Genomic DNA, 72,089 nt, shown 5'->3' on the forward strand with positions numbered 1-72,089 from the left:
TTGTCTTGACAAAGGACCTCATCATGTATCTTATTACCAACTGAGCCACCAACCTTAAGTAATAAAAGATTCAAAGATCTTGGTTTTTTAGGCCCAAATAATGATCTTAAAGACTTTACTTTCTAAGGCAGTCAGTCATTTATTCACTACCCTGTTGATGTTTTGGGTCATGAATCACTATCCACTTTTGGCTTTTCTATTCTTAGTACTCTCTGCCTCTACCTTGAAGAGTGACTTCTTCCTTTATCTAGTTCTTCATTTCCCTCACCTATAGGTGTAGATCTTTTTTCACCAGAAAATGTATGTACCGAGAAGCATTCTTTGTATATCACACAGCTTCCAAGAGAAGGATGGAGATTTATTGGCAAGAAAGAATGTTAACGTGTCAATTTCTTAGAGGTTCTTGGATTGTTAAGTTTAAAATTTGGGCAAGGTGGGGAGTCTGAGTGGCTTAGTCAGTTAAGCATCCAACTCTTGTTTTCAGCTCAGGTCATGATCTCATAGTTGGTGAGATCAAGCCCAGCGTTGGGCTCTGTGCTGACAGCATAGAGACTGCTTAGGATGTTCTCTCTCCTCTCTCTCTGCCCCTCCCCCTGCTTGCTAGCACTCATACTCTCTCTCAAAATAAATAAATAAACTTAAAATATTTGAGTAAGGAAAAAATAATTTGTCATTAATTACGGTTATTCATTTAACTTCCTTAGTCCAATCAAGCAGCACAAAATTTATGAATGACATTGAATTCTTCGGCCAGTTATCCAGTTTGAAATTCCTTCCCCAAAGAGGATGCTTGAGGTTGCATATACTAATTGCCTTTCAGTGACTAACGGTGAGTATGCAGAGTTACATGTTTAAGGAAAGAAGTGAGGCGGCTGGACTTCCTGCTACTCAATAACAGCCAGGCCATGTGTGTCTAACTCAAAAGCACTACTTGACAGGAAAGACCTTATTGTCACAATCTCTCATGGTTTGTGGTGTTTTTCTAACAAAGTTAGCTTTTCACCTGAGGGCATCTTACCTCACATGAAGGGAGATGACTCACAGGAACTCAGGGAAAAAAAGGAAAGCTGACAAATTTCCTTGAATAACTCTGCCTATTGCTCATATAACTAGCATTTTTCAGGAGACATTTTGAGCAGTATTATTTGGCCACTCATTTGGGTAGCCAAAAGAAGGGGTCCCTTAATCATGCTAAGAGTATAAGAGAGTGAAATACAAAGGCTTCAGAGTCCAACAGTTTGATTTGAAACCCAGTTTTGGCATTTATTAACTATATGACATTTGGAAAATTACATAATCTCTGAGTTTTAGTTTCTTCATTGGGAAAACATGAATATAGTAAGAATGCTTACTCTACTGGGTTCTTAACAGGATAAAATTAAGTAATACACTTAATCTTTGTGTGGCACTTTGCAGTTTTTTCACATATTGTATCAATAAAGTTTTTGTTTCATTATTATTATTTCCAAGAAAGGTTACTAATAGTTAAGCAACTACTTCAAGCCAAAAAAAAAAAAAAGAGAGAGAGAGAGAGAGAGAGAAAGAGAGACTGAGAGAGAGAGAGAAACTAAGCCAGGGGATTAAAGAATTTGCCCAGATCACATCTAGTTAGTAACAGTTAAGACTAGAACCCACATTTCTAAATTTCAGAGCTATATTCTTTCCATGCCTATAACTCCTTTCCTATCATTGCTTCAATAAAGACTATTTCACTTTACAGTTAGAATCATCAATTCGTATCTCATGCAGCTGGTAGAGGGAGGTCATTCTCTGTGAGAAAGAACATTTATGTATTGAAAAAAAGAGACACAGTTAATATTTTTTTCTGGTTAGAATTCAGAACCAAACTGAGGACCATCTCCACTATAAGCTGGGGCTCCCAAAGTGCTGTACCCTCAAGGTTAAGGAAAACTAAAGGTGAGGAAGCTGTTACATGGAATATGGGCCCAGATTTAACTTTCTTGGATCAAATAATCTCAAAGTTAAACTTGGTTTAAGTAGTTGCAGACTGGTAATGCATGATAAAATAATCATGCATAAGGAAATAAATATATTTGTTGGCAGTCTCAAATTCTAATTGATTCAGAACTATAATAAGAAATATTTTGTTTACCAAGTTTAAGATAAAAGGAAGAAAAATATGACAAATCAAAAAGAGAAAGTCATCCTTCCTATGATAATCATATGTAAGTAGAATATCTCAATATAAGTGTTTCAATGATTAAAAAACACTCTTGGTCCTCTCAACAAATGAATTAGAAAAAACGCCTTGTACGATTAACAGGTTTCACTTAGTATATTTACAGGGAGGAGCTTCAACTGTGTATTTGTACAGTTGAGTATACATAGCAGTGAGACTGAAAGAACTATCTCTATCGCTTTTTTTTTTTAAATATTTATTCTTAAGAGAAAGAGAGAGAGTGCATGCATAAGTGGAGGACGGGCAGAGAGAGAGAATCCCAAGCAGGCTCCCCACTACCAACACAGAGCCTGTTGCGGGGCTCCAATCCATGGACAGTGACATCATGACCTGAGCCAAAATCAAGAGTTGGATGCTTAACCAAATGAGCCACCCAGGTGCTCTGAACTAGCTCTATTTCTATTAGTAAAGGTTAATGATTCATCAGACCTATAGACCAGAATGCCAGCAATGCCTCTCCCAGCCCATTTTAGTGAATTTTCTAAGGGTCACCTTTTTAAAAAAAATTTTTTTTAATGTTTATTTATTTCTGAGACAAAGAGAGACAGAGCATGAGTGGGGGAGGGTCAGAGAAAGAGGGAGACACAGAATCAGAAGCAGGCTCCAGGCTCTGAGCTGTCAACACAGAGCCTGACGTGGGGCTCAAACTCACAAACCATGAGATCATGACCTGAGCCGAAGTCGGTCACTCAACCGACTGAGCCACCCAGGCGCCCCTCTAAGGATCACCTTTAAAAACATACAGAAAAAAAACCTGATAATTACCAGAGGGGAGGTGGGTGGAGAGATTGGTTAAATAGGTGATGGGGATTAAGGAGGGCACTTGTGATGAACACTGGTGTTGTATGTAAGTAGTGAATCATTAAATTGTACATCTGAAGTTAATATTACAGTGAATGTTAACCAACTAGAATTTAAATACAAACTTAAAAAAAAAATGAAAAGTGCTTGAGTAGTAACTGTAGGTCGGTATGGTCAGTGTGGGGATAATCTTAGAATATTTAAGTAGAGTACAGATGTAAACATTTAGAGTCCTTTTTATTATACTGTTGTGTAATAACCTGATTGTCTACATGTAGTAATGCTTCTGTCTGGATTCATGCATCTTTTTACCTTAATGTGCATATGAATCACTTGGGTATCCTGTTCAGCTGCAGATTTGCAGAGCTGCAGATTCACCATGGCTGGGGTGGGCCTGAGATTTTTAACAGGCTCCAAGTGATGCTGACGCTGATGGGTGTAACTAAGAGGATGCAATGTAAAGGTTCTCAAACTTCAGTATGCATTAGAATCACCTGGAGGCCTCTGTAAAAAAAAAAAAAAAAACAGATTCCTGGACTCAACAGCAATTACTGTGACTCAGTAATTCTAAGTTAGTGCCTGAGAGTTTTCATTACTAAAAAATTCCCAGGTAATGCTGATACTGCTAGCCCAGATGCCAGACTTTGAGATCCACCAAACTAGTGTATAGGATTTGGAACAGGCAATAGACAATGCCAAAGAACACAGCAGGAAACAAGTCTGTTCATCATCCAAGGCTCAAACCAATCAAGCTTCCCCTGAGAAGGCACCACAAGGAGCCTGGGCAAGTAAGCTCTTTCAGATATCTCATCCACTAATTAGTTCTTGTGATTGCAAAACATGTCACTGATATGATGGGACTCAGATGCTTCCAGAATCTGGCCAGTGAAAGGTTTCATCAGATGGATTTTGTTTGAACCTTACCATTTTGATAGTACATGCCAGAAACTGAAGGTAATTTTATTCATAGTATTTCAGATGGACAAAGAATATAGTATGGTCATTTCATAGCCTTATTTTTAGAAAAGAAATTTGGAGCCAGGGAGGCTTCTTGAGAGTACTCAGTTAGTTGGTGGCCCAACTGAAATCAGAAAAGGCCTCTGACTGTTATAAAATGTTATAAAATGGAATATTATTCTCTACTACATTATTATTCCACCTAAATTATTCCTCCTTAAAGAAGACGTTGTTTGAGGTTTAGGGATATACTCTGTGTTTGGGGAAGGGGAATTTACTCAATTCTCTTCTGAAAGTAATCAAGCAGCAGATCAGTGACTATTTCCTGATAGGATTTTTAACTCACCTCAACTAACTAGAAAAAAAAGGTGATGTAGAAAACCAGCATTTATTGAACACTGGTTATTTTCAGACACTATTCCACACACTCTATCCCACATAGAGATGGTCCCCTATTCATGGTGTTTCAATTTATGATTTTTTGACTTTATGATGGTGTGAAAGTGATATGTATTTAGTAGAAACTGTACTTCAAGTTTTGAACTTGGACTTTTTCCCAGGCTAGCGATATGCAGTATGCTGTTCTCTCGTGATGCTTGCCAGGGTCAGCAGCTGCATCTTGTGGTCAGCCACAGGATCAAAAGGGTGTAAACAACTGATACATTTACAACCATTCTGCATCCATAAAACCATTCTGTTTTTCACTTTCAGTATAGTGCTCAATAAATTACATGAGATATTTAGCACTTTATTATTATTATAAAATAGGCTTTGTGCTATGGGATTTTCCCCAACTTTAGGCTAAGGCAAGTGTTCCGAGCATGTTTAAGGTAGGCTAGGCTAAGCTGTGATGTTCCATAGGTCGGGTGTATTACATGCACTTTCGACTTACGAGATTTTCATTTTGCGTTAGGTTTATCAGGATGAAACCCTGTTGTAAGTCAAAGAAGATCTGTATTTATTTTTGATTCTCATAGTGCTCTTTGAAGATGAAGACACTGTACCTCAAAACTGAAATTACTATTCCAAAGTCAAATACCTAAGAAATAGTGGAGTTATTTGTTCTATCTTCAAGGGTCACATTTTACACATTCTGACAATAGAAGAGGTAGAACATTAGAAGAGGTAATGAAATGATGCTAGAATGGAGAAGTGGTCAAATAATTTAGGGGAAAGACTGAAGACTGCTTTAGGTCACTTGCTGTGTAGAATATACCACATAATCAGCTGCATCTTTTTATTGCACCTGGATTCATCCATTCAATTATCCACTAGGCTGTCCTCTATAGATTTGTCATAGGTATGCTGAATCCAAATTCTGTAAAACTGAAACTGTATTTCTTCCAAAACTTTTTCCTTCTCCCTTAGACCTTATTTTAATAAATGGCAACATCCTTTTATGCAAGGCTGAAACCTGGGAGTCAACTCTTCCTTCTCCCACACCATGCATCCACGCCTGTCACTAATACCTTTCAACTCACTCTTCTTATTGTGTCTTAAAACCTCCATTTCCCTCCATTGTACTTACTTCACCAGAGTTCAGGTGTAATTAGCTACATTTTACCTTGAATATTAAAATATTTTGCTAACTGACCTGGTTTCTAGTTTCACCTTCCTATAATCCTCCACAGTACTATCAGAATAGTTTCCAAAAAGATCCATGACCCCCTAAACCACACCCTCTGCCACCGGGATCCTCCAAATTCCAGAAGTCCTACATAGTATATTCATCCTTTCATGGTTCTGTCTCTTCATTTTCCTTAACCTTGATTTTCTCCTCTCCATGAGGTTTATTGCATCCCACTAGTGTTTAAACACAACAGCCTACTTCATGCTTTTGTGCCTTGTCCAGGCTGTCCAGGAACATTAAGTGTAGTTTATAGCTCCTGGGTAAACGGCTTGTTACCTTCTGAAATAAAAGGCACTAAGCAGGTGCAACAGAATCACTTGTAAGATTTCTTGCGAAAACTTTTAGTCTTCACATTGCCACAAATCCTAGTCATGAATCCAAGCAGAGGCTTCCTAAATGTTAGTTCTTCTCTTTTCTTTTCTTTCTTCTTTTCGTTTCTTTTCATTTCTCTTCATTTCTTTTTGTTTCTTTTAGTTTCTTTCCTTTCCTTTCCTTTCCTTTCCTTTCCTTTCCTTTCCTTTCCTTTCCTTTCCTTTTTCCTTTCTTCCTAATTAGAAAGCAGCTAATGTCCCCAGCCCTGTCCTCTGCAGCTGTGTCCTCCCTCAGCCCTGGAACTGGTAGTGGGATTTCAAAAGTTTAGAAGGTGCTCAAACCTGTCAGGATAAAAAATAAACACATACCAAGTGCCTACTATAGACCAGATACACAACTCTGCAAATTTTTATATGCATATGAATCATATATGCATGGGGCTGAGATGGGGCTTTCTATCAGTTCTCAGATTATATTTTTGGTGCTTATCCACAAAGTGCAATTTGAGTATAGCAAGATTCTGATCTATTACAGCACATTTCCTGTTGATGCGGCATTGTGTCGGAAATTTACACAATTTTTATTCCTCTGTGAATATCCTATACAAGAGCTAGTCTATAGCTGATGACATATTATTTCATATTTAGAGATGAATCACTTACCTATTCAGTCACTGAGTAAGGATGAAAGTAGCCATTAATGAGGTATGCACACTTTGATTGGAGGGAGCAAGGTGATGGAATGGCAAAGCCCTCCCAGAGACAGCAGGAGCCTACAGATGTCTCACTGTGGGAGTCGAGGAATGCAAAGAAAAAAAGGGCAAGGAGCACCAAACAGCCATCATGACTATCACTTCATGAACATTTGTGACATGTCCACATATGCACTTTACATGCAGTTAATAAAGTGCATAGTGTTTCCGAAAATAATTACATTGTCTATTTTGCAATGAACCCAAGATGCAATTTTACTAAGGCATATATAAATCTTTTCCATTTTCTGCTTCTTTTTGGCACAGAAAACATTTACAATGTTATATCTGTATTTTAAAAAAAAAGCAAATAAAACTATTCCCATATACTGAGGCTGAGCCATAGGCATAGTATATCACTTTGCTTCAGGAACGACTTTCATCCACTGACCAGGATTTAAGTCTGATATGCTGTTTCTCTGATTTTCTGGTTCAGGCCTCCCTATAGTAGATGGGTTGGCTATTTTTGCCCAGGGTCTAACGCATTCTGATCCCAAGGAAACATGTATTGGATGGCATTTCATTTGTACTCAGAGTGGCCTGAGGCTGAGTTCTTTCTTCAGATGGCACTCTGAACTGATTTTCAGTGAAACAGATTAGCTACGATGTTTGTGCCCCAATCTAACCAAGATCACTATAGAGATGAATACATTCTAGGCCCTGCTATTTTTTTTTTTGACGTTTATTTATTTTTGAGACAGAGAGAGACAGAGCATGAACGTGGAGGGGCAGAGAGAGAGGGAGACACAGAATCGGAAGCAGGCTCCAGGCTCTGAGCTCTGAGCCATCAGCCCAGAGCCCCACGCGCGCTCGAACTCACGGACCGTGAGATCGTGACCTGAGCTGAAGTCGGACGCTTAACCGACTGAGCCACCCAGGCGTACCTAGGCCCTGCTATTTTTTTTTTTTTAATTTTTTTTAACGTTTTATTTATTTTTGAGACAGAGAGAGACAGAGCATGAACGGGGAAGGGGCAGAGAGAGAGGGAGACACAGAATCGGAAGCAGGCTCCAGGCTCTGAGCCATCAGCCCAGAGCCCGACGCGGGGCTCGAACTCACGGACCGCGAGATCGTGACCTGAGCTGAAGTCGGACGCTTAACCGACTGAGCCACCCAGGTGCCCCGGCCCTGCTATTTTTTAAAAGCATATGTACACATGCCAAGTATCTTTGTTAAGAGTTTCCAGAAAGCTTCTTGGAAAATCAAGAGACTGCTGTCAGGTACGGGACCCTAGAGGAAAGCAATAAGCTAACCCAGTAGCCAGAGTTTCTTCTAGATGTATTTCCTGTCGTTTCAGCTACTTGAACACATTTTTAGCAAGATCTTAAGGCTGTGTAGGACACAGAATCTTTATCTGCATGTTCATTTGTATATATGTGTACGTGTGCGCATGTAAGTGTGCATATGTATATATATATATATATATATATATATATATAGTCACAAAGTCTACATTTATAACAATGCATGAGCACCTGTGTATCATGTTTTGTATTAAAAGCCATAATACACACTGAAACTGAATTATCTGAAGACGAGAAGATGAAAACCAGCATTCTTAGTCCATTACAAGGCTCTTTGCAATCTAACTTGGTTGACATATCAGAACTCATTTTGCACACACTAACATAGGAACAGTGTTCCAGAAATATTGAACGATCTGTTTTTCCTTGAGTGTTGTAAGCAATTTTGCTCCTCTGTCCTTTTTGTTCAACCCATTTTCTCTTCCTGAAATATCTTTCTCCATAATTTTCTCCTAGTGAACTCCTACTCATCCTTCAAAATCCAGTTTAGCTATCACTTCTTCCTGGTACCTGCTTCTGCTCCAGAATTAATCACTTCATGTTTGATCATAATATTATACTTTGTATGAGTTTTTCTTATGATACTTATATATTACAGTATAGTTATTTGTTCTCATGTCTGTAAGCAACTATGGGTAGCTTATTTCTTTTTATCTTTTTACTTTCATACCTAATGTAATGGGAAAATACTTTGCTGGCAAAATACTTTTAGGATGGAAAGAGATTTTAGCAAGCAGCAGTTCAATAGTCTAATTATACAGATAAAGAAACCAAGGACTAGGGAGGTTTGGTGACTTGCTAAAACTCATACATGGTCAGGGGCCTAAGTCAAATTGGAATTTAGTTCTGAGCCATTGGAGTGCTGTCATGGTATTTTTTTAAGTGTGTAAACAATGCAGTAGTGTCTGTCTATAAATCTGTATTATGAAATGCCTCATATTTTTATGGATTTGGTGCTGTAATTGGTACCTTTCCTTATGTAAGCAATGATGTCCAAGTTTTCCCCATGTAACAAGAAGGTGGTAGGATTGATTTTAGTTTTGTCTTGAATAAATAATGTCAGAAGGATATTCTATTTTACACATTCCCCCCCCGCTTCCCATTTAAGGTGGCAAAACTCATGAAGTCATGCATATACTCATTGTGGGCATTATTTTACCTCTTTTCCAGGGCTGTGTGGTTTGTCAATTCCATTTATCATAGGGTGACAGAAACTCCCTGCATGCTAATTCCTAAACCGGAGGGTCAGGGGGTCCACAGTAATGTCTTGCTCATAATCACTGACTCAGCGTAGGCAGAACATGGAGAGATGGGTGATGCTGAAGGCCCAGAGTCGGCAAGGTTTTCCCTTTCTCCAAAGAACCAGGCACATAGGGCGCCTGGGGGCCTTAGTCAGTTAAGCGTCCGACTTCAGCTCAGGTCATGATCTCCTGGTCTGTGAGTTCAAGCCCCGCGTTGGACTCTGTGATGACAGCTCGGATCCTGGAGCCTGCTTCAGATTCTGTGTTTCCCTCTCTGTCTGCCCCTTCCCTGCTTGTGTTCTGTCTCTCTCTGTCTCTCAAAAATGAATAAATGTTAAAAACAAACAAACAAAAAACAACCAAACTTCAAAGAACCAAGCACACAGAAGACAGTAAAAAGAAAGTAAAGAACATGGTGACACATTTCCATTTGCTCTATACCCCTCCTGAGAAGAGACAATGAGGGACAATGATAAGAAACAACAGGCTGATAATCTATAGAAATCAGAAAACTTGTGCCTAGACCTAGAATCTCTAGTCCTGTGCATAAGGCAGCTCCCTAATTTTCAACTTTCCTCAAATATAGAATAGGAAAGTGGGACAATAATAATTCCAAAAGGCAGTAGAGCTCACGAGACACACTGAGGTAGGTACATCATGTATATCATTTTATTTAAAAGTGTAACAACCTTCAGGAGTTCATATTATTGTTGTCCCCATTTTACCCACATACGGTAAAGAAGTGCTAGAGATGGGACTTAAGCCCAGCTCTGCCTTCAGTCCAAAACCTAGTCTTAACCATTATGCTATTCTAGTTTCACAACTGAATGATATAATGGAACTTTACCATCAGTCTGAATGTATGCTGTGGGTGACTCAGCAGAGATATTCATCAGCATTCTTCTGGGGAGGTGGTCACCTTCCACTCAGCACCCTAGGTTTATGCAAAGAACATCAGGAAAACAATGTAAGTGCAATGCAGGCATATGTACAGACCACATTTCCATTCAACAGCATCCGATTTCTGAGACAAAGATGTAGGCTTCTGGGCTCTAGCACAAAGTCATGTACTGTGCAAGTGCAGTCTTCAAATGTCTATTTTATCTTCTGTAAATCTCAATTTTATTTCAGAAATCAAGAAAATCTACATTGTTCTACCCCATTACAAAGAGGGAAGAATAAGCACAAACATGAATAATCTCACGCAATCCCCATATATAACATGTAAATGAAGCAGTATATATAGAGAGGCACACTAGCAATCATTGAGACAAAGCTTTAGAAAGAAAAAGAAAAGGATACAACCTGACCTTGGCTTGAGTTTTTGATGTTTATATAACTAGAAATCTTCTTTAGCCAATATATAGCTGTTGCCCAGTTATGTCATAAGTAAAAAGGAAGGCATTAAAACAAACAAAAACAGAAGAAATGGAAGGAAAAAACAAAAACAAAAACAAAACCAAACAAAGCCTGAATTGGGAACTGAGAATTATTTTCTCTATTTTTTCCTAGATTTCTGGCTTCTGTGTACCCATGATTAAACCATGTCCTTTCTCTGGACTACATTTTTATTTATAAAATGAGGAGATTAGGCTAGATTATTTTTACAGCCTTTTAGATTTGTTCTACATTCATGTGTTAAACAAATGCACTGCTATGCTTGTGATACTGGAGGATGCTCACATACAGTGATTTATTGATTCATTCATTCAACAAATACTTATTGGGAGTCTATAGTGTGCCAAAACTAAGCCATATGATCAGAATCCATCAGAGAACAAAACAGAGCAACTTATGCTTCACTTTTTGTAACTGTGACCTTTCCTTTCAAGCCATGCACAGAAATAAGAATCCGTGTAAATTAGTTTTGGGAATCAAAACTATCAAGTAAATGAGAAGCCTTTCAAAGTATCATTCTATCTCAGGAAACTAGTTTCAACTAACTGTTACTCAGTCTCCTGTCAATGCCATGTTAAGACAGGCATTGACAATGCCTGTCAATGTCATGATGTAACGGGTACCTTCCTCCAGGGCCAAACTTTGTTTTCCAATTCCCCTATGTCAGTAGTGCTTGAGCCAGTCTAACCTGGGCCACCATCTTGTTTGGAGTGGTTTCCTTGTTCATTGGTTCGCTCTGTGGCCATCTCTACCAGGGTCACCTTTGGTCCTTCCTTTGTCTACTGTCATGCCTTTGGTTAAAGTTCCCTTTAAAACACTGCTATCACCTGTTATTCTTATCACATGGAGAGATCATTCACATCAGTCACTAGCTATCGCTTAGGGAGGGAACTTTTATAGAAAAGAAACAATACACGCCTTCTCCAAAGGATCTTCTTTTACTTGATTTGCAGGGATCTATCATCAAAAGTCAATAACTCACCTCAAATGCAGTGGAAGACAATATTATGGTGGAAATTATGGCTGTGAGAAGGCCACTACCTTGTTGTACAAGCTCAGGCAGGGTATTTGATCTTCAAGTCTCAGATTCCAGTGGAAAAATATTATGTAACTCAAAGTGTTGTTATGAAGACTAAATAAAATAATATGCAAATGCCAACCACCTATTCCCAAGTATTACACAGATGATACACCCATCATCTTTGTAAGAAAGGACACCATAACATGCAAGTGAATAGACAGTCATAAGTTATAGAAGAGTGTTCAAATACAAGAAAATTTTCAATGATGGAGATAAAACCTAAGGAAGGTGAACTTATTAATTCACTAACTTTTTAAAATTTATGTAGAAGTTTCAACATAACAAATGCTAGTTTCCTTCCCTAATATCCTACCCAAAGTTCCATAATGAAATCAACTGTTTCTCTAGATGGACAACTCTAGTTTTCTAGGTGTTAGGAGCTCTTATCTCATTTCTCTGTCTGGCTCATCAATGATCCAAAAAAGCAATCTTAGTGAAGGAAATGTCAAGAACTGGGCTTAAGTCATGGATTTACCACTTTGTCCTCTACATATCTTTAGCATGTTGACATATCTGGATCCAAATTGTTTCAGCTATAGATTACCATAGCTGCTTTTACCAATCTTTTCAGGTTTTATGTAAAGAGCAAAAACTCATCAGCTTTGTATTGGGGACTTTTATCAATATAAGTGATATTGTTATTTCTCTATTTCAAATAGAATTATTTGAACATATTGAAATAAAGTAAAATAGTTGTTTATTATATATATATTTATAATGAGTAAATCCAGATTTCCTTTCTATTCTTAAAAAAACTATAAATTAGAAAGAAATTAAAACTTGGACATGAAAACACAGGAAATAGCACCATCATGAGACAAGCAGTGTGATTACACCATTTACTGAACTAAATGTATATGGTGGGAAGAAGATGCCACTCCCTCTCCAATAAAACATGAATTAGCAAATTTGATGTACAGAATATTATTGGGGGAGGGTATAAATGGTATTTTATTTTATTTTGTCAACCATTTTATATATGGTTTGCATTTTATATATGCAATTAAATCATTTTCTGTGATACTTGTACCAACATTAAAATTCTCCAGCACACTATAAAAATATTAATATTTTTATTGTATGTTTCTAGGGTGTACAGTATGATGTTTTGATATACATATACCAAATGTGAAATGATTAACACAATCAAGCTACTTAACACATCCATAACCTCCTAGAGATATGACTGTGTATGGTAAGAACATTTAAGATCAATGCTTTCAGCAAATTTCAAGTATAAAATACACCGTTAACTGTAATCACCATTCTATATATATTAGATCTCCAGAATTTATTTATTCTGTATACCTGAACCTTTGAATCGGTTGACCAGCTATTCTCATTTTCCCCACCCCTGATCCCTAGCACCAACATTCTACTTTTATAAATTCAATTGTTTTTTAGATTCCACATATAGGTGAGATCATGCATGTTTTTCTTTTGTCTCTGCTTCATTTCACTTAACATGATGTCCTCCGGATTCATTCATGTTGTCACAAATGGCAGGATTTTTTCTGTATGAAGACTGCAAAATAGTCCATGTATATATATACACTATATTTTCTTTATCCATTCATCTGTCAATGGACACTTATGTTGTTTCCATATCTTGGCTATTGTGAATAACGCTGCAATGATCATGTGAGTAAAGATATCTTGAGACCCTGATTTTATTTCCTTTGGATATATACCCAGAAGTTGGATTGCTGGATCATATGATAGTTCCATTTTAACTTTTTGAGGGACATTTCATGTTGTTTTCCACAGCAGCTGAAAAATTTTACATGTCTACCAATGGTGTATAAGGGTTCCTTTTTCCCCACATCTTACCAGCACTTATCTTTTCTATTTTTGATCATAATCAATCTAACAAGTGTGAAGTGATATTTCACTGTAGTTTTGATATACTTTTCCCAGATGATTAGTGATATTGAGCACCTTTTCATATACTTGCTGGCCATTTGTACATCTTTGCAACATCCTAAGTTTTCCAGCTTCTTTTCCAGACCAAGTGTGTCTATTTAATTTTGTTCTGTTTTCTGATAGTGGATGTTGAGCCAGATTGTGATATGGTTAAGCTAAATGCTTTCAAAGGTGTATTCAATCTATAATTAATTAGCCATTAAACGCCACTGGAAATATAATCATAGGGAGAAGAATGCATTTATCATAAGAAATTCTCTCTGAGAGTAGTCCTAAGTGTAGTTGAATGAGATTCCCCTTTATTGCCACTTAAACTGAAAGCAAGGGGTTGGACCAAGGGACGAGGGACAAGGATGCGAAAATGTAACCCTAAACTACCTTGGAAGGATGCTATTATCTGCAGGCATTGTTTCACTAAACTGGTTATACTGGTTTTCTAATGCTGCTGCAACAAATTATTACAAACTTAATTGGTTAACAACAAAAATGCATTATCCTACAGTTTTAGATGTCAGAAGTATGAAATGGGTTTCACTGGGCTAAAATCAAGTTGTTAGCAGGAATTAGTTATTTCTGGAGACTTTAGGGAAGAATCTATTTCCTTGGCCTTCCCAGTTTCTAGCGTCCACTTGCATTCCCTGGCTCGTGGTCTCTTTCTCACATCATTCTCACGTCTGCTTCCATTGTCACATTTCCTTTTCTCACTTTGACTTTCTTCCCTCTACTTTATAAGGACCCTTGTGATTGCATTGCTAGCCACATGTAAATATTTACATTTTAATTTAAATTATTTTATTACTGTTTATTAATTTATTTTGAGAGAGAAAGAGACAGAAGTACATGACCATGAGTGTGGGTGGGACAGAGAGAGAGGGAGACAGAGAGAATCCCAAGCAGTTTCCATGCTGTCGGCACAGAGCCTGATGCAGGGCTTGAACCCACAACTGTGAGATCATGACTTGAACCAAAACCAAGAGTTGGACACTTAACCAACTGAACTACCGAGGTGCCCCTAAATTATTTTAACTAAAAGTCTAAGTTCATTAGTCACACTAGTCCCATTTCAATACTTAATAGTTACATATAGCTAGCAGCTGCCATGTTGAACAGCATAAAATTGAACATTTTCATTACCATAGAAAGTCCTGAACAACACTTATTTAGAATATATTACATGTATCTATTTATCTTTTTAGATTAAAATAAAATGCATAAATTTAAAATTCTTATGGGATATCCTGTATCTTTAGTAGACATCCACTAACTTTCGGGGATTGAAAGATACTATGACAGATGGTAGGCCATTAGTAAAAGAATTATTCCTATCTTGTTAACTGCGTTCCCCTTAATCTTACTGCGTAATAAATACTTGTTCAAAGACAAGAGTTCCCTATTTAAAAAGAAAGCTGTTTATATAAGTTAATTCTCAAAACTAAGGAGTTTTGTAATGGGGTAAACACCTTGGAAATAGGAGTTTGGATATATATACCTTTTTTTTTTTTTAGCAAACATTACATTAATATATTTTAGATAAATACTTTTCACAAAGCTCATTATTCTCCCAATACGTTTATTACAAATAATGATGAACTTGAAGTTAGAAAGTCTGCCCTCCAGCATAACTGAGTTAACTTTTCCAAGCCTTCTTATTTGTGACATTATACCCCACATTATGGTTAAAAGGGACTATAGAAGAAATTACTATGTAAATTTGAGAGCAAATCAAATTAGAATTATTGGTATGCTATGAATAATGACCATCAAGTATTAGGTTAAGATTACTTTTTCTTACTTAGTGGGCACTGTCATAATAAAAAACTTCATGGAATTTAGTATAGTACAAGGGTTCCAAACATGTTTTGGGTATTTTTGTTTTGTTATGTTTTTTTAGAGACAGAGAGAACACAAGTGGGGGAGAGGGGCAGAGGGAGAGAAGAGAGAGAGAGAGAGGGAGAGAGAGAATCTTAAGTAGGCTGTACACTCAGCTTGGAGCTTGACTTGGGGCTTGATCCAACAACCCTGGAATCATGACCTGAGCAGATATAAAGAATTGGACACTCAACCTACTGAGCCACCCAGGTGCCCCCAAACATGTTTGTTTTCAACATCAATGTCTTTGCATATCTCATAGCTTCACTGAATAAATTTGTTTCTGCAGTTACATACAAATTGAAGTTTTATTTATGCATGTATGTATTTATTTATTTTTTAATGATTATTTATTTGCAGAGAGAGAGGGGAGAGAGAGAGATAAAGTGAGGATGAGCCAGGAATGGGCAGAGAGAAAGGGAGACAGAGAACCTCAAGCAGGCTCTACACTATCAGCACAGAGCCCAACATAGATCTCAAACCTATGAACCGTGAGATCATGGCCTGTACTGAAACCAAGAGTTGGACGCTTAACTGAATGAGCCATGCAGGCACCCCAACAAATTGAAATTTTAAAAGTTGAATCTTTCTTTAATGAAGCTAGGTATTTGGTTGTAAAGGAACCCTAACTTTTTTCATTACTGTAGTTTTTTGTCTTCACACATTGAAATTATTATGTCATTTGAAAAATTATCCCTATGTTTTTTTTGGTAAATATATGGCTTTAAGAAAACCAAAACTTCTATTCCTAAGACTATATTGACAAGAATCTAAACATTTCATCTGTATCTAATTGTATAAGCTTTACATGTTGGCATTTAAGAATCTTCCTGTAATAGAAATAGCTGTTATATATTATTGATGTATTTCTGAAAAACTGAGATAAACTTATCAATGATGAAACCGATGCATGTATCCTACTTTATGAAAAGTAAGATATTTCATTACTTGGATGTTTGGTTTACCAAAATTACAGATTTTATTGAAAATTCTATAAATAACGTTGGTAAAATATAATGGAAAACTTCTATTTCTCTCAAGAATACTCTGATATATTTATATTTCTCTGGATTTGAGGGGAATAGTCTAAAACTGTGTGTTATCAAAATGCAAATGTAACATCATATTGCCAGGAACCTACTCTCTCCAGCAGGAAATATAGAGCACAATAATTTAATTCATGCTGGAAAATGATGCTTTCCATTAGCACAGATTTACTTTCAAAAACAAATCAAGTATTGACTTAGAAGTAATCTCAGTCCTCATCTTTTAAAAGATTCCATTTTTCTTAGAGTGCAAGTACTTCTAAAAAAATATATAAGATATAGCTATATTTCTCTTAACCACATCAATTTTGGCCAAAGTTTGATTTGATTTATCTTGAAAGATAGGTAAAGTGGGCAATACCATGGACAACAAAGCATGGAAAATACAAATACTTTTGAAAACCAGTAACTCTTAAAGAGCTGGTATGCTGTCTCTTATCCTGGAACCTAGAGTAATGTTGATGTCCTTGCACAAAATGATATATTAACACACATGACTGGCTGCCATTGGGATTTAAGTGGCCTATTTTAAAATTGTGTGTGTGTGTGTGTGTGTGTGTGTGTGTGTGTGTGTTTCTCTGTAGTTTTCTTCTGAAAATCAAATTTGAAAGAACTTCTTCAAACCTTTCACGTTTTTATACATCTTTACCTTTCCGCATGCTGCTCTTGTAAATAGCTCTCCATCCTCCCTCACTTTTTTTCTTTTTTTGACATTTAACTAAATTATATCATTCTTTACTATAAGCCTGAGCATCTTTAGGAAGTTTTCTCTAATGTTAGGAATAAACAAATCTGGTTTATGAGTATTTTTGCAGGTGCGTTAGTTTTCTCAAAAATTTATCAAATATTTTTATCTTCTATAGTTAATATACTAATCACCTATTTTATTGAATGACTATGTATCTAAGTCTCTCAAAGATTCACACGAAGCTTTTTTTTCTTTAACCAAATTCTACAAATGGATTTTCTCTAGCAGTAAAATAAATGGTTAAAGCTTAGATTCTATGTTTTGTACTTGCAGTAATTCATTGATTTAGTAAGCAAATACTGCAGTGTTTTAGAATTTTAATTAACAGGTCATCTAAAACTTAGAAGAACATAAAAAAGACCACAATATAGTTATAGGTTCTCCTTATAGTAAAAGTAATTGGTCCAGTTTGGGCTGACCAAATCTTTTAGGCTTGGAACAACTATAGTGCCTAGAAAAACCTTCTAAGACACAAATAAAAGATGTTATGCTACATTTTACTATTCTTCCAAAATTTCAGGTGTGAAATAAATGACAAATTACCTGCCTGCCACACTAAGAAAGGAGAAAAAGGTAGAAGTTCCAAGGAGGAGGATTTTCCAACAAGTTTAACTCTTCTGGATATAAGTGATTCATCATATACACATACTGTTTGAAGTTGCTAAAAGAGAAAGACAGTGATTTGGACTAAGCTATTAGTGCTCCCATTTTCAGATTTATCCTTACACATTAATAATATCAATATCTCCCAAAGTAGAGATTTAATTACACTTTCCAAACAAAGCAATAAATTTGTGAGCATACTTAAAACTGTCATAAATAATTAAAGCTAAAATATATTCTTCAAATAAATGAACTAAGTAAATCTATGTTGCTATGTCCTTGGTATAGTAACATGGGACTTTTTAATCACTCATTTGCTAATCAAAGAAACATTTTAATCTTGATGGGGTATCCCTGAGTTCTAGTTTATTACCTTATTTTAATAAGGCAGGATACATTTTTCATGAAATGTTATTTAAAATGGCATTATGATCAACAGTTATTTAGTAAATATTTACTGGAAGCATGTCAAGCACAAGACTCATCACTCACTCAAGCTTCACCAAACTATTTTCTGGACTGAATCAGTACCAGATTCTTCGGCAAAAGGCATTTCACAGTTGGGCAAATGGCTTCATGGTGTTTCTGGTTTCCTGGAACACAATCTATTCCCATCTCCTCAAGTAATCCCCAAAGCCTTTATTTGTTTATGACTGGGTACAGTGTGCTTTATTGATGGTACGTGACAAGGTAGGGCTTCCTAAGCCCCTCCACTTCTTCAGGGGGGTCTGGGATGAAACTGTGCAGAGGTCAGGAGATTCTCAGTGTGTTGGGGGATGAGTTGGAGCAAGAATTTCCCAGCAGCTGAGGCCTTCTCTCTTCCTCTCTTTTTCTTGCTGGAGCTGGTAGTCCAGGGGCTCAAGGAGGCCATGTGGACCATAAAGTCCACCATCCTGTTGCTGTAGCCAAATTGATTGTCATATCAAGAAAGAAGCTTGACAAAGTGGTCATTGAGGGAAATATCAGCCCCAGCATCAAAGGTAGAATGGGTGTCACTGTTAAAGTTGCAAAAGACAATCTGGTCCTTGGTATAGCCCAGGATGTCTTTCAGATAATCCCCTAATGTTTGCTTCACCACCTTATTGATATCATCATATTTGACAGCTTTCTCTAAGACTGCAGAGCAAATCTACAACAGACATTTGGGGATGGGGACACAGAAAGCCATGCCAGTGTGCTCCTATTCAGATCAGAGATAAATTTGCCCATAATCTTGGCAGTGCTAATAGAAGCAAGGATGATATCTGGAGAAGCCTCATGGCCATCATGCCACAGCTTCCCAGAGGGGCCGTGAGGGACCATCCAGTGCTGGCACAGACTGTGTACATTAGTTCCTCCACCAGGCCAAGCTGTCATGGATCACCTTGGCCGAAAAGGCCAAGCACTTGGTAGTACAGAAGGCATTTCTGACAATCCCAAGGGAGTTGTCAAACATCTCATGGTTCATACCCATCCTAAGCATGTGGGAATCAGCAGATGGGGCAGAGATAATGACCCTTTTAGTTCCACCCTTCAAGTGAGCCATAGCCTTCTCCAAGTTAGTGAGGACACCAGGGGACTCAAAAACACCAGCATCATCCCATTTGATGTTGGGAGGATATTGCTCCTGGAAGATGGAGATGAGCTTTCCATTAATGACAAGCTACCAGGTTTCAGCCTTGATTGGGCCATTGAACTCACCATGGGTGGAATCATACTGGAACATGTAGACCATGAAGTTGCAGTCATTTAAGGGGTCACTAACAGAGACAATATCCAGTGTCAGTGTCAAAAGCAGCCCTGATTACCAAGCACCAATGCAATAAAATTAGTTTTCTCTAATATTTCCCATCATGTCTCAGGAATGTGACCTGCACTGTTCAAGAAGGTATGGCTGCTTGCATAATGGAGAGGAACAAAGAATCCCAGTGACTTTAACTACTTTTATTCTTCCCAAACATGGGTGATATTATATCCTATGATATCTCCTAGCTCTCTTTATTTATATTTTTCTTCCATTTATTCATTCATTCAATAATTTTGGAGAGCTACTGTCTGACCCCTTGGAAGACACAGAACATGTTACTTATTATCAAGTGTGTACATAAATAATTTTTCACCGATAAATAATTTTGGCAAGATAACCACACTATATTAGGTAGCTTTACAGCAATAACAACCTCAAACAACATTTATTTTTAAATCATATTACATGTAGATAGCTGTGGGTGGGCTACTGTGACTCAACTCTTGGTTGCATTCCCATTTCAGAACTCAGGCTTAAGGAACAGTCCCTTTTTAGGACTTGACATTCTCATGGCGGAGGGAAGAATACAGGAAGATAATTGGGCAGTGGCTTTGAATACTTCTGCTTAAAGTGATACACAGTCAATTCTCTTTATTCCTAATAGTTATGTTCAAACACTGAATGAGCAAAAATCGAACCATTGCTCTAAAAGGACCTGTAAGCCTCTGCTGACAGTGTTTTGTCAACCATTTGAGTTATATAAGTGTTTTTGCTGAAACCCTTGTAAAATAAGCCAGTGTCATCATTATGGAAAACCTGCTCTTCACATAACCTTCTCCTATATAATACTTAGCAGGTATTTAAAAAATTCCATCCACATCTTCCTGATCTGCAGAACCTGCCCCACTTGTGAGCTCATTTTTCATGCTGTTTCGCCTTTTGAGACGTATGATCCAGGCAGTATGAACTGATAGGGTTTAATATTTTCCTGACCCCTGTTACTGTGCCTTTCAACAAGGAATCCCCAGTAAGAGAAGTATTCCTACAGATCAACAAGCCAGGAGGGGGTCCAGAATCTCTTTCATAGAAGCAACAGCCCACCTTTTCTCAATGAGAAATATCCAGAGATTTGGTGCTCTGGATAAGCTTCTTCTCTAGTGCAGAAGTGTAGGGGGAGATTTAATAAATCAGTGAATTATTGGTGGCCTTAAACTATTTCCCAATAGATTCAATGTCCTAAGTTAGCACATTTGTAGAGTTCTATCTGCAATGGAGGAAAGAATGTGTGTTTATGTTAACCCAGGTCATAAACAATAGCTAATTTTAGTTGAAATAACACTGTTGATATTCACAGGATCTATATGGTTTTGAATGCTGCCCTCATTATTTGTTGTTTATATCACTGTTATAATTTTTTTTTATATCTTAGTAAGTAAATTGGAAACTATTAGGTTTACTGGGGGTCTTGGCAAACTATAACCAGTGAGTCAAATCCTGCCTGCTACTTGTTTTTGTAAATACATTTTTATTGGAATACAGCCATGCTTTCTGTTTACATACTGCCTATGACTGTTTTCACACTACAACAGCAGAGTTAAGTGTTGCAGCAGAGACCATATGGCCACAACACTGAAAACAGTTACTCTCTGGATCTTTACAAAAAAATGTCTGTCAACCTTGGCCTTATACTAATGGTAGATGTGTCAAAAAAAAAAAAAAAAAAAAAAAAGCCAGTCAATAGCGAAACTATGAATAAACAGGTTGAAAAAATAATATCCTTCCACAGAAATTATATTTCCAGGGCTTCTTGCCTAGGTCAGTGACATTGAATGTAAGCTGATTACAAAGTTGTGCAAGCAAGGAATGCAAACACATTTATGATGATTGAACATTCTGCATTAAGGAAAGCATGTAATATTTGGGAAAGCTGTTATATTTACATCAGATTGGGAAATAATATGTTTGTGACTAGGTTAAGTTGAATCGAAATATTTTGATCAACCATTTGGCATAGTAATTATCTTTGATTAAAATATTTGAGTTTGGCTAATTAGCACATGAAGAGACTATCTGGGAGACTTGTACTTATACCCGTGAAAGATTATGCACAGAACTGTACACTGAAAAAGAGTGAATTTTATTTGTATAAATCATATCTCAATCAACCTAATTTGTTTATTTTTTTAATTTATTCTTTTAAAGATCATATATCTGCATAGATATTTTAAATTATAGTAATTAACATAAGTTTTATAAAAAAGCTTTTCGACTGCCAGTATTATTGCTGTTCAAGTTAAGTGATAACAGCATTGATGGCATTAGAAGTCCAGAAAGAACAATTCAGTTTCTCTCCACTTAAAAAAAAATTCTGGGGCATCTGGGTGGCTCGGTCAGTTGAGGGTCTTGGCTCAGGTCATGATCTCACAGTTTTGTGAGTTTGAGCCCCTGTAGCTCTCTTCTATCAGCACAGAGCTCACTTCAGATCCTCTGTCCCTCTCTCTCTGCCCCTCCTTCTCTCCTGCTGGCACGATCTCTCTCGCTCTCTCTCTCTCAAAAATAAATAAACTGAAAAAAATTTCTGCCTGAAGAGCTGGTTACAAGGTTTGTCGATTACACCGTAAGAAAGTCACCACATGTGCTTGGGAATAAGACACACATGAAGAAGACCTGCCCAGGAGAGCTACTAGATGGCATAGACAAAGAGCTCCTTCCACCTACAAGCAGATTATATGGCTGCCCCTGCCTTATTGGAGCTAGCACATGCCCATTTTCTGAGGAATTTGGTCAGGTCTTGCTTTCACTGCAAGGAACCATCTGACAAAGAGGCTGCAAAGATGGAGAACCAGAACCATCCCCAGGCTCTCCCTACAATTTCAGAGTACCCACATTCATGAGAGAACAAATAAAATTTGCCATTTACCCACAAGCCACATTTGTTTAGGCTAGCTTGGTAAATAACTTTTCATTCACAGAGCACTGAGTTCTCAAAAATAAAAGAAAGGGCAAACTTAAATTTTTTTAAATGTTTTATTTATTCTTGAGAGAGAGACAGAGCATGAGCTGAGGAGGAGCAGAGCAAGAGAGCAACACAGAATCTGAAGCAGGCTCCAGGCACAGAGCCTGATGCGGGACTTGAACTCACAATCCCTGAGATCAGGACCTGAGCTGAACTCGGCTGTTCAACCAACTGAGCCACCCAGGTGCCTCAAGAAAGTGCAAACTTTAGATTGACTCTTGACCACTGTATTAAATGACGTTGGCCAAATGGAAACACTGTGCTTGGATATTTATTACATTACATTTTTCAGGTTGCCACTTTGAAAATAAGTTACATTATATATCCTTTGGACATAATACGGAGTTTTGTTTTTTTTTCTCTTTAACTTTGCTTTTTTAAAATGTTTTTTGATGTTTATTCATTTTTGATAGAGAGAGAGCGTGTGAGCAGGGGAGGGCAGAGAGAGGAAGACACAGAATTCAAAACAAGCTCCAGGCTCTGAGCTGTCAGCACAGAGCTCAACCCGGGGCTCGAACTCATGAACCACGAAATCATGACCTGAGCCAAAGTCGGACGCCCAACTGACTGAGCAACCCAGGAGTCTCTAATTTTGCTTTTTTAAGGTAAATTTGCATTTATCACAAGGTATGGAGTGTTTCTCAAACTACATATGGTAAAGAACATCAATACAAAAAAATAATGGTAATGCAGTATTAATATTGAAAATAATGAGCTTTAAAAACTAGAAAGAGCCAACCTGGTGGCAGTCTTGTTAGGCAGATTTTGAGTGCTGATTGATAAGCAAGGCTAGAACATTTGTTTAGGAAACAAATCAGATTAGGAAAGGAACAAACTGGTCCTGATTTTGCTGAAGTTGTCAGCACCCTCTAGTGGAAATAAGTTTTTGAAAAACCACTTCTTTAATACAGAGATCTATTTTAACTATTTTTGCACAAACGTATCATCAGTCATCAAAACTTGGCTGTTATAAAAATTAAAACTTTGAGACAGTAATAAACAAGGTACTATTTCATTTCATTGTATTAAATAATTGTAAATCTTTTAATATGGTTTGTTGTCTCATTCAGAAAAGTAATACAAGACTAAACAAGACCAAAAACAGGGACCAGAGAATAGGAACTACTCCTACAACGTCTCTGCTTTGCCCAGTGAAAATAAAATCCAAATGAGGGTTTCTGCATTTAAATTTCATTAATGAAAATTCAGGTTATCTCTGTACTCACTAAATTAATATCATACAAATAACTCAAGAACAATATTTTGAATGTATGCCAAACTTTCAATTGGTGCAGGGCACCAAATGATCAGTGTAAGGGTGTTTCGTCTTCTTCTAGCTCTGCCTTTAAAATGAAAAGAGAAATAAGTAAATAGAAAGTCTCTTAAATATTTCACATTCACATGGATGAATGTTTCTTTAGTAATAACAGCAGTATGATAAATCTGAGTCCAAACTCTGAGCATTTTAAATTAGTAAGATCATACTGCTGGTTTATTAAAAATGTAAAATTACAAATTAGGTCAGTGTCTTTCTTTTAACTTTTTACTTTGATTGATTTAATGGTACTGCAATTTCATCAATATAATATTTCAATCCATTTAACAATCATTCATCATTTCCTTAAATTTTACATAGTGTAAGGGCAAAGGTCTTTGTGAAGTTTCTTTTCCCTGGAATGCTTCTCATTTAACTGGACGCAGTAGCTATAGGACTATAGTTTCAGCTACTCTTTTTCAAAAAGAACAGTTCCTCTTTACATAGATTTTTTTAAAAGAAAAATTAGATGTATTTAAGTATGAATTTATACAATAGAAAAATATTAACTTGTATTTAAATTCTCTTTTCCACCTGCTGAGGAGGAAGGAATCTCTATGTTGTTTGGAGATTAACTTTGTGTTTTTCAGTAGGGTAAAGCCTGGAGATGAAGAATTGGATAAGCCAAATTCGACTCCAGGAGGAAAAAAAAAAAAAAGAGAGAAAACACAAAAAAAAGACCCTAGACAGGTGGCAAAGCAGTACATGTGACCAGAAGAGCAAAGGCAATGTAGAGGACTACAGTGTTCTCGAATTTAGACGTGCATCAGGTTCACCTAGGAATTTAGGAGAATCATAATTGATTATTAAATGAATGTTTACAACACAGATTTCTTGGCTCTGCCCCCAGAGTTTCTGTTTCAGTAAGTCTAAAACATTGCTTAATAACTTGCATTTCTAACAGGTTCCTGGGTGGTGCTAATGCTGCTGGTCCAGAGACCACACTTTAAGAACCATTGTTATACAGGATATGTAGGAAGTTTTGCTTTGGTTTGTATGGTATAACTTTCCAGCTGACCAACCATCTCTGTTTATCTGGAACCAAAGGATTTCCTGAAACTTGCAAGGCTACAACTGGAAAGTATCCAGCAAACCAAGAAGATTGGTCACCCTACATCATACCTTCAAGATACTTTCAGCTAAGAACTAAAATACTGGTTAACACATTTATATCAAAATGTTGCATTGTTTTCTTTTTAATTAATTAATTAATTCATTGGTTAATTATAAAAGTTTTTTCGTCAATGTGTTGAAATTGAGCTGAAGGCTAGAATTGCTTTTTTTTAAAAAAATTTTTTTAACGTTTATTTATTTTTGAGACAGAGAGAGACAGAGCATGAACAGGGGAGGGGCAGAGAGAGAGGGAGACACAGAATCTGAAACAGGCTCCAGGCTCTGAGCTGTCAGCACAGAGCCCGACGCGGGGCTCAAACTCACGGACTGTGAGATCATGACCTGAGCCAAAGTCAGACACTCAACCGACCAAGCCACTCAGGCGCCCCTAGACTTGCTTTTTGAATGTCATCATGTATGATTTTGCCCAAGATATAGTACCCTGCTGTAGTTAGAACTGTCACCTAGAACTGAGTAAGCCATCTCATGACTATCAGTATCAAGTGATCAGTGTTTTGGTTCAGTAGCAAGTGAAAAGCATTCAATAAGAGGAAGAATGGTACTTGGTCTATCACTTCAAAGTAAGAGGGTACTTAGACAAATTTCTCTTAGAATTACAGTCTTTAGGGAAACTCACTGTTTGGAAATTTATGTTCCACAGAATTCATATACACAATGTTACATGAGTTCATCAAATTAGGAATGTCAGAATTGATCAGGATGGGCTAAGTTTCAGGGCATTAATAAAGGCAAAATCTTGATGGCTTAAATCAACAAATATTTCTTTTTTTCATGTTTGTTTGTTTTTGAAAGAGAGAGAGTGCATGCCCCAGTGGGGGAGGGGCAGAGAGTGAGGGAAATAGAGAATCCGAAAGTAGGCTCTATACTGTCAGCACAGAACCCCACGTGGGGCTTAAATTCACGAGCAGGGCTTGAATTCAAAAGCAGAGATGTGAGATCGAGATTATGATCTAAGTCAAAGTCGTATGCTTACCTGACTGAGCCACTCAGGCACCCCATAAATATTTACTTCTTGTGAACACTACCTATCCTTAGAACTCCAACAGAAATTGCTTATTTTTCTTGCCTAACTTTTTATATCATAATTCAAATAGCACAAAATAGAGAATTTAACTAATGTTCAATGATGATGGAATTACTTATCCTAGTGTTGACTCTTTTCCACAAAATAAACATCTGTGGGAAATTGGGGTTGAAATCCTGAACAGAGAATGCAAAGTGAATATGAATCATGATCCAGTTTTAAAAGATACGCCTAATAAAATATAGCTTACTTCATTAAAATCCCCACAGGTAGCTATTTTATTAGGTCTTGATTTAGTGGCAGACTTTGGAAAAGCATTTATAGGTTACTGGAGATGTGGTAATCCCAAAGTGGATATATGACAAACCTTCACCAATTTGTAAATAGTAAAAATAATTCACCAACAAACTAGTAGAGTATTCTGTGAACACCACTATTGAACCAATAGGATTTCTTAGCATTCGTGTTTTTCACTGATGGTTTCCAAATCTGAAAATTATTATTCAGTGGTTTGAGATGATACCCTGGAATCTAATTTTTTACAAGGCTCTCCAGCAGATTTTAATACAATTACTCTGCAATGTGGACATCTAAAAAAAATGACACCTGTATTTTCAATTTGGTAGATTAAAACATAAAGGAGTAGAACGTAGATGTAAGGTTACTGGGACTAACAAACATTCATTTCAGTATAAATTTAAGATTGTTTTAAACAATAACAAAATGGGGTTATTTTATTACTCTTGAGCTGATATCCTAATTTCTACCTTTGCCTCTGTCACTAATTTCCTATGTGATTTCAGGTAAAGCACTTATTTTAACTGCAGCTGCTTTTGAGAAATGAAATCAATTAGATTATTAAAGAAGATCCCTAGCAGTTCTAAAGCCCCATATTTCCTTGAAACATTCACGTAACCTTAAAGGGATGTGTGTGATATCTGTAGGGACAGGATGTATAATGTAAGCTCTTGATGGCAATTTTTATAGAAAGAAATTTGTAGCATAAATCTCTGGCCTTACTCTACTACCTTGAAAAATTTCCCACTATTTCAGGGATAAGTCAATAGACTGCAGGGTATTGATGGGGAGGGAGGTTTAAGACATGTTAGCCCCAAATATGATAACTTGTTATATTGAATATTTCAAGCCAAAGAAATTTGAGAAATGGCATGTGCAGGAAGGATTTTCTGGTCTTCCAATGAAGCAGATCATAAAACCTAGAGAGGACTTTCTGACCTCCTGAAGCAGATCATAAAACCTTTATGTGAGAGGTGACCTTCCTACACGCAGAGGAAAGAAGCATTCTTATTTTTGAAACTGAAGGAACATAGAGGAATCTGAATGAACAAGCCTTGCTAAGTTTCTTCCAGTTTACTATACTTACCTCATACTTTTTGTCTTATCATACCCTTTCACTACACTCCACTCTTCATCAAACCTAGCATAAAAATGCTCAGATTGAACTATCTCTTCAAGTTTTCACTTCCATACGAAGGCCCCTATGTCACATAAAATTGATATTAAATATACTTGTATGCTTTCTCCTCATTTTTCTGTCTTTTGTTACAGAGCTCCCAGTTGAGAACTTAGAAGGGTAGAGGAAACAGATACTTTTCCTCCCCTATAGTATATATGTCACCTTTGAGTAAATCATGGGATCTGGGGCCATTACCTGTAGACTATTATCTACTTTTTGAAGACTGAATCATCTGGACATGATTTTAAATAGGTAAGCACACTATTGACCCAGTAATAAAATGGGAGATAATAGAGAAAACAAAGCTAAGCATCACATCAAAACAGAATCCTGACATGATTTGATTCCAGTGGCTTAAATATGTTTCCATCCCACTCCTATTCACCTTGTGCCCTTTTATTAATGAAGAAATAGCAGAGACTGAATAGGGATGTAGTTTAATTTGTCTAAATTGGGACAGTGTGAATTAGCTTGGACTCAAAGAAAAATGAACTGAGAACCTTGAGGTTTGTAACACTAAACAAATCCTGACACTTTTCTAATGTATTCCCACCAAACACAATCTGACTGAGAGTACCCAAGAGGGCATCCTTCAAAACATGCCAACTATGTTCAAGGCAAAATTACAAGACATAATTTATCGTCAGCATTCTTCAAATATTCTCTTTCACTTCCTGCCCCTAACTCCTAATACCAGAAATGTGCGAAATCTACACAACCTGTAAACAGTTTACCAATTTAAGTGCTTAGTATGTGAAAGCCATTTGGGGGACTACAAATATTACTGATACACAGTGCCACCAATTAATATGTTCATGCTTATTATTTAGTAGTAAAAATAAAATACTGCAGCAGAGATAAGAACGAGAACAAACTTGCAGACACAGAGAATCCTTTCTTATCTAAAACACCCCAAATCCTAAAAATTTCTTTCCCCAGCTCCTACAGAGTACTGCAATTCAGCAGTGAAAATCCTCTTCAGACATTCAAGTTTTAATCTGGAAGTCGTAATCTTAGCTTCCATAACCAAAGTTCCTCTCCTACACTCCAAAATTGATGAAACCAAATATCTTGGAATCACAGGTTTCAATTCAGATCACATGAAAGAAAAATAATTAGGGGGAAAGGTGCAAAATGTCAGGGCTTGGGGATTGCAAACGTGGGGAAGCGATGCCACCTCCTGGTAAGAGATGAGAACGAGCAGGAAAAAAGCCAAATGCAACTACAGGGATAAACAACTGCGGCTTTCGCTTCAAAGCCATCTAGCCGCGCAGCTACAGCGCCTGTAGACTCCGGGATCCGCCCCTCCCGGTGGCTCTGACCACTCCAGTGCGACCCGCGCAACGTGATTGACAGGGCAACAGCCCGGTCCGTTACCTAAACTCGTCACTCCGGAAACAGTGACCGGATCCCTCCGGAAGATCAGGGTCCGGGCTCTCCCAGCATCCTTTGCTTTCCGGCTGTGCTCAGTCCTGTCCGGCCAGTCCCGCCTTGCGCGCCCATTTCGAGCCCGAGTTTCAAGCTCGACTTTGCAGGCTCGAGAACCCGGAACAGATTTTCCAGGACTGGGTTCTTGGGCAGTGGCTATGGGGGCAGGAATGGCGCAGCTCGAGGGTTACTACTTCTCGGCTGCTCTGAGCTGTACCTTTTTAGTGTCCTGTCTCCTCTTCTCCGCCTTCAGCCGGGCGCTGCGAGAGCCCTACATGGACGAGATCTTCCACCTGCCGCAGGCGCAGCGCTACTGTGAGGGCCATTTCTCCCTCTCGCAGGTGGGGTCCCCAACCTACCCCCACCCTAGGGCAGGCCAGAGAGGGCTGACCCAGCTCCAGCACTACTTTCTCTTCCCCCCCCCCCCTCCTTATCCTTTGGTCCCTCCGCTCTACCCTTCCAGTTTCGAATTATGAAAGGAACTGGGTAATCTTTTGTTCCTGTCCCTGAGATCTGTGAAATGTTTGTTTAATGAATGAATATAAGCAGATCTGTGTCTCAGGAAGTAATGTTCTGAGAGATTAGCTAATGGAATAATACATTTGCTTTGTCACAAGGTACAACCTAGGCGCATGGTACATTTGTTTCCCTCTTGGTGGCTGGTATTAGCTATCCCAGCTTTTCTTCCCCAATCCCTAGATCAGAGGCATCGGCCTGCCCCCTTGGAAATGTCAGGAAACCTCACTTTAGTTCACCTGTTAAGAGCTTCACCCAATATTTTGGGTGTGCGATACTGTGGGGAATGGGGGGAATGAGGGGAATCTTCAGCCACCAAGAAGTGACAAGTTACATTAATTCCATCCTTGGTGTTTTTAGGAACCTTCAGTTAACTGGAGAAACTAGCACCCAGTGAGGTGGCATCATGTTTGAAAATATAAAGGCCTATGTAAATATAAAGATAAAAAATAAAGTAGATGTATTACCCTTACTTTTCTGGGGAAGCAATATGGTTAGAAATATAAAGTCTGTAATTTTTGTGTGGTTATTTACTACTTATGTGACCTTGGAAAATTTTTGAGCCTCAGGTTACTTCTCTGAGAATGACAATTTTAACAGGATCTACTATAAGATGTGTTGCAGGATTAAATAAAGAGGATTTGGCACAATTCTTGGCTCAGTACATGTTAGCTACCATTATGGAGCCTGTGGTTTGATCTCTTTAAACACTTCTTTCCCTCCAAGACCATCAGAGTTCTAGCCAGTGTTTCCACACTTTAAAATGGGAAAATTTGCAGTTTGATCACTAAAATACAGGGTTTCTGAAGGGTAGGTCTTGGAAAATGGAAACTGGTTTTAAGTTGTTGTTGTTTACTGGTTACAGATACCTCCGCACAGAACAGGTACAGAGGCAAAATATAAGCAAAACTTTTCTTTAGAGGAGATATTTTATCTGCTGAGGACTTACCTAACCACCGTGTCACAGACTAACTTCTCGACATATCTGATCATTGGTAGAGATGTTTTTGAGCTTGACTTCCTTGTGTAGGTCCTGTTAGTATTTCATCTTGTTTTTGCTTCATTGTTGGCCTTTCCTTTTTAAGTGGGATCCCATGATTACTACATTACCTGGCTTATACCTGCTGTCAGTTGGAGTGGTCAAACCTGCCAGTTGGATCTTTGGATGGTCTGAACATGTTGTGTGCTCCATTGGAATGCTCAGATTTGTTAATCTTCTCTTCAGTGTAGGCAACTTCTATTTACTATATTTGCTTTTCCGCAAGGTACAACCCAGACACAAGGTATGTTTCCAAAATAACTTATTGTAAGTTTCTATGTAGTCAGATCCACAATTTTGATAAATCGATTTTATGAGATTTGGTGAAAAGTATCTTGAACACTTAGTCTTTATGTATATTTTGTTAAGATAAAGCAAGTCTCCTACCCCCATTTTAGAAGAAGTTTGTATTTAAATACTTGAATGATTTGTAATACTTTGATTTGTGAAACCTAAAATAAATATTTGTGAATCAAATGAGTTCAGTAAATGTTTATGGTGCTTATTATGTGTGCTAGGCACTGAGACTACAGAAATAAATAAGGCATTTTTTTTTTCTTTACCAAACTTTTATCTTCCTTAGGGAAGACAGACTTTGAGGAATTGTGAGGTGGATTGCCTAGCTTTGAATTCTGTCCATTTCCAAGTTGTGTTACCTTTAGCAGGTCACCTTTAGTGACTCCTTAGTGTATTCTTCTATTAAATGGAAATATAGAATCTACATCAGAGGACTGTTGGAGTACAGGAGATTAATAAAGGGAAGGCATTTGGAATAATGCCTGATAGAATAGTAAGGACTCAATAAATATTAATTATAATAATTAGGTTTAACTTAAATGATTTCAATAGTGTAAATGATGGGAGGGAGATAGGTATAAGACATTATAAGGACACAGAAGGATTAGAGGAGCACTTATTTTGTAGCCTGAATGGCAGTAAGATATATGGGTGGCATTGGGTAAGACTTCCCAGAAAAGATGGTATCTGAACTGAATCCTGATGAATAGACAGTACTGTAGGGTGAGGAATTAGACAGTACTGTAGGGTGGGGAATGAATCCTGGCAGGAGAAAAAGCATAAGCAAAGGTAGAAAGGAGGTGAGCAACAAGATCATAGAGAATTGCTCTTTGGAATCACAAGATGATAAAGTACAAGGATGTGAGGCTAGACAAGTAGGTAGGGGTGAAGTCATGAATGCCTTCATATGTCATGGAAAGGATTTTGAACTTGATCTAGTAAGTGATGGCATACAGCTTTTAATTTTAACCAAGAGAATGGCATGGTCTGATTTGGTGATTTAGATTAAGTGGAAGATAAAATTTCAGGAGATAAGAATACTTTCAAAATCTGAAATAGCTTTTGAGAAAAGCCAAAGATATTTAACTTTAGACTGAGACCACTATTTTCAGTAAAAAACCTGTAAATTCATCATGAAACAGTAAGACCATTGGGTATAGTGGTAAAAATGCTATATACATATTTACATTGTCTCTAAAGTTTTGAAGGGAGTATCTTTAAAAGAAATTAAGGATGATGGCTAAATGAATGCTTATTAGAAGCGCTAAGACTTAGTTCAGGGAAATGAAACTGTGTGCCCTGTGTCCCGTTCATCAACATGTTCCTCATAGAATTTAGTTCACACAATAACTCCTTCATTATTTGTTGAATCATTCAAAGTGTTTTAGAACATAGAGGCTTTGGCATACACACGTGTTGTCTTCATGACTTCCAAACTGATAAATAGAACTAAAAGGTACCAGAAAGCGTCCTTACAAATGTATGTTGTGTTTTTGCAAAGCTAGAAATAAGATTAATGTTGAATAATTTTATTTAAATAAGATTAAGGTAGTTTTTGTTTTTTTAATAAATCTCTGTTAGCCCAGCAGAAATAGCATATTTGTTTTATTGTGACAATAATTGTAAATGTATTTTCTTTTCCTCTTAGGCTGCCTCAAGTATCCAGAGAATCTTGTCAACATTAACATTAGCAGTATTTCCCACACTCTATTTTTTTAACTTCCTTTATTATACAGAAGCAGGATCCATGTTTTTTACTCTTTTTGCCTATTTGATGTGTCTTTATGGAAATCATAAAACTTCAGCTTTGCTTGGATTTTGTGGCTTCATGTTTCGTCAAACTAATATCATCTGGGCTGTCTTCTGCGCAGGAAATGTCATTGCACAAAAATTAACGGAAGCTTGGAAGACTGAGCTACAAAAGAAGAAGGAAGAGAGGCTTCCCCCTATTAAAGGACCATTTTCAGAATTCAGGAAAATTCTTCAGTTTCTTTTGGCTTATTCCATGTCCTTTAAGAACTTGAGTGTGCTTTTCCTTTTGACTTGGCCGTACATCCTTCTGGTGTTTCTGTTTTGTGTTTTTGTAGTTGTTAATGGTGGAATTGTTATTGGCGATCGAAGTAGTCATGAAGCCTGTCTACATTTTCCTCAACTCTTCTACTTTTTCTCTTTTACTCTCTTTTTTTCCTTTCCTCACCTATTGTCTCCTGGCAAAATTAGAGCTTTTCTTTCCTTAGTTTGGAAACGTAGAATTCAGTTTTTTATGATCACCTTAGTCTCTCTGTTTTTAGTTTGGAAATTCACTTATGCTCATAAATACTTGCTAGCAGATAATAGACATTATACCTTCTATGTATGGAAAAGAGTTTTTCAAAGATATGAAATTATGAAATACTTGTTAGTTCCAGTATATATATTTGCTGGTTGGAGTATAGCTGACTCCTTGAAATCTAAGTCAATTTTCTGGAATTTAATGTTTTTCATATGCTTGTTTACTGTTACAGTACCTCAGAAACTGCTAGAATTTCGTTATTTCATTTTACCTTATGTTATTTATAGGCTTAACATACCTCTACCACCTATATCTAGACTTGTTTGTGAACTAGGCTGCTATGCAGTTGTTAATTTCCTAACTTTTTATGTCTTCCTGAACAAGACTTTTCAGTGGCCAGATAGTCAGGACATTCAGAGATTTATGTGGTAATGTCAGAGATATCTTGAGTTCTAAAAATAGACTTATATAGACTATCTCCACAATGAACAATTGAAGAGGTAAAAATTACGGACTTTGTTTTAGGCACAGTGGTGATCCACAGATCACATCAGATTTTTTGTGTTTTAAACATACATAATAAATCCAAGGAACTGATAAAGAACTGAGAAAAGTTTAAGACTTGCTCCATAAGCCTGAATAGTGGAAAATGAAATTGTTTACAGTTATTTCATGATATCTTTTTGATACTGCTGACCACTCAAAAAGCTTGAAAACATTTTACAGGTACAAGTTTAAGAAAACTGAGCTTTGTAGTACTGAAACTTATTTATGAATCCTCTTCAGAAAGCAATAGCAGACAAGTATTTGAAACATATTGACAAATGATCAGGTAATGTTCTTGATTAAAATATTTCAGTGATTATAATTTGAATCATAAGGCAAAATAGACTCAGTAAATGTTATAAATTAGAGGCTCATCTATGTTTATCTTGGAATTAAGTTAATTTTTGTTAAAAATCTAGAAATGATCAAGCCCTTTGACTAATTCTTTTTTTAAAAAAAATATATTTATTTATTTAAGTAATCTTCATACCTGATGTGGGGCTCAAACTCACGACCCCAAGATCAAGTCACATGTTCTACTCACTAAGCCAGCCAGGTGTCCCCCTTTCACTGATTATTAATATGAAATATATGATGGCCAAAGATAAATTGTGTTGATGATAATACCTTTTAAAAGGGATTTTTGTTCAGAGATACATTAGTGTATTCATTTCTTCTGGTTGCTGTAACAGATAACCACAAACTTGGTAGCTATAAAAATATCTAATTTCTAAAATTAAGGTGTGGCCAGGTTGATTTTTTCTAGAGGCTCTGGGAGAGAATCTGTTCCATGCTTCTAGCTTTTGTTGACTGTCTGCAGTCTTTGATTTACAGCTGTGTCACTCCAATCTCTGCCTCTGTCTTCACATGGTCCTCTCTCTCTTATAAGGACAATGTCATTGGGTTAGGGTTTACCTTAATCCAGGATGGTCTTATGCCAAGACCTTTAATTAAATCTACAATGACCCTTTTTCAAAAATAAGGGCAAATTTATAGGTTCCGTGTAGACATCTTTTTGTGGGATACTTTTCACCCACTAAAGTTACCAAAGGATATTTTAGGATAAACCTCATAAAATTTGTAGGAAAAAATTTCTTTCTTTGCTGAGATATTTTAAATAAAATTACGTCTTCACTAAGAGCTGATTCTAAGGTTACAGAATAACAAAAGTAAGGGTAATTTGGTATTTGATTCCATTATCCAAAATAGAAGTGAAAGGAAGTTTAGAGACCCATTGAGCTAGTCTTATTTTGTAGATTAGGAAGCAACTGTTCAGATAGGAATTTTATATGAGTCTTTAAATTCTGTGTCTACTGTTTCATGTGAATTCACTTGGTTGTCATTCCTTTACAGAAAAGTAGTACTTGGACATGTTTACTTTGACATGCAAACTTAGAACTGTGAACAGAATTTATCTTTTAATATCATTTTACATTTGTAAACTTTTAAATAACTGTGAACAAATTACTTTATCTTCAATGTTAGATTATGGTTTCTCTGGGTTTTAAACAATGGGTGGATTTGGAAAATATTCTGCATTTGCAAATATAAAATTGTGTAGGTGAAAATTACAGGTATAGTCTTTAGTAATAAGTATAGGGCAGTCTTGTGTTCTGTTCAGTACTTAGTATATTGATTCTCTAGTTGTAACAGTGATTGTTGAGAGATGTTTTTAACAACTCATTTTTTTTTTGATAATTAGATAAGAAAACATGAATTATTATCTTATAATGGAGATCTGAGTTCCAGGAAGTCAAAATAAACAACTTTCTTATCTGATACTATTAATGCAAGGCTTTTGTGACTCGGAATATTGTTGAGATGAAAAAACTTCCCCTGTAACCCAGTCTGGCAACATAAGGAAACCATTCTACTCCATATTGGGGGAATCACTGTTCCAGTTCATTTGTAAGTGTTGAATTCCTGCTATTTTAAGAGATTTTTTTGGAGGAAATCCACACTCAGAGGGAAACAGGGTAATCTTCCATGTTTTCCATACAGTATATAAAATACAGTACTTAATACTTTAGAAAAGAATACTGTGAATTAAAAGGTGCTATGGAGCATAGCTTTTAGAAACATCTTAGGTTGCATTTGTGTTTTGAAGATTTTTCAAGAATTATTGGATATGTATTTTGACATTTTTTAAAAATTAAATTGAATTTCTTGATTAAAAGGTAATTATTGAAAAAAAAAAAAAAAAAAAAAAGAAGTATTGATGAGCTGGATAGCCTGTGGAGCCTTGTGATTATTGTTAAAGTCTTTAAGTAGGATTATTTTAAACAATGTCCTAAAAAGATTTAGTGCATAAATTTTCTAAGCCTTATAATAAATCTTTTTGAACTGTTTTTAGCTTACGTGAAATTCCATAGATACAGAGTATTCCCTTTATATGGTGTTAGTAAGCAGTGTGCTGTGTGTTTCCTCACACACTATTTGTGTTTTCTTTTGTTAGATATCTGGAAATCTTTTTAATGTGTCCAACTATGTTTTTAAATTATTTGGAAGTACAGTGTTCCTGAGTTTAAATATAGAATGTCATTTTGTCATAAGACAAATTATGTTAGCTGTCTGGCCTCTTCCTTTTCTTAAAGTTATTTCTGGAATGTGCTTAGTCTGTCATGAAGTACATTAATGTAAGTAGCTTAATGCAGTTTATTTCTAATAGATAAATAGCTTAATGTAGTATACTTCTTGTTTGAATTTAACTGTCACTGTTCTTGATATTTTTTTTCTTCATAATCATCTGAAGATAGGAGAGGAGAAGAGATCCTTATTTTTATTATACTACCTAAATAGTGGACAGTTATTTTAGATAAACATTTAAGTAAAATGTGGAAATAGAAAAATGAATTCGCATTGATCAGGTTAGAGAGCATTTATTATCTTTGAAGCAATTAGAATTTCCTTTAGTGAAACAAGAAAAATATCTGGCAAGTAATATGAGAAAGCTTTTTCAAATGGAAATTTAAATATGACGTAGAAACCATGGGCTTGTAGAAAAAGCATTTAAGATGAAAGTTAGGATTTCTGTATTTGTGACTTTGGATTCAATAAAGCAAGTGGTTTTAAGCACTTCACCTCATTTCAAGTGGAAACAGTATTTGTCCTAACTCTAGTTATTCTAGCCTGTCATGTGTCTAGCCTAATTTCAAACTAATTCAGCCTCCACCGTATATCCATAAAGTTCATAAATGTATAGTAAATGTGAAGTGTATACTGAATGAAGTTTTTAGTATAGAATGAAGTGAATGTCCTAGAAAAGATATACTATATAACCATAAGCCAACCTTAGGAAGTAAATCACATGCTTCATAATGAAAACCGTCCTAAACTTTTTTCTGCCTAAATTTTCTGCCTTATTTAAAAATTTTTTTATTTACTATACTGTTTAATACTTATATTATGTATCTATTTGTAAATATGTTATGTCGTTATAATAGGATGTGATTTCAAAATTATTACTGTTTTATTTAAAATAAGTAACTCTCAACCATTAAAATATAATAGCAGTAAAACTTCTGATGCTTATTAAACTCTTAAGGGAAAAGAGATTTCAACCAATTATGAATAATTTGTATTATTTTCGTTAGGCTGCATTTTACTACTTTAGGAATAAATGTTATTTTTTATTTAGGGTACTTTTTTATGATTTAAATGTTGACAATTAGACAAATATTTACAATATATTAAAACTTGTATTATAAGAAAGAAAGAAGAAAGAAAATTATAATAAAAGTAGATAGATTATATATTTTTTAACACATATCCATGAACCCAATACTAAATTCTTTAACATTTAAAAATTATTTCTAGAGTAAGAAATGTTGCCACAGTGAGAAATCTAATAATACTGTTACATTTTGCTTATAAAAAATGGGCATTTGATGAATTTAATGTTAATTTGAGCCCAGTACATCACCATCAGGCAAAAAGAAATATGATATTTTTCTGAGGAGATAAATATTAAGCATTGTATTAATTTTTTGCACACTGACTGAAACTTTTCTGATGATTCAGTTCAGCTGAACTGTGTTGGGGGTGGGAAGGCATGTACAAAATGAGGAAGAGAGGGAGGAAAAGTAATGGTAACTAACAATTGCTGTCATTTATTGAGCACCTACAGTGTTCAGGGCATTACATGGACTGATTTATAAATATCGTCTCATTTGATCCTCATATTTGTATGGGGCAGATACTGATTTCTCTTTAACCGCTGGAGAAGCTAAAATCATGCAGACCAGGCAAGTCGCCCAAAGTCCGCATCGCCACTGAAGAACATTGATTGGCCTTACTCCCAAACCTGTGAGTTTTTAATTGATACTCTGCCTCACTGTGAAAGTTTTTCATTAAGAGAAGTAAAATATGGAGAGCTGGTCATCTGTCTTTACTGTGCATTAACCAGAACATTCATGGCATATTATTGTTTGTATTGGATTTTGTATTGTAATAGTCATTTTTTAAAATGCTAGCAGCTGTTTAAAAGAGCATGAACAGATAGTTATGTTGTAAGAGAAATGGCTAAAAGATTAGAGACAATGTTTAACTTGGAGAATTAGAGATCCTACAACTTGATAGGCTTTCATAATTAAAGAATAATTATTTGGAAGAAGGATTGGACTAGTCTTCATTCCCTGAAGTGTATATCAAGGGCCAACAGATTTCAACTGATAAAAAAATGTACATTTTCTGTTTAGTCTCTGTAGGGGAATGGATCCAGAAAAAAGTAAGTTTCCCCTCTCGTTGGAGGCAAGATTTCTGTTTATCAGGAATGCTTCAGAAGTGATTGAGATAGTAAGTAGAGTAAAATGTTTTTAAGATGCTTCACAACCTGGTGATTTGAAATTCATGTTTGTTACAACTGACCTTTTTTTCATGAACTGATAAGTCGTGGTGAAGTATTTCTGGTGACTTGCATGCTGTCTCTAATACATTTTAAATTTCTGAACAAAAATTGTACTTCTAATTCTGTTACCTTGTCTTAGAAATAAATTTGAGATACACAATTTAGTAGAGGTATTTTTATCTGTAATGTTTAAGAGTACTGCTAATATAGTATTAAATTTGTTTTCTATTTTTTTAAATCCCCTTTACATTCGTGAAGAGAATGTGCTTCTATTTGAAAAGGATGTTCCTCTTAATGATAAATAGGGCAAGCACTATCTATAAAATGTTTTTAAATGCAGTATCCACTAGGTGGTGATATTGTACTAAATTTCTGAGTGTTCTAGTAATTAAACTTTCTTAATAGTCTGAATTTACTTTTCTTATAGTTTTAAGTTTTGAACTGCAAAGTAATTTATAGTTATCCATGTTTATTTATTATGTTCAGGATATTTTCTAAATTCTGTGAAGCTAAAGTAAATGTAAAAAACAATCATTTTTGTGTTTTGTAATCCTGTATTAAGTGATTTAATCTAACATATCTTCCTGTATGACATTTTTTACTTCATATGGCATAGACAAGATCTTTTCCCATATCAGTGAAGGATGATGGTGAAAAATTTGGAAACTCCTCTATTTCATTGTATTGGCCAGTGTTATAAGTGCTTTACCCACATTATTTATGCCTCATAACAACCCTGTGAGATCAGTACTGTTTTTAATATCTCCAGTCTATACATGAAGAAACTGAGTGTAGGGAGATTAAATATTTTTCCCAAGATTGCAAAATAACTGGCTGAGCAGGGATTCACATCTAGGCAGGGTGACTCCAGAATCCACGTTAACTGCTATCAACTGATGGGGGGAAGGGAGAAGACATGGATTCTACCCTCGAATTCATAGCATTTCAGAAAGAAAAATAAACCTGAGGAGTGTAGTTATACTCCCTGATTTTGTAAGTCAGCATTGTGAGGCCCCCACTAATTTGGCTATCCCAGAGGCACATAATCTTCCATCTGCCATATTACCTTCCATTTTCTGGAGGGAAAAAACAAACCAAAAAACCCTCAAGATTGGAGTCTTAGCCATAGTTACACTGAAATAAAGACCTTTGTTTCAATTAGATAATTCCAGCTACCAAAGGCAGGAGCATAGTTGTTTGAAAATTATTACTTAGTTTCTCTGAAGAGACTTTTATTTGGAAGCAAATTGTTAGTCAAACATGATACACTTTGGGAATTTTAAAAAAATTTTGACTGGAAAACTTAATCTTTAAAGAAATTTATAAATATATGTTGTATATAGATGCTTTTAAGTTTTATATTTTGTTAGATAACTGTTCTGTAAAATTATATTGTGGGTTTATGTCATTTAAAACTGATTTTTAAGTAAATCTATTTCTAAGAATAAAATACTTCTGTTTTCCGTTTTAAAAAGTTTGTTCAGATATCATGGTTTCATATTGCTTGTAAATAAATTCAGTTTTGTAATATTTTATAATTTATTGTGTCTAACATACTCTCTAATTCTAACCTGGATGCTAGTGGCTCATTGTACTACTACCAGTTTTCCTTGTCTACCATCCACCAATCCTACCTTTGTTAGTCTTGAACTAGTAGAGCTGAATTATATATATGTGTGTGTGTGTATATATATATATATGTATTAATTTTTTTAATGTTTATTTATTATTTGAGAGACAGAGCGTGAGCAGGGGCGGAGCAGAGAGAGGGGGAGACACAGAATCTGAAACAGGCTCCAGGCTGTGAGCTGTCAGCACAGAGCCCAACGCGGGGTTCGAACTCACAGACTGTGAGATCATGACCTGAGCTGAAGTCGGATGCTAACCGACTGAGCCACCCAGGCGCCCCTCTTAATGTTTATTCTTGAGGGAGAGAGAGACAGGGTGTGAATAGGGGAGGAGCAGAGAGAGAGGGAGACACAGAATCTGAAGCAGGCTCTAGGCTCTGAGCTGTCAGCAGAGTCCGTTGTGGGGCTTGAACTCACAGACCGTGAGATCATGACCTGAGCCGAAGTTGGATACTTAACCGACTGAGCCACCCAGGCGCCCTTGAATACTATATATTTTTAAATGTTTTTTTTGAGAGAGGGAGACAAAGTGTGAATGGGGGAGGGGCAGAGAAAGAGAGGGAGACACAGAATCTGAAACAGGCTCCAGGCTCTGAGCTGTCAGCCCAGAGCCAACAGGGGCTTGAACTCAAGAAAGGTGAGATCTTGACCTAGGCTGAAGTTGGATGCTTAAACACCTGAGCCACCCAGCTGCCCCAGAACTGAATAATTGTAAGCATCTGTAATGAGTGCTTAAATAAGTATATAATCTTCCTTTTATTCTCATAGTAATGGAAGGCAGTTAAATGCTGGATGGTCACCTTGAACTTGTAGAGGTTTGGGTTTCATTGTTAGTCTAGGACTTTAGAAAGCCCAGAGTGTTTTCCAAGGACTTTTAACTTGGCAGGACTAAAACCCCAAATTTTGATCCCTTGTGGTAAAGAGAAGAGATCCCTGTTCTGTGTTTTAGATGCCCACTTCTTACTTTCCACTGGGCTTCTTAAGTTTCTCCCATTTATATATGTCAGCCAGACACAGGTTTGGGGGTTCCTTCTTTATGTCTCCCTCCTTCCAGGATTTCCCTTCTTAATTTATAGCCACCTTAACACTATCCTCTCATGCCTCAAGCCAGTGCTGTTGCAGCTTCCTGGACTCAGAAAAAGTCACACAAACATGGATCTCACCCGGTGAGATGTTCCAATTATCAAATCCTATCCAGTTCCTGCCTGCTTTTGTTTGCTCTTTAGTGCTTGTATAAATACATTTTTTTTTTCCCGTTTTCAGTTTATCAATCTGCAGAAGAGTCAATAAGATAAAGTTCCTCTGCTATTACCTACCTGCCCAGGAGTTTTGTCTTGATTATAGTTGTCATGTATTATGTATATAGTCTTTCTGTTTATGGACAAAGAAGTTGGGGTGTTACTTTTGCTTTGAAGGACTTAAAGAGTTTCTAAAAATTGGTGGGGGTATTGTCTGAGCTGTCAGCCCAGAGCCTGACATGGGGCTGGAATTCACAAACTGTGAGATCATGACCTGAGCAGAAGTCAGACGCTTAACCGACTGAGCTACCCAGATTTGTAAAAATTTGTAATTAAATCCAACAGCTATTTGAAGGTCCCTTATATAAGAATGATATCAAAAACCTGAAAGTGACTAATCTATTCCAGATAAGAGTAACTCACCTTTTAATTGGGGGTAACTAATGCAAAGTATAGGATAATCACTAAGGAGGAGTCTAAAGCTAGGGAGTTTACTTGGAAATAGAAATTATACCTGACTGAAAGGACAAAGAAAAATTTCATGGGAAAATTAGCCTTTGAGACTATACTTGCTGGGGACGGATAAGGACATTGTGAAAAACATTCCAGGCAGCATAAAGGGGCATGGATAGAAATTGCATAGTAAAACTTTGGCACTTGAGTAGTAGGTAATGATAACTGACCAGTATTAATGGAATGCTTGCTATGTACTAGGCACTGGTCTAAGTCTTAAATATGGATTAATTTATTTAAGTCTCATAACTGTGAGGCAAATGCGATTATCCCCATTTTATTGATGAGGAAAGTGAGGTACAGGAAGTTGAAACCTTGCAAACTTAGGAAGTGTGGCTCCAGGACCACTTGCCCTTTTATGCAAAGTGCTACACTAATTCCAAACTTGTATAATCTGATAACCTATCCTTCAAAGGAGTTGAGATTATTTTTATATAAAAAATAGGTAGAAAATGTTCTGCTATATGCAATGAGGAGCAAAGAGAACACACATCCTATAAGCAGACCCTATGATAAGTGGGGCTGAAAGAAAAATAGCTATTATTTGAGAAAGGATGTCCAGAAGATGAAGAGGAAGGGAATTGCTCTGTAGTCCCTCCTCAGATCCTGTTATACATGGTACAGAGACTAGGGAGAAGGACATTCTTAATAAGCGGCATGAAAGGTTGAAGGGGGCACCCTAAAACTATCCTGAAAGATTTTGAAGCCGAGAGATGTAGCCTTGTTGGGAGAAACGTTTCATGAGAGGAAATAGGTATCTATTAGTGTTTTTCAGTAAGTACTGTTCAGTGCAATTTTTTTTTTTTTATTTTACAATCTGTCAGTCTCTAAACGTATGGTGAAAGAACCAAATGTAGGTTAAGAAACCTGGCCTGACTTGGAATGTTAACTTTAAGTAATACCTGTGTACTGGGTTGGTCTTATGACTGGTTGACCAAATATACTGCAAAGTCGCAGAGGTGTAAGGAGGCCCTTGGATTAGGGAGATCCATAAGCAGAGGAGACATTTCTGATCTAGGATATCAATTTTTAATTAACCCACCTAGAAATCTATGCCTTCATCATAAAACTTTGTCCCTTTTTGATACAATGCAGGGGAAAATAACACATTAAGGCTAATCAGGCATTTACGTTTTAGTATCATATGAGAATATCTATGTGTGTCTCCTCCAAGCCTCCAGCCATCACCGTCCTCACCCCTACCCCCCTCACTACCCACCTACATATGTGCAAGTACTTCTGGGGATGGTGAGCATGAGCACTTCAGGAATATTGCCAGGAAAAAAAGGAAAGTGAAGTAGGAAGACTGAAGAAAGAGTAAGGGCCAGCAAGAAATGGTAGCCCAGAGAGGAAACATTTCTTCATATGTTATTGACTCTCAGAATTTATTAAAATAATTTATTTAGGGGGCACCTGAGTGGCCCAGTCAGGTAAGCATCCAACTTTGACTCAGGTCATGATCTTGTGATTCATGAGTTCCAGCCCCACGTCTGGCTCCGTGCAGACAGTGCAGAGCCTGCTTGGGATTCTCTCTCTGTCCCTCAGCCCCTTCCCCACTTGTGCTGCATCTCTCTCAAAATAAATATACTTTGAAACAAATACTTTATTCAGGTGGCTCATTTCTTATGGAATGCATACAAAATACTGATGTGAAAAGAAAGAAGAATGTCATAGGATCTGGGTTGAAAGACCATACTGATCTCTGCTTGCACAATTGAAATCCAGAGTAATGTTAATTTTTTAGTGGGGATAACTGGGCAACTTTTAATCCCCTTTTTGCTCATCTTGTTTTCAAAATTCATTATTCTCAATTGCACTGAAGGTGGCAATCTTGGACATCTTTTCCAGTTAGTGTTACGGGAACTTTATACCATTTTATTTACCTATATAATGTTACAAATACTAATGATTTTTTCATTATCTTTTGAAAGACATTCTTTAAATATGCTTAGCTTTAGGCAAATGTTACTTATTTTTTGTCAGGGAGCATTTTGGAAACGTGACCAGTACAAACTTGAATCAGATAATTAACAACTGCATTCCATTCCTCATTATTATGTGAAAAACTTTATATTTTCTACTTACATTTTCACTTAGAATACCAGTAAAACCTGGAGTTTATAAATACAGTTTTAATTCCTATGGAATTTATTTTATGTGTGTAATATATGTGTTCCCCAAAAGGTTTGTCGATGGGAAATTCTTGTTTTCCTTCCATCTGGCCATTACACAAGAAGTCAGCCATTCTCTGACAGCTGAGCTATGGAGCTGGTTACTTGATAAGGGAAGAAAGTGAAGTAATTGTATTTGTAATGCTGTATGAGTAACATGGAAAGTGAATGTTTTAAATAATCATTCATTTTAGCTGAAATAAGTGCAATTTAAAGTTTCTGCAAGTCTCCCAATAGTTTTCAGTGATATTTTATGTGACTTGACAGACTATTTGCGGGTCTTTTGTGATTTATAATGTTTGATATTATAGTGGCTCTTTATTTATGTTAGTTTTTCCATATATATGTATGTATGAAAACTTCCATGGACTATTTATCATCCAATTGTATTTTCTCAGTCTCAAAAGATAAATAATTCAGTTTGGAAGATCATAAATTTATTATCATGAGATCTTTGAATCTCTGGATGTACTCTCTTATTTTCTTTTTTTCTTTTTAATGTTTATTTTTGAGAGAGAGGGAGACAGAGTATGAGCAAGGAGGGGCAGAAAGAGAGGACACAAAATCCCAAGCAGGGTCCAGGCTCTGAACTGTCAGCACAGAGCTCGACATGGGGCTCAAACTCCTGAACCACAAGATCATGACCTGAGCTGAAGTCACATGCTTAACCAACTTTCTACCCAGGTGCCCTATCTGTTATTTTGTTAGTAAATTCCCAGTTTAATGCTTATCATTAAAGTTTAAGGGATTAGTATAATTTTACTTTCTTCCTAGTTCAGTTTTCCTCCATTTGCAAATTCTTATCAATTTGAAAGAATGGTAGTTTTTGGAAGAAAAGTATCTCATTATGACAAATAATTGGCAAGCATCTAAGAAGAAAACACTGATCCATATGGCCTTCATGTTATTAATGGTTTGGTAGTTTGGGTTTACTAGTTGATAAGGATAAATTAATCATGGTAAAAATTAGAATTAAAAATATTCTAATTTATAACTTTTATAATTATTAAAATAACTCTAACACGAGAAAATGATTGAATAAAATAAAAATAAGCCAATTTCCTATTTACTGTACACTAAGTTCTGATCAGTTGTCTTTCATCTAGAGCAGTAACACTGAAAAATATAGGACATTCAGCTGGCCTCAGAAGACCTGGATTCAAGTCCTGACTGCCTTCAACATGTGGGATACTAGGTAGATGAGCCTGCCAAGATCAAACGAGAAAAGGAAATACAGATGAAAATGATCTGATAGCTGTAATCACACACCATGTAAGGGATATATATTAGTTATTAAATGTGACTCAGGCTGTGTTCCAAATAGTTTAATTAACTTTTATTATATGTTTTGTATAATGTTAAGTATTAGATAATTGAATCATTACCATCTGCAGGAGTGTTGTGGAATGGTTTTTGACATTATTTAAAATGGAATTTTTTTCTTTAAAAAGCCATGGATTTGGGTAACTGTTTTGTGACCTCTTGGATACTTGCTAATTATTACAGTTAATGAACTTGTTTTCTTTTTAAAAAAACAGCAGTTTGATGTTCTAAAAAAATGTTACATTCTTTAGAATTATATTAGTTGAGCTTTTTAATGATGCAAGGAAGAGATAAGGGGAATCATTGAGAATGGACAAAGAAACATAAACTAGGAGACGATACTGTCTCCCCATCTATGTCATCTGTCCCCGTGAGTCCCAGTGCTTATAAATCTGGAATGTATAGCAAACATTGTGGATAAGTTTGGACAACAGCTCAGCATCACTGGAGATAAACCAAGTTCAAAATATTCGCCATCTCTTTTGGTCCTCTATTTCCTTCTTTACACCAAACCCCACAGCAGTTCTAATTGGATCAGCCTACACAGCAGGATTGATTACATTAACAACATAAGTTACACATTGCACCAACTTTATTCAGCAACAGTCCTTTTAGAGCTGCTGTCATAAGAATATCCATGGATTGATCCAATTTAGGAATATATCATTCTTTATAACAAGTATTTTATTCTAATATTTTATTTATTTATTTATTTATTTATTTATTTATTTATTTATTTTTTAGTATATGAAATTTACTGTCAAATTGGTTTCCATACAACACCCAGTGCTCATCCCAAAAGGTGCCCTCCTCCATACCCATCACCCACCCTACCCTCCCTCCCACCCCCCATCAACCCTCAGTTTGTTCTCAGTTTTTAACAGTCTCTTATGCTTTGGCTCTCTCCCACTCTAACCTCTTTTTTTTTTTTTTTTTTTTTTTTCCCTTCCCCGCCCCCGTGGGTTTCTGTTAGGTTTCTCAGGATCCACATAAGAGTGAAACCATATGGTATCTGTCTTTCTCTGTATGGCTTATTTCACTTAGCATCACACTCTCCAGTTCCATCCACGTTGCTACAAAAGGCCATATTTCATTCTTTCTCATTGCCACGTAGTATTCCATTGTGTATATAAACCACAATTTCTTTATCCATTCATCAGTTGATGGACATTTAGGCTCTTTCCATAATTTGGCTATTGTTGAGAGTGCTGCTATAAACATTGGGGTACAAGTGCCCCTATGCATCAGCACTCCTGTATCCCTTGGATAAATTCCTAGCAGTGCTATTGCTGGGTCATAGGGTAGGTCTATTTTTAATTTTCTGAGGAACCTCCACACTGCTTTCCAGAGCGGCTGCACCAATTTGCATTCCCACCAACAGTGCAAGAGGGTTCCCGTTTCTCCACATCCTCTCCAGCATCTATAGTCTCCTGATTTGTTCATTTTGCCACTCTGACTGGTGTGAGGTGATATCTGAGTGTGGTTTTGATTTGTATTTCCCTGATAAGGAGCGACGTTGAACATCTTTTCATGTGCCTGTTGGCCATCCGGATGTCTTCTTTAGAGAAGTGTCTATTCATGTTTTCTGCCCATTTCTTCACTGGGTTATTTGTTTTTCGGGTGTGGAGTTTGGTGAGCTCTTTATAGATTTTGGATACTAGCCCTTTGTCCGATATGTCATTTGCAAATATCTTTTCCCATTCCGTTGGTTGCCTTTTAGTTTTGTTGGTTGTTTCCTTTGCTGTGCATCTAATATTTTATACTATAACATTTTATAGTAAATTTAGATGTGTATGTGTGACTTTACTTTCCAAGTTTTTTTTTTTCCTGAGAGCCCCATGAAAAACATAATTACAGGATTAATCAACAGTTATTTGCTAAGTGTCTGAGATTCTTCATTGCTGTAAAAGTATCCATCATTTAATATCAAATGAGAAGATAGGATAGAAGAAGATATATTCAGGAAGCCTTCTGTGAATTCCTCTCTTCATTACTGAATGTTTTTCTATTTTTCTCATAGTCATCATCACACCATGGAAATTGGCAGCTTCCTTGTCTTTATTCCTTACTAGACTAGTATGAGCTTCATGTAGTCAAAGACTGTGTCTGTTGTACTCACAAATGTCAGGCACTTAAACAACAAATATGCAATAAATTGTTTTTGACTGACTGCTTGAATAAATATGAATAACTAGATGCCTCAGGATGCTAAACTTTTAAATATAGAACTCTAGTCAGATTTAAATCTGACAACATTCTATGGAATTTTCATATCCTTATCTTTTATCTGATATTCAACTAGATACTTAAAGGCCAATATAGCTTTTTTAGTAGAATGCCTCCCTACCTTAAAATAAAAGTAATATATAAGATCCTCTAGCAGAAATTTAATTTATAGGAATATTCATATTATTAACACCTAGAATACTCTCTTTGTGTAAATGTTGAAGTATTTATTTTGAAATATATATATATCTATATATGGATTATTTAGAAACATTTACCACTTATTTGGAAATAACTAATGTTCTAAATAAACTACTTAGAAATGTGTGTTGTGTGAGTAGTAGCTATAAAAAGAAAATCCTGTATTTTTGATGATTAGAATTAGTTATAGTATCAGTTTGGTGATATACAATGATACAAAGCATTTGACACATATCACCAGTGAATGTCTTCCCAATACTATTTCAAATTAAAATATTCTTGCTTGTAAATGTATAGTGGGAAATCAAGGACAATTTATAGAAAGGACATTGAGACTACAGATAAGTCACTGCTCTTTGCAGCATCAACAGTTGTATTTGCAACCCATGTGTCTCTTGTCGTTTACCCCGTTTTAAAACAGAATCTTTTGTCAGTCAGTTACATTGATAAATTTTTCAGGTAGCCAATTTCACAGCTCTCTCTGAAGATGTGTTGGAGTTCTGAGTCACTGAGGTTTGGTTTGAATATTACATATTTGCTGTTACATTAATACTTTTAAAATAGGGGGCCATCATACCTAATTTTTTTTTGTTTTCAAATCAAGTCATGTCAAATAATGGTAACAATGCAGCATTAATTTTGTTCTCACTTGTATGCATAGTGATCTTCTATTGCTTAAATGTGAATGTAATATTCTTGCCGTTACATTTACTGGTGTTGAGGGAGGAAAGTTTTGTTTGTTTTCTGTTTTTACATAAGTAAATAGGGCTGTTATTGGATGCCATCTTCTCATCATGGTGTTCCAACAAAAAATAACAGTTCACTCATCTTTGGGTGCGCAGTTTTTCATTTTTGTTAACCACCTGGCCAATTAAAATAGACAATTCTTATACTTAATGAGAAAGTTCTTGTGCTTCTCAAAAGGTGACTTAAACCACAATAATTTAACCCATGCATGATATAATAGGAAGTTATAATCTTTATTAAGCAATTCTATAAAATTCTACATTCATAATCAAGACCTTTTTATTCACTTTTATAGATCAAAACATAAAGTAATATCCAAGAAAGTCATAATAGTTAAAACAACTATTTATATAGCTCATGATTCTGATTAAGTCAGCAGTGTGGAGTGGACTCAAATGGGTGATTGCCTACTGGTCTCAGCTAGACTCACAACTTCAGTTATACCATTCTGACAAAGAAGGTAGTTAACTGTTCACTGGGGTTGTCAGCAGGACTGGGCCACATGTCTCCAGCAGGCTGGCTTGTGCTCCTTCACATGGCAGCATTATGAGAGCTCCCAGGAGCAGCAAGAAAGGGCAAGTCACAATGCACAGGCAATTTTCAGTTTCTGCCTTTTTTTTTTCTAATTTTTAAAAAGTGTTTACTTATTATTTTTTTGAAAGAGAAAGAGAGCAAGCACAAGCAGGAGAGGGGCAGAGAGAGAGGGAGACACAGAATCTGAAGCAGTCTCCAATGTTGTGCTCAGGCTGTGCTTAGGCTGTTAACACAGAGCCTGATGTGGGGCTCAAACCCACAAACCGTGAGATCATGACCTGAGCCTAAGTCAGACGCTTAACCAGTGAAGCCATCCAGGTCCCCCAAGTCTCTGCTTGTTTTATATTTGCTACTGTTTCATTGGACAGAGCAAAAATCAAAGCTAAGCCAGAGTCACTATGGAAGGGTACTGCTAAAGGGCTTAGACAAAGGGAAGGGAAGAATTTGCAATCTCTTTGGATGGATTTTGGGGAAACTGATCTATATACTCCTATGTAACTGTCTTTTTAAAAGTATTAATTTATTTGTAATTACAACTGGTATCAAACACCAAGTTATTGATAGATTAAACAGCAAATGTTTGTACTGTCTTTTTTTTTTTTAATTTATTTATTTATTTTGAGAGAGGGAGAGTGAGAGAGAGGAGAGAATGTGAGCAGGGGAGGGGCAGAGAGAGAGGAGAAGAGAGCGATCCCAAGCAGGCTCCACAGTGACAGCTGGTAGAGCCAGATAGATGCAGGTTTTGAACTCACAAACTCAGATCATGACCTGAGCCAAAATCAAGAGTCAGATGCTTAACCAACTGAGCCTCCCAGGTGCCCCTCCACTCTCTTATGTTGCCAAGTCTGGCAATTTTTAGCTTACACCCTTGATATTAAATACTTAATTTTTATAATATATAAACTTATGTATTCTAAAACTTTCATTATCAGTTCACATTTTTTGGTTAATGGATTGAGAACTCATTGGGCATTTTTAGACATTTGGCTAAGATGGTATATATAACATTCAATATAACATTGAATTATGTGATTCTAAATCTCTCAAGTATTAAAAATATATAAAATCAGCAATAAGTCTTGAATTTTGTTCTGAAAGAGTAAAAACTTACCACACTGACCTTAATAAGTAACTGATGATATATATATATATATATATATATATATATATATATATATATTTTATATATATATATATATTTTATATATATGTTTTATATACGTATATATATTTTATATATATATATAAAATAGTTCCCTTGTGGGTCTACCTTTATTGACATGATTAATCTACATTCTAAATATTCTGGACTCCCCTTCCTTAGAATTATTTTCAGAATTCTGAAGCCACATATTTGGAAAACAAAAACAGAACATTTCTTTATCATAGAGCCATAGACTACCAATTTATTTTTCTGTTTTTTTTTTTCTTCCTACTTCACTGAGTTCATTCAATGTTGTCCTTCTGCCCCTGAAGCCAATGGCAAAGGATCCTCAAGAAAAGGCTTTGTGGAGGGGTGCCTGGTGGCTCAGTCGGTTAAGCATCGGACTTTGGCTGAAGTCATGATCTCGCAGTTTATAGGTTTGAGCCCTGCATTGGGCTCTGTGCTGACAACTCAGAGCCTGCTTCAGATTCTGTGTGTGTCTCTCTCTCTGGCCCTTCCCTGCTTGTGCTCACTCTCTCTCTCATAAATAGACATTAATTTTTTTTTCTTTTAAAGAAAAGGCCTGGTGGAAATGAACACTGGAGCTAAACTAAAGCCTAAGAGACTGACAAGCCTAAATGAGTAGGTGATCTTTCTGCCCACTTCATCCATCACATTACTTACACCATGTTCCAGTGAGAATCTATCAGTGTAGGTAACAAAAACAACTACGATTTAAGCAAAAACAAAGTAAAACAAAAAGGAATTTATTGGAAGATCAAAGAAAGAACTTTAAGAATCTGAGCTCTCCCTAGAACCTCAGGGTTAGACGTGGGCCTCATAATTTCTTTTCCCCCATCTCTGTCTCATCTCTGTTTCTCTTTGCCTGTTAATTTACTCTCTCCTACTGCAGCCAGATTTCTCCACTCAGGCGGGAAGAATGACCAGCAGGAGTCCTTTGTTCATATCATGTCAGCTTGGCAATCACAGAGGAAGGAAGTATTTAGAATGAGGTTTCTTCCATCCATTACTTTTGATTATTCTGGCTCCAGCACTGGAGAAGCTTATTACCATCATTAAATACAAATTATTGGATTTTACTGCATGCCAGGTACTGTTCTGTGAGCTCTCCATGATTAACTAATTTAATTCTCACAGGAACTATTGGAGACAATCATATGAAGTAGATGCAATTCCATATTATGTGCATTTTACAGATGAAAAAATTGAAGAACAAAAAAATTTAACTTACAAAGTCACACAGCTAGAAAGCTGCAGAGCCATGATTCAATATGAGGAAGGCTGCTCCAGAGCGATGCTCTGGTCAGTCTGCCATGGTTCAGATGTTTTGGGAAAATAGTGGTTGAGTTTTCCCTACATTTCCACTGGACCCCTCCCAGGAAATGGCAATTCATGTTCTAAAACAGTTCTATATAATCAACAATGGTTCCTCTTTGAAAAAACTGAATTTGAAATACATTTATAGGTTTTTTTGTTTTGTTTTGTTTTTGGAAACATGCAATTTAGGGCTCTTAGAATTAGAAAACAATTAGCCTCAAGTTTATCCGGATAGCTGGGAATAAAAGGACTAAATATAATTGTGACTGGAGAGTAAATGATCATGTAGAGCAAAGATCTGTCAAAAATTCTTACCCCAGATTCATCCCACCTTCATAATCAAAATTACCCCTAGTTGAGCTTTGTGTAATTTCTTGTTCCTAGTGTGGACATTAGTTATCAATTTTATAAAGAGTATTGATTTTACTGTGATTCTCTGAAGAAGCATCACAAGTATTTTGCACTGCCAGATATAAATAAAATTTTCCTAAGTAGTGAAATGACTTCTAGCAATTTGTAAAGAAAAGTTCCATATTGCAGGGCAAATTCTGAATTATAGGTCTGCAGGACCTGCACTTTTGAAGCATGGTGTTGTGGAGCAAGCTACACCTCCATAAACAAGGAAACTCCTTTCCACCTTTGATTTTTTTGTCTACTGATACATGGCTTCTCCATTATATTTGAGCTGCAAAGAACCTCCTGAGCTCCTCATTATGAAAACTTCTGTTACCGGTGAAGAGGCTAGAAAGAGGTTGTGTGGGTTAACGATGCTGTCTCTCTCACTTCACTTCTTGGGCTGTTTCATCAAGTCCAGGAACAAGGCATCTTATTTTATTTTATTTAATTTTTTTATCACTGTCCGTAGCAAAAGAGAAAAAGAAAATCCCTTTAGAAACTAGCCATTGCTCTTAAGACACCATCGATAATGATGAAGAAGCAAACTCTAATCTTTCTGAAGTGAATTTTTGGCTGAAGACATTACATGTCTATAACCTCAAGAGACATTATTATCCAACTTTATATAGAGATGGTGTTGGGAAGGCCATATGGGTTCACATTCAGAAGAGAACATTTGTGTGTGTATGTGAACTAAAAAGCCATCTATACAAGTTTGTGCAAATCAGAATTAATACAGGATACCAAAGGACATATTTTTAGGCATTTGTCTAGAGATTTTTCCTGTTTTTCCTCCCCAAATTATTTATTGATCATGTGTCATATGCTGAACCATGACAAAATATTGACCCTGCCATCAGGAAAAGGGACAAAACTAACATTTTTTAAAAAATTATATCTGTGGTCTAGAAATTGCCATTTAATCATCTGATGCATTTATTTTCAGAGCAGGGAACTGAATAATGAACTAGGTAGACAAGGTCCCTGGTATCAGGGAAATTATATTCTAATAGAAAAGGAAAAAACCCAGTCAATGAATAAGATAATTTCAGGTAACATTAAGTGCTATGAAGAAAATTTTAAAAGTGTGATATGACAGAGGGGTAAAGAAGCGGACACTTGAAATATATAAGGGCATTTTGGAGATGGAAATATTTGCGTTGAATGCTGAATATGAAGAAGGAAATAGCTAAAGTGAATTGGTAAAGGAAGACTATTCCAATGACAGCAAGGCAAAGACTCTGAAATTTATACACACATTATCTCCTTTAATCCTCACTAGTTTTCTGTGAACCATGTAGTACTAGCCTAATTTTATAGACAGAAGAAAACACAGACATAACTTATAAAGGTCGCTGACTCAGTAAACATGACGTCATGACATGAGCTCAGGATTATCTGTTCTTTCTGCTACACAGGCTGCTTCATTGGGACTAAAGCACAGATTAAACATATGTAACAGAAAGGAATTCCAAAGGAAAAAAAAAAGATTCCTGTTATAAACACTGGGTTAAAAATGTCCTAGGTGAGGGGCGCCTGGGTGGCTCAGTTGGTTGAGCGCCCAACTTCGGCTCAGGTCATGATCTCCCAGTTTGTGAGTTCCAGCCCCGCGTTGGGCTCTGTGCTGACAGCTCAGAGCCTGGAGCCTGCTTTGGATTCTGTGTCTCCCTCTCTCTCTCTCTGCTCCTCCCCTGTTCACGCTCTGTCTCTGTCTCAAAAATAAATAAAGATTAAAAAAAAAAAAAATCCTAGGTGATCCTGATTCTTCCTTTTCTTTCTGCTAAGAAATACACAGCAAAGACTTACACTTGTCCAATTATTGATTCATGCAGTCAATAGATACTTTTGGGTGTCTACAGTTTGACTACAGCATGTTTTAAGAGTTTGGAATAAAGATGTGATGAATAGTATGAAGTACTTTCCTTCAAGAATTTGAAAGTGTTTTTTTTCATATATTGTTTGAATTTTAGCAGTGTAATTTGTTCTGTCGAAAGTTACACGGAAGGAAATAAATCATTTTATTTATCACTTTATTATATATTATATATTGTATTACTGAGACTGCCTCTGAATTCTGAGAAATGCCAAAGGAAAGACTTGAACATCTTTAATTCAGCCTTGTCTAGGTCTATTGTTTTCAATTAATTCTTTTTCCTTTGTAATTTCTGGCTTATTCTCTTACTGGCTAATGGCTAAATAGGACAATGGTTCAGCAAAAATAACAAAAGCATTTATTCATACTCATTTCCCTTAAATATAAATATGCATTTGTGAAAGGAAATCTATGGTTATTTAAGCCAATGCCTGTATTTAGTGTTTGCATAACTGTTCTCCTACCTGAAGTTTAAACAGTAATCTATCTGCAGATACTAAGTACTTAATATTGCTCACTGGAATATTGAAACACTGCCACATATTACTCTTTAACTTTTTTTTATAGTCTTTACTATCATTATACTATATTTTAATGTATTATTATGTGGCTTTACTAAGAAGTAAAGGAGACAGATCATGTAGGCCTTGTGGTATTGTAACGACTTTGGTTTTTACTCAAAGGAGAAGAGTAATCTTCTCCTATTAGAGAATCTTGAGCATGAATGCCCTGAGCTGATCTATATTTTTAACAGAACAAGTCTGGATGCTATTTTGAGTACAGGCTGAAGGGTGGATGAGTAGAAGCAAGGACATGAGATAGCAGGCAAAGCAATAATCTGGATGCAGTTATTTGATATGTGTTTGGGGTGACAGAATGTGCCAGGGACTGGAATATAGGCATCAAACTGGAATGAACTTGGTTTTTTCTTTGCTATATCCCCAGGGCATGATATCATTGCTGGAGAATTATAGCAGAAGCTATTTGACTGAAGCTTGTTGACTGAAAGGATAGATGGAAAAACAGACAATCATTTTTATAGCTTCTGTCTTCTCCCCAGCTGTTTATTACTTAGTTTTAAGATCTAAGCTACTTATCCTCTCATTAAAGAAAAAAAAAATAAGTAAAAGAGAAACAAAGTAGCCAGTTTCTTCTCAAATTTAATTGAATTCAACAAAAAACTTTTGAAGTACTTTAATGTGATGAATCCTTTTGGGATATTAAGGACATCAAATGCCAACAGAATGTTCCAACACAGTGAGATGAGATTATTGCTTAGGGTCAGGGCTATGCCATAGCACCAAAATTTACTGTAAAATTAAAATTGCTACATAGGATTTAATTTCCTCCTCAGAACGGAATAACCTTTTCGTTGAATCAGACTTCACTTTTTCTGGGTACTATAAATGGAATCGCAACCTGAACATTACAGAGTGCCTACATAGCAGACTATATTAGAAAAGTTTGGGGAACAAAGGGCACCCAAGTGCATTTAGTTTGCAACATTTTCTGTAGGGAAGTGGAGAAATGAGACACATACTCACACACTTGTTTAGATACAAAGAAACACTGGATAGATACAGAAGTAACTAACGCTTCGTTGTCTATAGGGTGCAGGAGATAGAGTAAACTTTTTAATAGTTTTTTTAAATATCATTTTGATAATTGATCATGAGAATTATTACCTAGTCAATGAGTAAATAAATAAATAAAACCAATCTTTTATTTTTATTTATTTGTTTAATTCTTGTATAATTAACACAGTGTTACATTAGTTTCAGGTGTACAATATAGTTCAACAATTCTATACATTATTCAGTGCTCATTGCAATAAGTGTACTCAATCCCCTTCACTTACTTTTATCCATTCCTCCTACCCACCTACCCTCTGGTTACCACCAGTTTGTTCTCTACAGTTAAGAGTCTGGTTTTTTGTTTGTTTCTTTTTTTCTTTGGTTCTTAAATTATACATATAAGTGAAATCATATGGTGTTTGTCTTTCTCTGACTGACTTATTTCACTTAGCATTATACTCTCTTGATCCATCCATGTTTTTGCAAATGGTGAGATTTCATTCTTTTTTATAGCTGAGTAATATTCCATTTATCTTTATTTCTTTATCCATTCATCTATCGATGGACACTTGGGTTGTTTCCACAATTTAGCTATTGTAAATAATGCTGCATTAAACATAAGGTGCATATATCTTTTTGAATTAGTGTTTTGGTATTCTTTGAGTATATGCCCCATAGAGGAATTACAAGATCATATGGTAATTCTGTTTTTAATTTTTTGAGGAACCTCCACATTCTTTTTCATAGTGGCTGCACAAGTTTGCATTCCCACCAAGAGTGCATGAGGGTTCTTATTTTCCACAATCTTGTGGGGTTTTTTTTATTTTAGCCATTATAACAGGTGTGAGGTAACATTGTGTTTTGATTTGCATTTCTCTGATGATTAGTGATGTTGAACATTTTTTCTGTCTGCTTTAGAGAAATGTCTATTTATGTCTTCTGTCCATTTTTAATTAGATTATTTGTTTTTTGCTGTTGAGTTGTATAAATTCTTTATATATTTTGGATATTAACCCCTTTTTGGATACATTATTTGGAAATATCCTCTCCCATTCAGTAGGTTGTCTTTTTATTTTGTTGAGTTTCCTTCCTTGTACAGAGGCTTTTTATTTTGATGTAGTCCTAGTAATTATTTTTGCTTTGTTTCCCTTGCCTCATGAGACATATCTAGAAAAATGTTGCTACAGCTGATGTCAAAGTAATTACTGCCTGTGCTTTCTTCTAGGATTTTTATGGTCCTTGATTCATTTTGAGTTTATTTTTGTGTATGGTATAAGAAAGTGGTCCAGTCTCATTCTTTTGCATGTGGCTGTCCAGTTTTCCCAGCACCATTTGTTAAAGAGACTGACTTTTCCCCATTGTATGTTTTTACCTCCTTTGTCAAAGATTAATTGACCATATGATTATGGGTTTATTTCTGGGCTCTCTAGTCTGTTCTATTGATCTATGTGTCTATTTTTGTGCCAGTAGCCTCCTATTTTCATTACTACAACTTTGTAGTGTATCTTGAAATCTGAGATTGTGATACCTCCAGTTCTTTTTTTTTTTTTTTTTCCAAGATTGATTTGGCTATTTGGAGTCCTTTATGGCTCCATACAAATGTTAGGATTATTTATTCCAGTTCTGGAAAAATGCTGTTGGTATTTTGATATAGATTGCATTAAATCTGTAAACTGCTTTGCGTGGTTTCAACATTTTAGCAATATTTGTTCTTCCAGTTATGAGCAAGGAATATCTTTCCGTTTGTTTGTGTTTCATCAATTTCTTTCATCAATGTTTTATAGTTTTCAGTGCATAGATCTTTTACCTCTTTGGTTAAATTTATTCCTAGGTACTTTATTATTTTGATACAATTGTAAATGGAATGGTTTCCTTAATTTCTCTAGTAGTAGTTTTTTATAGAGTCTTGAGGGTTTTCTACATATACTATTATGTCATCTGCAAATAGTGTAAGTTTTACTTCTTCTTTACCAATATGGGTGCCTTTTATTTATTTTTCTTGTCTGATTGCTGTGGCTAGGGCTTCCATTACTGTGTTGAATAAAAGTGGTGAAAGTGGATATCCTTGTCTTATTCCTGATCTTAGGAGAAAAGCCCTCAGTTTTTCATCTTTGAGTATGATATTAGCTGTGGGTTTTTCATCTATAGCCTTTATTATGTTGAGATATGTTACCTCTAAACCTTTGTTGTCATTATGAATGGATGTTGTACTTTGTCAAATGCTTTTCCTGCATTTATTGAAATAATTATATGGGGGCACCTGGGTGGCTCAGTTGGTTAAGCATATGTTCTTAATCTCAGCTCAGGTCTTGATCTCAGGGTCATGAGTTCAAGCCCCACATTGGGTTCCACACTGGGCATGAAGCCTACTTTAAAAAAAGAGAAAAAGAAAGAAAGAAAGAAAGAAAGAAAGAAAGAAAGAAAGAAAGAAATCATATGGTTTTTATCCTCTCTCTTGTTGATGTGATTGATCATGTTGATTGGTTTACCAGTATTGAAACACCCTTGCATCCTGGGAATAAATCCCACTTGATATTGGTGAACTATTTTTTTAATGTATTGTTGTATTTGGCTTGATAATATTTTGTTGAGGATTTTTTCATCTATTTCATCAAAGGTGTTGGCCTGTGGTTCTCTTTTTTGTGGTAACTTTATCTGGTTTGGGCATCAGGCTCATTCTGGCCTCATAGAATACATTTGGAAGCCTTCCTTCCTGTTCTATTTTTGGAATGGTTTAAGAAGAATAGGTATTAACTCTTCTTTTAATGTTTGGTAGAATTCACCTGTGAAGCTATCAAGTCTTGAATTTTTGTTTGTTAGGAGCTTTGTGATTACTGATTCAATTCATTGCTGGTTATTGGTCTGTTTAAATTGTCTATTTCTTCCTGATTCAATTTTGGGTGTTATATGTTTCTAGGAATTTATCTATTTCTTCTAGGTTGTTTAGTTTGCTGGCATATAAATTTTTATAATATTTTTTTACAATCCTTTGTCTTTTTGTGGTGTCAGTTAATATTTCTCCTCTTTCATTTCTGATTTTGTTTGAGTCCTCTCCCTTTGATTGATTGGTTGATTGACTGATGAGTAAGGCTAAAGGTTTATCAGTATTGATCTTTTCAAAGAACCAGCTCCTGGGTTTATTGACCTATTCTATTGTTTTTTACGTAAAAATTTTTTTTTGTTTAAAGTTTATTTATTTTAAGAGAAACAGAGACAGCACAAGTGGAGGGAGGGGTAGAGAGAGAGTGAGAGAGAGAATCCCAACCAGGCTCTACACTGTTAGTGGAGAGCCCAAAATGGGGCTCAAACTCACAAACCATGAGATCATGACATGAGCCAAAACCAAGAGGTGGACTCTTAATTGACTGAGCCACCCAGGTGCTCCTATTGGTTTTTAGTTTCTAATTTGTTTATTTCTGCTTTATTCCTTATTATTTCCTTCCTTCTACTGTTTTTGGGTTTTGCTTGTTCTTTTTTCTTTTTTGTTTGTTGTTTTTTTCTTTTTTCTAGCTCCTTTAGGTGTGAGGTTAGAGTGTTTATTTGAGATTTTTCTTGCTTCTAGGGTAGGCCTGTATTGCTATAAGCTTCCCTCTTAGAACTACTTTTGCTGCATATACCAAAGATTTTGGACCATTGTGTTTTCATTTTCATTTCCATGTATTTTTTTTTTTTACTTCCTTTTGATTTCTTGGTTTATCCATTCATTGTTGAAGTCTCCTACTATTATGGTATTACTATCGATGAGTTTCTTTATGTTTGTGATTAATTGATTTATATATTTGGGTGCTGCCACATTTGGCACATAAATGTTTACAATTGTTAGGTCTTCTTGGTGGATAGACCCCTCGATTATGATATAATGCTCTTCTGCATCTCTTGATACAGTCTTTATTTTAAAGTCTAGATTTTCTGATATAAGTATGGCTATTCCAGCTTTCTATTGTTGACCATTAGCACGATAGATGGTTCTCCATCCACTTATTTTCAATCTGAAGGTGTCTTTAGGTCTAAAGTGGGTCCCTTGTAAACAGCATATAGATGGATCTTGTTTTCTTATCCATTCTGTTAACCTATGTCTTTTGATTGGAGCACTGAGTCCACTGACATTTACAGTGAGTACTGAAAGATATGAATTTATTGCCATTATGATGCTTGTAGAGTTGGAGTTTCTGGTGGTGTACTCTGGTCCTTTCTAATCTTTGTTGCTTTATATATATCTATATCTAGATATCTAGATATAGATATAGATATATAGATATCTAGATATATATCTATATCTATAGATATAGATATATAGATATAGATTTTTTTTTCATCTTTTCTCTGCTCAGAGAGTCCCCCTTAAAATTTCTTGTAGGGCTGGTTTAGTGGTCACAAACTCCTTTAATCTTTGTCTGGGAAACTTTTTCTCTCTCCCTCTATTTTGAATGACAGTCTTGTTAGATAAAGAATTTTTGGCTGCATATTTTTCTGATTCAGCACACTGAATATATCCTGCCACTCCTTTCTGGCCTGCCAAGTTTCTGTGGATAGGTCTGCTGCTAACCTGATCTGTCTTCCCTTGTAGGTTAGGGACTTTTTTCCCCTTTTTTCTGTCATGATTCTCTCCTTGCATGAGTATTTTGTGAATTTGACTATGATATGCCTTGTTGATGGTCGGTTTTTGTTGAATCTAATGGGGGTCCTCTGTGCTTCCTGGATTTTGATGTGTGTGTCTTTCCCCAGGTTAGGAAAGTTTTCTGCTATGATTTGCTCACAATAACCCTTCTAGCCCTATTTCTCTCTCTTCCTTCTCTGAGACCCCTATGATTCTGATGTTGTTCCTTTTTAATGAGTGACTGATTTCTCTAATTCTTAAATTGTGCTCTTTCGCCTTAATCTCCCTCTTTTTTTCTGCTTCATTATTCTCCCTAAGTTTGTCCTCTATATCGCTGATTCTCCGTTCTGCCTCATCCATCCTTGCCACCACAGCATCCATCTGTGCTTGCAGCTCAGTTATAGCATTTTTAATTTCATTCTATTTTTTACTTCTTTTATATCTGCAGAAAGGGATTCTAACCTATTTTCGACTCCAGGTAGTATTCTTATTATCGTGATTCTAAATTCTGGTTCAAACATCTTGCTTGTATCTGTGTTGGTTAAATCCCTGGCTGTCATTTCTTCATGCTCTTTCTTTTGGGGTGAATTTCTTCGTTTTGTCATTTTGAAGGGAGGAAAGGAATTAATGAGGTAGAAAAATTAAAATTAAAAAAATTAAATTAAAAAATTAAAACACACACACACAAAATCGAATAAATGATGCTAGATCCTAGGTGTGTTTTGGTCTGGGTGTTGAAAGTGGTTTGACAGATTAGAGGGAAAAAAGGGGGGAAGAAGAAGAAAAAAGGGAAATTGAGAATTTAAAAAAATGAATACAGTGAAGTAGACTAAAATGAGATGATGGGAGTAAAATAGAATTTGAAAAAATTTACACAAAAGTAAAAAATATAGTAAAATAATTAAAGAAAAATATTTTTAATAGAAATTGAAAGTAAAAATGAAGTTTTTCTTTCTGCATTCAAGAAAAATAAAAGAAACGAAAAAGAAAAAAGCAAAAAAGGAAATCGTTTGAAAATTTCAAAAAGTGAATACACTGAAGTAGACAAAAATAAAACGATGAAAGTAAAATAGAATTCGAAAAAAATTACACAAAAGTAAAAAAATAGCAATAAAATTAAAGAAAAATATTTTTAATAAAAATTGAAAATAAAAATGATTGTTTTCTCTTTCTGTATTAAAGAAAAAGAAAAGAAGTGAAAAAGAGGGAAAAAAGAAAGAAAGGAAATTGAATAGACGAACCTGCTAACAGATTGAAGTAGGACTGAAATTGCTTCGTTTTCCCCTAGAAGTCAGTCTAAGTAGCATTATATAGTCCATAAACTAAGCTGGCGGTGGGACTTGTGTTCTTGAAGAGCAAAGTTGACCCAGTTGGACGGGGCTCAGTGTAACAGCTCCGCTCACCATTAGATGGCGCTGCTAGCCTACTGGGGTGGATTGTTGCAGTGCTGTAGGTGCGTATGCGCATGCGCAAGAGTGGTGACGATGGCACCACCCACCTACACAGTCTGTTCTTACGGATTAGCAATCAAGCACCCGACCCCTGTCTTCAGCTCTTGTCCACTCCCCGCTTTTTCACTCTCCGTGACCAGGCCCCAGGCAGTACCTCTTTCCTGAGTTTTGTGTCAGATGCGGATGTTTTCCTCTGCCCCTTACTTCCGAAGCAATGCGGCTTTGACCCGTTCCGCCCCTCTGTGGGGGGGTCTCACCGAGCAATGGCCGAATGAACAATGGCCGAATGTCGGCTGCACCCAGGAACGCTTGCTGGACCCTGCTGCTGCCGGTGCCCGAGACTGCAGCCAGGTGCCAGCCCATCCCAGAAAAAGTTCGAAAGACAGTGTAGCAGCAGCGTTTCAGGGATTATGGAAAATCACAACACACATCTGGCACCAGTCTTCACCCCTAACAATCTTGTTCTAGCACCAGTGAATGTGGCCGTTTTCTGAGGTCTGCTGGGACCAGGTGGCTTCAACGGTCTCCACCAAATGTCCTTCTAGCAGTGGAACCGCTTTTCCCCGTGTGGCCTGAGAACGTCCCGGACCCCACTCTGCTCCTGCGGATTTGCCCTTCCCACCAGAGCACCATCAGGTATCGAGCTGTGGAGTTGCAGACTCTGCACTCCCCCTGTTTACAGTCTTAATGGAATTTAAACCCTCTCCTTTCTCCTTTCTCCCTTTTTATTTTAGTCACTGCGGCTGGGTTTCCAATTTTCCACTTTCTCCAACTGCTTTTGGGGAAGGGTGCTTTTCCTGTATTCTCCCCCTCCCCCCTGTGTCTGTCCTCTTTCCGCCTGCAAAAGCACCTCCCTTCCTGCGGCTTCTTGCTCCCCAAGTTCACCTCTCCGCGCCGCGTAACTACTGAATTCTGTGGTCCAGATGTGCAGATTGTTGTGTTAATCCTCCAATCACTTTTCTAGGTGTGTAGGATGGTTTCATGTCGGTCTGGCTGTATTTCATGGACGCGAGACACACAAAAAACTTCCATGCTGTTCTGCCATCTTGGCTCCTCCCCTATCCATTCATTGTTTAGTAGCATATTATTTGTCCTCCATGTGTTTGTGCTCTGTCTAGATTTTCTCCCTTGGACAATTTCTGGTGTCATTGTGTGTGTTGTGGTCAGAAAAGATGCATGCTAAGACTTTGATCTTTTTGAATTTGTTGAGATTTGTTTTGTGGCTTAACATGTGCTCTATTCTGGAGAATTTTCCATGTGCACTTGAAAAGAATATGTATTCTGCTGTTTAGGATGAAATGTTCTGAATATATCTATTAGGTATATCTGCTCCAATGTGTCCTTCAGAGGCACTGTTTCCTGTTTGATTTCCTGTTTAAATGATTTGTCTATTGATGTTAGTGAGATGTTAAAGTCTTCTACTATTATTGTATTACTATTTCTTCCTTTATATTTCTTATTAGCTGTGTTATGTATTTGGGTGCTTCATATTTGGTGCATAAATATTTACAATTGTTGTATCTTATTGTTGGATTGTCTCCATTATTATTATATGTCAGTCTTTTTTATTTTATTTTATTTTATTTTATTTTATTTTATTTTATTATTTTATTTTTTTCAATATATGAAATTTATTGTCAAATTGGTTGCCATACAACACCCAGTGCTACAGTCTTTATTTTAAAGTCTACTCTGTCTAAGTATTGCTACCCAGCTTTCTTTTCACTTCTATTTGTATAATAAATGTTTTTCCATCCCTTCACTTTCAATCTTCATGTATCTTTAGGTCTTAAATGAACCTCTTGTAGGCAATATATAGAAAGGTCTTATTTATCCATTCTGTTACCCTGCACCTTTTGATTGGAGCATTTAGTCCATTTACATTCAAGGTAATTATAAGTATGCACTTAGGGCATTTTGTTACTTGTTTTATTGTTGTTCTTATAGTTCTTCTCTGTTCCTTTCTTCTCTTGCTCTGTTCTCTCATGGTTTTCTGATTTTCTTTAGTGATATACTTGGATTACTTAAAAAAATTTTTTTGCATATCTATTACCAGTTTTTTGATTTATGATTACAATTAGGTTTATATGTAATATCTTGTGCATATAGCAGTCTATATTAAGTTGATGGTAATTTAAGTTTGAATTTATTCTAAAAGCACCTAAACTTTTACTCCTCTCTTTCCCCCCGCAATGTTTTAGGTATATAGTGTCATACTTTACATCCTTTTCTGGGTTATTTACACGAATGTGGGTTTTATGTAGTTGTATCCATGTGGCAAGGTAAGTTTAGGATCCTCCCACTCCACCATCTTCCCCTAGAAGTCCTTAAAAACTATCTTTTAAAAAGTCATAGGGGAAAAAAGAAGAGCTTAGGGAAATGAAGTGAAACAGAAAATTGCCTCAAAAGTATTTATTTTGTCACCTTTCCAACCTTCCTAAACTACATCATGAGCTCAGCATTCTCAGATAATGAAGGGAATGTATGTGAACACTGGGAAATGACAACTGGTTGTGTCATGTTCATTGTTTTTCCTTATAGAATGAGGTCCTACTCTATGGGCTGCTGATGCAAAGGCTACAAAAGCTGGTTGAAAAGAGCCAATCTATGAGGACACCTGGAAGCTCTTTGGTTCTTTCAGAGGCTAAAGAAAGTAAAATTCTGCTAAGGAGATGGTCTGCTTTCGAGAAGGGGTTACAAGAATCAAGGTTTCCAACATGTCTGTCCTCACCCTGTGTGCGATGCTGAGAAGGCTTCTGGGCATCCAGCCGTTGCTGGCACCATCGCTGTAGCAATGTAGCATCGCTCAAGTGTGAAGCTCCTTACGCTGTTGGGCTCAGCCTGGAGCAAGGTGGCACATGCTACAGCTACACACAGACTCTCCACGCTTGTCAGTAACAGCTGTGAAATCTGCCCCTCGTCTCCTCTCTAGGTAAGAAATTTCCTCAATCAGAATAACACCTGGCCCTTGAACAGAGTTGTGTATTTATAAAAATGTTTTCACCTATGTTATTCCATCTTATGAATTCATAGAAGCCGAAAGCGGAAGAAATCTCAGATGTTGTGACCCCCATGGAGCAAAAGGAGAAATTGAATCCGGTAGAACTGATCACTTTGCCTAAAATCAAATAGCTATATAGCTGCAGAACGGAAACCAGTATTTAGTTCTGCTCTCAGCCCGGTGACTTTTCCACTATCATCACATGACATTCACACTTGTTTCCATGGGTTTCCTCCACCTTTTTCTTCTGTCTTATTAAATATGTCCTATTTGTCTTCTTTTTTTCATTTATGCATTAAGGGTGACCTACTTATATCAACATCTAATAATATCTAATTTTGTTGATTCTTTCAAAAATTGCCTAAAGACTGATTATTTTGCCAGTAAGCAGTTACATTTTCATCTTTAGGTTTCCTGTCTCTCATACTGAAAAATTAAGTATGAGTATAAATGTTAATTGGAGTTGTTTTCCTTGTCATTGCAATGATTTATACTTGAGTTGTTTCCTATCAGCTTTACCACAAGATGGGATCTTCGAAGTAAGTACTCCTTTACATATATTCTCTCTCAGTGGGCAGACACTAATGAAGCTTCTGTCAAAAACCTGGCAAGAAAATGTTTCTTAAAGTCATAGCTGATGCCAGACATTAACTGCATCAGATTTTCTATTCTGTGGTGGGAAAAGAAAAACAAAAGCATTTGTATCTAACTTCAATTTTGCTAAAAGGGAAAAAATTATATCCGGGTCAAGGTCCAATCCAGTAAGGTTTGAATAAATGGAGATATTGTATCTTCAAAATTCAGTGCTTGGTGTGCTTAACACTCAAAATTGTGCTAATAGTTAAAACAGCATTGTACAGAGTTGGAATGATATCCCTTTGCAAAGGTGTGCATTCTCAAAGGATACTGATTCTATACCGACTGCCTTCCCCACTCAACATTTATAGGCTCCACAGTTACCAAAATGTTGCTTTGGTACCACAGCACCAAAAGGCATATGCTCTGGCTACTAAGAAGAGGTTGCTGAAAATTGTCATTTAAGAACCTTCAGAGACATCCTCTTGATTGATCAAAGATATTACCATTCTCTTCTGTTGTCCATAATCCTACTCCATGCTGCTAATTTCATAGCAATTTTCTGCATGATTTCCTATTTGAAAATGCTGTGGTAGCAGTTAGAAATCTTAAAATTTTCCTAATTCACTCTACATTTACTGCCAACACCTGTTTTGTTTTCTCCTAAAATGGGGAGAAAATTACTGTTCCAACCACCAACTACCTTGTGTATATTCAGTGAAACATTTTTTTCTAGTTATAAATTTGTGTAACTTAATTGACACGGGGAATCCTTTTTTTAAAAAAGTAAAAATAAAATCTTAAGCAAATCTAAAAAGGTTTTCTTTGTCACTAATAATACTGACTTCAAAATAACTATGATCAATAAATTATTTTATTACAATTGAAATAATTATAGTATTGGTTCATAATTATATGTTATTTGACTCAAGGAAACATCTTTCTAAACAGGATACAGGATATTTCAGAGGTCCTTCTCATCTTCTGCAAGACTCCTCTTTTTAGGGACAGAAAGCCAGAAATTTCCTACAAAATTCAAGACACAGATTTTAAGGGTCTAGTGCTTCTAAATTTTAACAAAGAAATTTGCATTGGAAAAGACTGTTACATCCAAGAAAATGCTTTCATGCTAAAGGTTAAATTACAGAGAGAATAACTCAACCTCCAAACTTTCCCACTGCTTAAAGAAATTGAGAAGAATTCAGTGCTGCAACATGAGCCAGCCACACAAGCAAATTTTTCAAAAATAGTATGTATAGACCATGCACCTTTCACAAAAGTTAGTGCAAAATGACGCAGTTACTTAAAAACTCTAAAATTTTCAGAAGAAAACACATAGGAGCAAATCTGCTCGACCTTGGGTTTGTCAATGGGTTTTTAGATACAATACCAAAGGCAAAGAAAAAATGTTAAGTTGAACTTTATTAAAATTATAACTTCTGGCTCTTCTCGGAGCCACTCACTGCGTGGTAGAGTCTGGTGCCCCTGCCGCCACCCCGTGATGACCACCACTACCCCCTGCTCTGTGTCGCCGCCACCTCGGGAGCAGCTGTGTAATTAGGCCACAATCTTCAATGAGTACACATATTCCTCAGTTCTGTGGTGTTCTTGGTCACACATTTAGGGAGTTTCTGAAGGACAGTGAAGATTACTTCTAGGCACAGCACGACCCCTATGGAGACAAGTGAACTGTAGAAATTCATGACTACTCCACCAAGAAGCCCCCATAAGAAATCTTAAATGAATGAAATCACTCATCATTAACCTGGACACAGAGTGTTGGCTTGAAATCCACAGAGCATTTTACAAGAGTTCTGACCTGGAGGGGATAAACCTCAGTGCACTTTTTTTTCTATTGCCTCAGTATTACTGGATTGAAGAATTGCTCCTTCTTGTTAGGAGGTTCATTTCATTTCCCACCACACTCCCAACTTCATACTCAGAGCACTGAGAATTTCAGGGGGAGTATGTTGAAGTAGACTCAGTTTCTTTGCATCATTTCTGCATTCAATTTTAAAATTCTTTCATAACCTTATTGAGTGTTTTTTAACAAGAGTAACATGGCTCGAGTGAACTGCTCAGCTCCTGTGAAAGTCACATGCAAGAACCTGAGATTTCTCATTTTGCACAATCCAACCAATGCGACCTTAAACAAATTTAGAGAGGAACTTAAGAAGTATGGATTTACCACAATATTAAGAGTGTGTGAAGCAACTTATGACACTACTCTTATAGAGAAAGAAGGCATCCATATTCTCGATTGGCCTTTTGATGATGGTGTACCACCATCCAGCCAGATTGTTGATGACTGGTTAAGTTTTGTAAAAATCAAGTTTCGTGAAGAACCTGGTTGTTGTATGGCTGTTTGTTTTGTTGTAGGCCTTGGGAGAACTCCAGTGCTTGTTGTCCTAGCATTAATTGAAGGTGAAATGAAATACGAAGATGCCGTACACTTCATAAGACAAAAGCAGTGTGGAGCTTTTAACAGCCAGCAACTTTTGTATTTGGAGAAGTATTGTCCTAAAATGCAGCTGCGCTTCAAAGACTCCACTGATCATAGAAATAACTGTGGCATTCGATAAAACTGGGGTGCCTGATGTCATTACCTTGGAAGTGAAACTTGAAATAGGACCTAATTTGTTGTACACATTAGCCAACATGTTGGCTTAGTGAATAAGTATAATGAAGCTTCCATAGGAGTAGTGGAAAGCAGCTTTATTAGGCCACAAGTTTGACAGAATTGCAACCTCTATGCTTGGGTTACGATCAACCTGTTTGGACACTTAGCAAAAGATTCTGGCTGTTCAGCATTTAAAATGTGTTTATCACTTGTACCAGTTGACCTTTCCTGAAATCATGCAGTATTGAGTTATGTCTTTAAATCTATTCCCATGCCCAAAATCTTATCAATATATAAGAAATTTACAAAGATTAGGTGCCAAAATACCCAGCACAATATTGTATATTTTTAGTGTTATACAGAACTAAAATCCCAGGAACTATGAACACTCTGGACCTTATAAGGTTTACTCCTTCAGTCATTTCAAACATAGAAATTAGGGCCTATATGGTTATTTGCCTGCTCACTTTATGTTTACATCTCCCACATTTGTACCAGTACACATCAGGTTTGCTCAACCATTTTTTTTTTTTATTTTTACCAAGTCTTACAATAATTGTTTCATGTCTTTCTACAAATTTTACTTTGTGCTGTTATGGAAAACCTCCATTTTGAAAATCTGCATTGTACAGAAACACATGTCTTCACTGTCTCCAGACAAAAAAGCCTTACAGTTAATTTTAATGTTTGCACTTTCAGGTGCAACTTACAGGGAGGGCCTGAAAAAAGAACAGGAGGGGGCTATTAAGTATTTTTAGTAAAACATTGCCTTTGTCTTGCACAGAACATGTAGAATATGCTCTTTAATTTAGTAAATATTTTTAAAAGGTAGAGGTGCTTTGTTATTGTAGCTAAAACAATTCTTAATCATAAAATTTCTGAAATACTTGTATTTTGTTTTCTTATCTGAAGTTGTTTACCAACTTATTTTTGTTTGAAGTGTGATTTTTTCTTCCTTCTCTTACCAACCTCTCTTGCAAAAAAAAAAGAAGAAGAAGAAGAAGAAGAAGAAGAAGAAGAGGGTTTCTGCTAATTAACTGAGCAAACATCTAATATTTTATATGCCTCTTGACCTGTATAACTTAATATTTGGATACCTGATAATTTGACTTATTAGGTAATTGATAAAATGGTGATGTGTATTAATGTTAGTTCAACCATATATTTATAGTGTCTGGGAATGTGTGGTTATATTTCTGTGGGAGAAATAATTTGTCAGTGTTCACTAGCTTGTAAAAATCTAGTTCAAGAACTTAAACATCTAAATAAATAATGAAATGCATTTATCATCAAAAAATAATTAAAACTTCTGCCAAAGACACTGTAAAAGAATGAAAATGAAAACCACTGACTGGAAGAAAATATTTGCAAATCACACATCTGATAAAGGACTTGTATCCAGAATATACAGAAAACTCTTCAAGGTCAACAGTTAGAAAGCAAAGAGCCCAATTTAAAAATGGGCAAAAATAGGAGCAGAGTTGTCATCAAAGATGGTAAACAGATGGCAAATAAGCATAAAAATGGATGCTCAACATCATCTATCAGTAGTCAAATACAAATTAAAACAGCAATGAAATCTCATAACACACTTATTGGAATATCTAGAATACAATGACATGCAGAAGAATGAAACTGTGTCACTTTCTTACACCATACACAAAAATGAATTCAAAATGGATGAAAGACCTGGAGACTGGAAATCATCAGAATCCTACAGGAGAAAACAGGCAGCAATCTTTTTGACCTCAGCTGTAAAAACTTCTTATAAGAGATGTCTCTGGAGGCAAGGGAAATAAAAGCAAAAATAAACTATAGGAACCCTATCAAGATAAAAAGCTTCTGCACTGCAAAGAAAACGATCAACAAAACTAAAAGGCAACCGACAGAATGGGAGATGTTTCCAAATGACATATTGGATAAAAAAATCAATACGCAAAATCTGTGAAGAGCTTACCAGACTCAACACCCAAAACCAAACAATCCAATGAAGAAATGGGCAGAAGACATGAATAGACACTTTTCCGAAGAAGACATCCAGATGGCTAACAGACACATGAAAAGATGCTTTTAACATCACTCATCATCAGGGAAATACAAGTCAAAGCCACAATGAGATACCACCTCACACCTGTCAGAATGGCTAAAATTAACAACTCAGGAAACAAAAAATGTTGGCGAGGATGCAGAGAAAGGAGAACCTTTCTTCACTGTTGGTGAGAAAGCAAAGTGGTGCAACCACTCTGGAAAACAGTATGAAGATTCCTCAAAAAATTAAAAATAGAGCTACCCTATGATCCAGCAATTTCACTACTAGATATTTATCCAAAGGATACAAAAAAAATTATGGAAAGAGCCCAAATGTCCATTCACTGATAAATGGATAAGAAGACGTCGTGTTTTCCATTGTCTGTACACACACACACACACACACACACACTGGAATGCTACTCAGCAATCAAAAACAATGAAATCTTGCCATTTGCAACAACATGGATGGAACTAGAGTATATTATGCTAAGCAAAATAAGTCAGTCAGGGAAAGACAGATATAAGACAGATATCATATGATTTCACTCATATGTGGAATTTGGGGAACACAACAGATTAACATAGTAGAACAGAAGGAAAAATAAGGCAAAAACAGATACGGAGGCAAACCATAAGAAACTCTTAAATATGGAGAACAAACTGAGGGTGCTGGAGGGAAGGGTGGAGGGAGGATGGGCTAAAAGGGTGATGGGCATTAAGGAGGGCACTTTTTGAGATGAACACTGGGTGTCATATGTAAGAGATGAATCACTGGGTTCTACTCCTGAAGCCGGGACTACACTGTATGTTAACTAACTTGAATTAAAAAAAGAATATCTAGAATATCAAAATCTGAGAGTACAAACTGATGATAATGATGTGTAGGAACGGAAAACGTCATTCATTGTTGGTAGGAATACAAAATTGTAGAGCCACATTGGAAGACTGGAAATTCCTTATAAAGTTCAACATAATCTTACCATACAATTTAGCAATTGCACTACTATTTACCCAACTAGTTTTAAAACATATGTCCATGCAAAATCCTGCACACAAATATTTATAGCAGATTTATTTATAATTGCCCCAAACTGGAAACAACCAAGATGTCCTTCCATAAATGAATGGAAAACAAACTAATATATATCTATATAATGTAATACTATTCAATAATAAAAAAGGAGTTCTCTATAAAGGCATGAAAAAACATGAATGCAACATAAATATATATTGGCAGGTGAAAAAGCCTGTCTGGAAAAACTCCATGTTGTATGATTCCAATTAGATGACATTTTGGAAACAGCAAAATATGGACATAAAAAATCAACCACTGGTTGCCATGTGTTTGAAAGAAGGAGGAGGCTTGAATAGGTGAAGCAGAGGGTTTTCTTAGGGTGGTTAAACTCTTGTGTATGATACTGTAATGGTGGAAAGTGACCATATGTGTTTGTCAAAGCCCACAGACTTCTACAGCACAAAGAGTGAACCTTAATGTATGTAGATTATAAAAAGTCAGTTGGTAGGTCTGGAATATCAGGATGGAATACAGAATGTAACAGAAACGTCTAACGGTATTATGAGTGTATGAAACGACCTCACCAAAGGGAGTTGGGGAAAATGGTTCTGAATGGAAATAACTATTGTCTATAAGACTCAGCAAAACATGAGCACATACTCTACTTGATAAAGTTCCCCACAGGGTGATATGGGTTAATTCTGAAACCACTATGAATGGATACTAGAATTGAGGTGTTAAGTAAATAGGGGCACCGGGGTGGCTCAGTCAGTTCAGCATCTAACTCTTGATTCTGGCTCAGGTCATGATCTCATCGTTCGTGAGATGGAGCCCCAGGTCTGGCTCTGCTGACAGTGCACAGCCTGCTTAGAATTCTCTCTCCCCTTCTTGCTCTGCTCCTCCCCCTCTTGCACTCTCTTGATCTCTCTCTCAAAAATAAATAAATAGACATTAAAAAAGAGATTAAGTAAATAGATGGTGAATGGTGGGAACATTCTTACTGTTGGTATGGAGGGTTTAAATAAGCAAATAATGGAGGTTAGAAAGATCCATGTCATAATAAATCAGAGGTATCACACTGGAGATAACAGCATTAACTCATGTTTAGTTTAATATAAGCACAGATGGCTCCATATAGAGCATAACCTGTACACACAGATTTGTATATACACACATATAGTACTTTCTTGCTCTGTCAGCTAAGAAAACCTAGAAGGAATGAGACTCCAATAGCAGCAAGCAGTCCTTGGTTTCTAATAACATTTGCCAATGAAAAGAACCCAGCCTCCTTGGAGAAATGACTGATTTTATGACTGGGATAGGAAATATGCAAGAAGTTCCTGGTGTATCTTGTAGTGCGTAAAAATAAGACAATGTTAAAAAAAAATGTTA

General features: G+C 36.3%; 2 protein-coding genes and 1 pseudogene across 3 annotated transcripts; 2 read left to right on the top strand and 1 right to left on the bottom strand.

The window, feature by feature from the left end:
* Nucleotides 1–18,582: 18,582 nt before the first annotated feature.
* LOC122225372 lies at nucleotides 18,583–28,818 on the bottom strand (annotated as a pseudogene).
* Nucleotides 28,819–29,022: 204 nt separating this feature from the next.
* LOC122224426 (dol-P-Glc:Glc(2)Man(9)GlcNAc(2)-PP-Dol alpha-1,2-glucosyltransferase) lies at nucleotides 29,023–39,893 on the top strand. Of its 2 annotated transcripts, none has more exons than XM_042946248.1 (6): nucleotides 29,023–29,325; nucleotides 30,586–30,783; nucleotides 32,485–33,940; nucleotides 35,357–35,562; nucleotides 37,850–37,959; nucleotides 38,352–39,893. In XM_042946248.1, exons 1-3 carry the CDS (start codon nucleotides 29,143–29,145, stop codon nucleotides 33,538–33,540), a joined length of 1,437 nt encoding a protein of 478 aa, XP_042802182.1. In that variant the 5' UTR covers nucleotides 29,023–29,142; the 3' UTR covers nucleotides 33,541–33,940; nucleotides 35,357–35,562; nucleotides 37,850–37,959; nucleotides 38,352–39,893. The 2 variants fall into 2 exon arrangements, with proteins under 2 accessions (XP_042802182.1, XP_042802183.1); XM_042946249.1 differs by having other exon boundaries at nucleotides 35,449–35,562.
* A 27,198-nt stretch (nucleotides 39,894–67,091) lies between these two features.
* LOC122225607 (protein tyrosine phosphatase type IVA 1-like) lies at nucleotides 67,092–67,613 on the top strand. Its single transcript, XM_042948456.1, has one exon. The coding sequence runs from the start codon at nucleotides 67,092–67,094 to the stop codon at nucleotides 67,611–67,613; it is 522 nt and encodes a 173-aa protein (XP_042804390.1).
* The last annotated feature ends 4,476 nt before the right edge of the window (nucleotides 67,614–72,089 follow it).

Source organism: Panthera leo, chromosome B4 (assembly GCF_018350215.1).
Source record: "Panthera leo isolate Ple1 chromosome B4, P.leo_Ple1_pat1.1, whole genome shotgun sequence".
Classification (NCBI taxonomy): Eukaryota; Metazoa; Chordata; class Mammalia; order Carnivora; family Felidae; genus Panthera; species Panthera leo.

Bases quoted from the DNA above. Each gene is read 5' to 3' on its own strand.
- LOC122225607 (XM_042948456.1), top strand. From the start codon at position 67,092: ATGGCTCGAGTGAACTGCTCAGCTCCTGTGAAAGTCACATGCAAGAAC.
- LOC122224426 (XM_042946248.1), top strand. From the start codon at position 29,143: ATGGGGGCAGGAATGGCGCAGCTCGAGGGTTACTACTTCTCGGCTGCT. The intron at 29,326-30,585 runs GTGGGGTCCCCA...TTCCTTTTTAAG, and splicing joins GCCATTTCTCCCTCTCGCAG to TGGGATCCCATGATTACTAC. The intron at 30,784-32,484 runs GTATGTTTCCAA...TTTTCCTCTTAG, and splicing joins AGGTACAACCCAGACACAAG to GCTGCCTCAAGTATCCAGAG.